Source organism: Salvia hispanica, chromosome 3 (assembly GCF_023119035.1).
Source record: "Salvia hispanica cultivar TCC Black 2014 chromosome 3, UniMelb_Shisp_WGS_1.0, whole genome shotgun sequence".
Lineage (NCBI taxonomy): Eukaryota > Viridiplantae > Streptophyta > Magnoliopsida > Lamiales > Lamiaceae > Salvia > Salvia hispanica.
Genome location: NC_062967.1, coordinates 24,131,598 through 24,192,545, shown reverse-complemented (window position 1 = coordinate 24,192,545; position 60,948 = coordinate 24,131,598). Strand labels below are relative to the sequence as shown.

The window sequence follows — 60,948 nt, the reverse complement described above, 5'->3', positions numbered from 1 at the left end:
CGTTGGCGTTTGCGCCCCGCTCGTCACTGGAGGAGAGTCGTTGTTCTCCATTTCGCGATATTGCTCTTGTACAGAAATTAACAAAGAGAGAAACTCGTTAAAACAAGTGGTGCGAATGAAAATGACATGCAGATTGCGTATATATAGAGTTTCGGAAATTAAAAAAAAAATATACGCTAGCCGATCAGGAGCCTGCAATGGCGGCCAGCGGACCGGCTAGTGCCCGAGAATCGGCGTGGGCTAGCTGATCGGCTCGTCGCTCGCAATGGTAGACTAGCAGACCGGTCAGCGCCCGTAAATCGGCTAGCCGGCCCGCTAGCCTCCATTGCGGATGCTCTAAATGCTCCATCCTTTGAGATATTAGAGAGGACGGAGAATATAAATTGATGGTTTTTATATGCATTCATTTCTTTGTTTGGCGTGACTTTTGCAATCACCCTTTATTTGCAATTACTCTCATTTTAAGTATATCAGACACAGACATTCATTTGTGAATCCCGTGAAATTAGTTTTTCTATTTTTATCTATATTTCTCGTTCCTCAAATTAAGTTAACTACAAAAAAATTGAAATGTGAAAATAGATTAAAGAATTGAAAAACAAAGCAAAACGCGCGTGGGCGATCAGTCACCAAATGGTATCCCGTCTTATCCTCCGATTCCTCTCTTGTCTTCTCTCTTCTCACTGTCACACACTACTGTGAATCCAGAGACCAGCCGTTTTCACCAGCACAGCTTTGTCAGCTCCCCAACCAAAATCCCTCCTCTCAATTTTCAATTTTTTTCTAATTTCCCTGCTGATTATGCCTTTTTATCTGCTCATCATTCTTAATCACGCCAGCAACCCTTCCATAAACATACCATATTATATCTAGTATGCTTATGCACGCCCCCTCTGTCCTTCCCTCTTTCTCGCTCTCTGCACATCTGCTGTCAGTTTCAGACCCCTCTTTCCACAGTTTCTGTTTCTTCATATGAATTTCCTGAGTCCCTCTTCATCATGTGAAGATTTTTTGGCATTTCTTTCTTTTTTAGTGGGGCTTTTCTTGTCAAAGCAAAGCACCTTATGCTTTCCACATGGCGTTGTTGCCACTTCGTTTCGTATTTACTGACATTTGGCTATTTGCCTTATGCCATTATCTTTTGTGATTTGGTAAAGATTGAATTTTTTTGGAAGGAAATTTGATTGGGGTTTGTTTTGAGTTCTGTGTAGGGCTTTATTTCCCCAATTTCTTGATTTTTGATGTTTTTTGGGAGGAATGAATGATACAGCGGCGTGTTTGGCTATTGTGGAGAAGAAGCCGCAGAGGCCTGGTGGATGCGTTGGTATCTTCTTTCAACTTTTTGATTGGAATCGTAGATTCGCTAAAAAGAAGCTTTTTTCCAAGAAATTATTGCCACCAGGTAATTATTAGTATATGTTAAAAGTTGCATACTGTTTAGAGTATGTAACTTGATAATGTTGGACTTGATTTTTGTATCTATTTTTACTGATTTTGGAACATATAGTTCGATTCAAACAAGCTTCGAAGAAATTTGGTGGGGATGAGAAGCAGCCGAAGCTTCGTTTGGTATGTGTAGTTGGTTAATGATGTTTTTTCTTGTGGTTCTTGTTTAATGGTGTGTGGATGGAGAGTTAATTGATGCACTTACTGTTGTAATTGTGTGAATGGAACATAGATTGCTGATGAGAACAATGGGGGATTCCCAACGGCGAAGATGTCGAATGGGGCTGCCATCGTCGATAATGAACAAAACCATGAAATGCATGTTCCTGGACTTGTTGCCAGGCTCATGGGGTTGGAATCTATGCCGGCATTGCAGAGAGATAAGTCGAAGACTAAGGCTCCTCCTGCATCTGGTGTTGTTTCACGAGAATTGGTCGATAAAAGGGAAGATTTGAAAGTGGAGAAAGTTGGGATTAAGCATGAAGTAAGGCCTCAGAAACTTCAAAAGACAAGTGTAAGTGAGAGACAACCAATAGCCAGATTTGGGGCAGAGAAACTGCCATTCAAGAATGTGTTATCCAAGTCGAAAAAGCATCATCCGAAGTTTCCTCCGCAAGTGAAAACTCCCAAAAATCTTCCAAGGAAAAGGCCATCTAAACTGATTGATGCAGCCACTAGAATTTTGGAACCTGGTTTGCAGTCAAGTAGATCTAAATGTGTTCTCACTTACTCTAATGCCTCGCGACACACTCCACAGGATACCGACGTGGATGGATCCTTGTCAACCCGTTTGGAAGGTTCTTATGGTTTTGGAAGTGTAGATGCAGAGGGGGAATCATCTTGCAAAAATTGTGGCCATTTGATGGATAATTTGAATGGTAAATCTACCATCACTGAGTTTGCTTCACCCTTCTCGAATAATGTAAGATCTTGTTGTCAAGTATCTGAACAAATTAAGCCTGTTAATGTTGCATTTTATCATCAGTTGGAAGAAGAATGGCGTGATGGTTACCCTGTGGCTGCAGCTCCGGTTATTGGAGATGTTCAAAGTAATTGCAAGCTCACATCGTATAGGAGTCCTTTCTGTGCCGGGCATATTCAACAGCATTTGGCTGGCCAGCATTGCAAGGCTCCAAGAGGTGTGCCTTTACCTCTTAGCCCTAACCAGAAGTCATATAGGCAAAGTCAGATGTTACGAGCGAGGGAAACAGTTCCTATAAGGCCAAATGTGGTTACGTTGAGGAGTAGCCAGGCATCAACAACTGTTATGAATGGGACAAAGAATCCTGTTTCAGAAAATCAAAGCTTAGGCTGTAGTCCCAGGTCTCGGGTGCCTTCCCGGATTGAGAATGGCAGATTTGAAATGGAGAAGAGAATCCCCAATAGGATGAATGACTCGGTACCTACTGGGAGAAAGAGGAGGCCAAACAATCTCTCTCGAGACAGTGATTATTCTGGTTGCTCAAGCTATACACTTAACAAACCGATTACAAGCTCTCACTTGGTTGAGCATGAATGTGGCCAAGTTGGATTGCTGCATCGACAAGACAGAAAATTTACCAGTACTACAGGGAACAACAATGTGGTTTCCTTCACATTTAATTCATCAGTGAAGCAGAAGGTTGGAATTCATGAAGTTGGCGAAGCGCTGGTTAGGAGTGCTGATGGTAGAGAGAAACCAGAAATAGGAGAATGTGTTAGAAAGACGGTGTTTGAGAAATCCCGGCCTATAAGCGGAGATGCACTTGGTGCGCTTCTGGAACAAAAGTTGAAGGAATTGAATTGCCAAGGAGAGGATACGGGAAATGCACCTAAAAAGACCACTGCTACGATTCTACAAGAACTTATAACGGCCTTGACTTCAGAGGTTCCATTACAGCAGGATAATTTACCTGCTATATCTGATAGGAGAAATGGTTGGAGTGATCAAAGCCATTTGTCTAACTCAAGATCTTCAAATGTTTCATCACATGTAAGCCAAAAATATTCTACTTAATTTGCTACTATATATATTAGGCTTGAATTGTCAACACATTATCTTGAATGCAACTTTGAATGCAACTCTGAATGCAACTTCATTAAAGCTATTAACCTGGCCTAAATTAAAATGCTTTGTTATCCATCTTGTCGTAATCAATCTCCATATCTATTTTAGGATCTGTTTTGTTTGCTAAATGTAGTAGTTACTTGTCTGAAAAATTTAGTGCTCGCCCCGTGCCATGTCTTACTACCTGTCCGTTTACTTGGCTAAACTGTGACTCTATGTTAGAGGGAGTGTTTGAGATTGTGAGTCGAATACTACGTATGCAGACTCACTTGGCTACATTTTTTTTGCTGAAATGGCTTGAAGAAACTGTTACTTTTAGAATTTTTAGCCTGAGTATAACCATAGAATGGTTCTTGATTTGTTGAGTTGCATGTTTCGGTTTCAGTTGATTTTGATGAAATATTGAAGAGTCATCTCATGATTATATTTGTTATACCTTCAGGGCAACACCGTGGATGTGAACCCATCGTCTGACCAACCTCTCTACACTGAGTACCTAAGCCCAGAATCTGTTCTTGAAACTTGCTTTTCTACTGAGAGTTTGCCTTCCAGCAGTGCAGATGATGGTCTAGGTAACTTTTTGGGCTTCAAGACCATGTTTTTTATGCTTGACTTTTGAAGTCATGAGTTTGTGTTCGCGACTGCCTATCTAACCTCAACTTGTGTCTGCAGGGTCGCCTAACCCTGATGCGTTGGACACAGTTGGGAATTCAAAAAAGATGGTCGTTGATATTTACAACAATGTTTCTGATATCTTATCTACTTTTGGGTTGAAAGGAAAAGGGGTCGACCAAGTAAGGGAGGTGCTTTTGAATGCTGAGCTGGTATTCCATCGGGCGCTACTTTCATGTTCAGCAGTAGGAAAAGGCTCCCCGATCAAGCATTTGCTCCTCGATGAACTGGACATGCTCGCCAGCCTTCTATGGATGAACTTCGGTTCCTCCCTCGGGGTCGAGGATGGCAAGGAGGTGAATCAACTCAAAACATTCGTTCTGCATTCTACCATCGAGTATCTGGGCTTAAGATTTCAAGAATTTCAATCCAAGGTGTCGAGGAAGCTGCCTCTTCGCATGAACAACCGCATGCTGATCCTGGAGATTGTGGAAGTTGTTAGGAGGTGGGAGGAGCTGTCGAGGCTGGGCGTTGATGAGCTGATCGAGAGAGAGATGAGCCGTTCCTTGGAGGAGTGGACGCAGTGCGAGAGTGAGGGTTTTGAGAGCGGCGTTGAGATCAGCAGACATTTGGTGCAGATTTTAGTAGATGAAATTGTGATGGATCTTTGCAAATGGTAGAAAGTAGATGAAATTATGTTGTGCAATTGTGAAGGACTCCAACAGTTAAACCTAACTTAACCATTGTACAAACAAACTGATGTGCCTTAATTTTACATTGTTGAATGTATGTTTTGACACATCATTCATCCTTCAAATGAGAATTTTCATAAAAAAAAGTGAACTTTATTGTAATTTGAAAACATCACACTTCAACAAAAGCTTGGTTTCTATACAAAATTGAAATTACAGAGACATTATCACACTCTCAATCAATGGGAATCCAAAACTAAAGAATAAAAAATGAAGATGTAAAAATACCGAATTCGAATAATATGGTGAATGCAAATTTCCCCCAAATCAAAACTGCCTATGCCCTAAAACAGATCTAGCAACGCCTCTATTGCTTCTCCCCTCCTTCAATTCGGCCATGCTCGCATAGCTCTTTCTAGCCATCAATCCGCCGCTCCTCTTCTCGGCGGAATTCGCCGACTTGCTCCCTCCCCCCAACTTCCCATAAACGCTCCCGCTCTTCATAAATCCAGCCGGCGGCGTCAGAGACCGCTCCGCCACAGGCGGCAGCGGAGCAGCCGGCTTCCTGTTCTCCTTCCGAAGCGTCGCCGAGAAATCAGGGACGGATTGTGCCAGAGCAGACGGCGGCTTCGGCCTCCTCGGCGGGGTGGAGAAATTCGAACTGAATTTCACCTGCTTTTTGGGCGGGGTGAGAACCGGTTGGCTTTGAACATTTTCCTCTGGCCGATTGATGGAGTTTTTCATCCTCAGCTTCCTCTCTCTGAGATCGGAGTACTCTTTGAACCTGGGGCCTCGCTCCATGACGAAGCTCTCGGTTGTGAGTTGCAGAAGCTGAGGGCTTCCGGAATCGGAGAATTGAGAGAGGAGCAGGGAGCGGGCGTCGAGCGCGGCGAGATGCGGTTGCCGAGAATCGATTATCTCAGCCATTGACGTGATTTGTTGAAGGTTTTCGAGAATCGAGATGGAGCTTGTTTTGATGATTTGATGAAAGCTTGTTGATTTTAAAAGATTTTGTGTTGTGTAAATTGCAACGGTCTAATTATAAAGAAGGGTAGAAAGGGAAGCGGTGATTACAGAGTTACTCTAACGTTCGTATTCAAGTGGGGCCATCCATAATTGTAAACGGAGTTGTTTAATTAAACTAAGTTTTATTTATTACGATTGCATTTGTGTTAATACAGATATTTATTTTCTTGTGTATCAAATGGACAAATGCAATCTATTCTCTCTCTCTCTCTTTTTTTTTTATTAAAAATAAGTCTATTACTTTTTGAATTTTTTTATGACTGACTAAATATTCATTTATCTTAAACAGATCTTCATAGCGGATATCAAAATAAAATATACAGTACTTAATTATATACACTTTTATCAATATGTTCTTTTATTATTTTACACTCTTAATAATTTAAAACCTAAGCATATGAAAATCAGAATTCATTTGACTACCATTCTCTGATTGAATTTAATATATTTCTTTTATTATTAAAGCTATTAGTCATTTCCAGTCATTTATATTAAATTAAAATTCATTTTTTGAGTATATATTATATAAATTTCAAAAGAATATTTTAAATTCACCTACTACTTTTTACCTTATACTAAATGTTTACAGTATCTATAGTACGCATCTATAGTTGAGTAATGCCTAAAATTACGGTCTTTTTTTTTTTTTACCATCACCTATTTTTATGGTTATGATCATTAGTTTAGCACTATTTAATTGCTTCGCTCTCTTAAAACATTGTTGATTTTGTTATTTTAGTTGATCCAAAATTGTTAACTGTGTGGCCACTACTCCTTATATTTTTCCATAGTGATGTTAATTTAGTTTTTTAAAATCAAACATTATTCACATATTTTGTCCACGTTTACAATGCATGATGATAACCTAATAATTATGCAAGTCTCATTTATAACTTACCTACACGTACACTTATTTGACATTTATTAATATTGTGACAAAAAGAAATAAATAATGTTTTAAGACAAAGATACTAGTATTATACAACTGACATTATTCAGCAAGAGTATGCAACATTAAAAATGACATTAGATTTTGTAAAATGTTAGATAAATAGGAGTACTCCTATTTAATTTGTGGGGAAAGTAGGTCATCAAAGGTGAATAATGACTTGAAAATTTATAATGGTGGATTGTGGACCATGAGTCGTTTCTTTGTAATTAAGGAGTATTGCGATTATAAGAATTATGTTCAAAAATAAAAATATGCGAGTCTTTATGAATATCAAATAGGAGTATAGGACCAAAAAGTTATTTTCAGTAAATGTATGAGACTAATTTTAGACTTGATATAGTATCATATTATTTACTTGTGTAAATGATTAGGTGCAAGTATATGAATAATACTCCGTAAACTGATATTTTATATCCAAGCTACTTTAAAAATAATTAGTCAAACATTGGTCGCTTAATTATATATCCCATAAGCACATATATGGTCTTTGTGTGTGTTAATTGACAATTGTAATTTGATATAGGGTCCAACAAAAGTTTATTGGATTCTAATTTGATGGTCAATCCTCGCATTGCGATAAAGAAAGTAACTTTACTTCACTCTGATTTTTAAAGTTGTGTATCGTGTGGGTTTGGATTTGAAAATTGCCAATCAAAATAGATACATGGGGTAGCCTCTAATGATTTTGCAAGGAATGATCAATAAATTAGTTGTTCAAGCTTTATTGCTACCTTCATACTCACTTGTTTGAATTTGATCCTCCAATTTTCCATGTACATTTTATAATCATGATATTATTATTCCCTAAAAACTAAAAATTTACAGTATGAATTGTTATGATTCAATGTCATAAAAGTTATACTACAAACTTAGATGAACTGAAAAAATCAACCCAACAACAAAAGTTAAAAATCAAGAAGATAGTAGTTAAATTGATTGGCTGCTAAAGTCAAAAAAGGTGAGTGGGGTGTGGGATTAACATTTATCATAAAGTGCTAAAGTAAAAGCAATTCTCCTATTAAATTCATAACTCACTTTGAATATTTTTTTATTAATACTTAAATAAGACTAATTAGGACCTTTGGTTGTGCTTGAACTTGATTTAAATAGTGGAGAAAATGATTCTTGAAGTAAGAATTTCCATGGCACTTCATTTTCAGATCATTGTATGCCCTTTCATTTAATTTTAAATTTGGGATGCTTGACAAAAGTAAGCAGCTGGTAAAATTAGCTTATACAAATAAGGGACTGCTTTTACGAGATTGATCATTGATGTGAGTTTAATTGCATGCATACAAATGGTGAGATCTCATCTCCTTCAAAGATTGCCGCCTTTGTCCAACTCTCTATCTCATATAAAAAATATCATTTCCCCTTGTGTTACAAGAACCAAATAAGACATTGCTATATTTGAGGAAATGGCCATCTCCCAAACTCCCACAAGTCCAAAGAAATATAAGGACTGAGATTTGAACATTGATACCATGATTTATATCTTGTCCTCTTATATTACACTCGACCAACTTCAACCATACACCGAAATTCATTTTTTATGTAAAAATAATCTCTAATCATACACCAAATTCAAACCTATTTTTGGTGTTTTCTACGGATTTACACCAAATATGGTATACAACACCAAAGTCCAAATATAGTGTTACTGCAAAAATTTATAAGATATTGCAAATCGATCCATTATTATTTAATTATGTAAATTTGAGTTTTGTATAAATGGTTGGAGATGGTTTTGGACAAAACATCTCACGAATCAAATCAAACTTGATGATACTTGTATCTCTTCCCAAGATTAAATCTTTTCTATTCGACCAGTGATGCTTTTAATACAAGCCTACTTAGCATCCATCTATTCTTCACCAACCATTTAAACTTAATATGCAAAACCGGGGAAATTCATGACGCCCATCTAATTGCTCCATAACGATCATCACTCTGTGAAACAACAACCTTAATCATTGTGTTAATACTATTTCTTCACCCACTTTTCTTGTTAGATAAGAATATAACTCCTATTTGCGGACAAAAGAATAAATATTTTAATAATAAATTAATACTTTTCATTTTTATTAAAAATGAAACATTTTTTAAAATGCAAACAACGTCTCTCTACATTTTCATCTCTCTTACTCTATTCTCTATTCATTAACTTAAAAAAAAAAAAAACTACCTAAAATTTCGAAATTCAAATATTTCGTATTTATTGGGTAGACGGAGTATATTAATACTCAAGTATTACTCCATGAAATTAATTTCTACGAGTATCCATATCTTAAAAATATTTTAATTTTTTTTTATTATAAATAATTGAAGAATAAAATTTTCTTGATGTCACAAAATTATACTATGAATATTAAATGACAAATTATATTTAAAAAATTAATAAAAATATATAGTAAAGATATTAATAAAAGATGAGTAAGTAATATGCTTAGTACGGTTGGATTGAATGTATAATTTGAGGTATTACTATTATTTTTAAATAAAATCTATAGTATAATTTTATAAAATATATTAGGGGAGTGTTTGGGTGCCACCACCTCTTAAAATAACATCATACCATCATTCCTAGCCAATCATTTGTACACGTAGACGAATAATAAGATGCAACGTGGCAAAAAAAAAAAAAAAAACTGAAAAAGACGGCTAGCAATATATATACTATACAATAATTTTTTTTGGCCAATAATATCTAACACACTATACATCAATTTATAGATTGTTGTGTAGTGTTTATAATATGGTTGTATAAGTTACTTATATTTTACATTTAATAAGTAAAATAATTGGGCCCTTTTATAGATTTGGATACAAAATGTAGTATTAGCCCAACAAAAAGAAATAAGCCCAATATGGTCACAAGCTTCCTTCCCCAATTCAAGTATCCGGGAACAGATAAGGAACAAGTACTTCCTCCATCCCATTGAAGATCTCTCCGTCTTATTGAAGATGACCCACTTTTCTTTTTAGTTTGTCCCAACTATGATGACTCATTACTTAAAATGGAAACACATTTATCTCTACTTTATTCCCTCTCTCTTACTTTACTCTCTCCTCTCAACACACAAAATAAATTTGCATAAAATTCCGTGCCGCCCAAGAAAGGGGTCATCTTCCTTGGGACGGAGGGAGTACAAGAAAGAAGAACGACAGTAGCCACTGAGGATTCGTGAAGCCTTTACTAACCGCAGCAAAGGTGAGCTTCCATTAACTCTACTTAATTCGTGAAGATCAGAACTATATGTTTGAATTAAAGATACTTGTTGGATATCTGTGTAATGTCTCAATGTCGGTATATCGCCATCTTGCAGATCTGTCCCATTTCGGAAAGGTGATTGAGAACTTAAATAAAATAAGGGAGCAAGAAGAGTTGGAAGATTGCATGAGTACCGAAGGGGTCCCAGATGAGGGGGTGTCAAATGCTGATGTATGTTTGCTGCTATACCAATTCACGTCATCTGTACCAGACCTTTTTTATTGTTGTTAATGTAAATCCTCTTATATACCTTTGTCATTCACCGTGAAGGATGATGGAGGAAAGCACGAGGATGGTAAGAAAGAGGAGAATGAGGACGCAGCCGAGGTCCAAAGCGCTGCAAAGCCGGACACGGAGGAGGACGAGGAAGATGAACTGTCGAGATATAGCCAAGTTATGAGTCACCTGAAATGGCTGTAAAGCAATTATTTTTTGTATTCAGGATATAATTTGGTCTCGAAACCACTCGGCCAAATACGAAAGAGGGTTTATTTATAAAACCGTTTAAAAAATTTAAATATTATAGAGTTCTAACAAATGAGTAAAAGATTACTTCTCTGTCAAATTCCTACTTTATTGAAACTCTCTCTATGTTTATAATTTAAAATCTTTATTGTTGAAGATTAATGTAACTGAAGTTTAATCTCATTTGAAAACCCCACTAGCTTTAACAAAGCAAACCATAATGAAGAAAACTATCTACTTTATCAAAGCAACTAATTTTCTACTGTATTAGATGTTCGTACTCCTTTCCGGGATGATGGAGAGATGGCCAAACTAGTAGTAGAAAGTTTATTCCTCTTTTATGTATATGTGTGTGGACTGTGGACAGTGGTGATAGAGTGTCAATTACTCGTGTGGCGCTCCAGTTAGCGTTGCATCTTCTTCTTCATCAAATTCTTGTTCCACACCTTTGACCTCGGGGACGTAATGCATTAGCATGTTCTCAATGCCAGATTTCAGAGTGACGGATGAGCTAGGGCATCCGCTGCAGGCTCCTTGCATTCGCAGCTTAACTATTCCGGTGTCCAGATCAAACCCTACATACTCAATGTCACCACCGTCGTCTTGTACTGCTGGCCGTATTCGAGTTTCTACGAGCTCTTTGATCATGGCAACAGTTTCTGAATCATCTTCCTTGATGGCTGTGTCCATGGAGGCAGCAACAGCTGAATCCAATATCAACGGCTGTCCAGAAGAATAGAAATCCATGATTGCTGCAAAGACTTGAGGTTTGAGCAAATCCCATGAGATTTCATCTGACTTTGTTACGGTCACGAAATCTGATCCAAAGAAGACCCTGGTCACTCCTGCACAGTCAAGGATAAATTATGAACTTATGATCCATTCCAATGAATCATTAACCTAAAAATTATACTAGTATCTGAAGATGAGATGCTACAAACTCTAATATAGAAAACGACATGATGGTAGCTCGGATACATGATATCACAGACAACACACAAGACATTCTCATGATATTTAGAAGAGCCAAGCTTAATATATATCACGTACATGCTCTTACAACCATGACCCTCAAACCACCTAATTTCTAGTGACTGCACTTTCAGTCTCATCTTAAACTTTTTCTTGACAATCACATTTTGTACTCTCTTCTCCTATGCAGAGTCAACTGCAAGGTTTATGTTTTGATCCCATAACTAAGAGGGTGCTTGCTGTCTCTCCTCCCACTGGAAACAATTTACATAATGCTCATGGAACTGACATAATTATGCCAAATAAGAGCAATCTCTTTGAGTAGTCCCCATATGGAAAATCCAACTCGGGAGTCATTCGCTTAATGCACTTATAATGTTCTTAATTCATTCATTCATTGTCCTTCTACGCCAAAACGGAAAAATCATACTACAAGGCACAAGCAAAATGCAGAAACTGTGCCTTATACCCGCGATTTGTATATTTCCAAGTTAGAAATAAATTCTAGCTTGTCCTATTCTCCAGATTCGACTACAAGCCTAGTCATTGGACGACACAGCACATATCAAAATCTTCAGCGTATCATGTGTTTGCAACTAATACATTCAAATAAACACATAACTAACAGAAACTTGTGCACGTAAACCCTTGTTTTGAGAGTAGGAAGATAATGCCTACCATCAATTCCATACAGACTCTTTGCCAGTGGCGAACTCATAGCAGAGCGTGCATTAGGAAAGTCGGCACTCCCTGTCTCCATAACTTGCTTCCCGGGATAGAACATGAGTGAGGCGGGATTAGGAGTTGACTGTGTCTGGATAAACATGCTCCTCCTCTGCTCTGCCATATCCCAAGTTTAGAACTGTTAGCAAAAACATTACCCGGCAGAAATCAGTTTCTACATTTCATATGAAAAACCAACCTCTCAAACAGTAGAAGGCCAACAGATAGTGCATACAAACCAGTCTCATTATTCACACACAATTAAATAAAAGGAACAACAATGAAAAGCAACTATTATCAGCGTTAACAAACACAAATATCTATTTAAAGCCTCAAACAATAGGGATTTTCATTGATTAATAAACATGAAATCAACCTAGCAATTTATCAAAAATCCTGTCTTTCAGGCACATGAGCTATATTTAAGAGGTGAACAGACCTTGAAACTGATTCCGCTGGGAGAAGCGTAAGGAAGACTTGAGCATGTTCAAATCCGACAAATAACTCGAAGGAGACGAGAAGATGTTCCGGCGGAATGCGGCGGCCCCACAAGCCCCATTTCGAGGATTTAAGGGTTTCGATAGTAATCCGCCATTGCTACTGCTCAGAAGAATTGCTCGATTTATCAGTCTTCCCCAAGTTTTCATTGTTAATCAAATGATTTAAGGACCGGCGACGCGGCTGTGCAGGCGGGGCAGCGAGAGAGAAGGAAATTATGAAAAAGAGAGAAGGAAATGATTTCTGCCCCCTCTTTAGGGAGTATTTTAAATTTTATAATAATATACACAGAAGTACTCCATTTAAGTTTGTTAGTTAAATATAGTAGTATTAATTTAAGTCAATATGTTGAAATTACTAATAAATATATACTCCCTACTTCCATGATTAAACGTCCTTTCAAAAAATTATTTGAATTTATAAAGTAAAATGGGTAAAAAAAATTTAGTGGGACGCGAGACTTATTAATAAATTATGAGTAGAATGAGTTAGTGGAATGCAAGACAAGACCGCTTACCAAATACTATAGTAAAATTGAAATGAGACATTTACTAGCGGACGAATGAAAAATGAAAAATTAAACATTTCATAACGGACGGAGGGAATATTTATATACAAAATATAGGAGTATAATTTATAAATATATTCATATTTAAATTACTAAAAGTTATTCTACTAGGTAAGGTAATAGTATTATTTATGACTTTGAGTTTATTTCTTTTTTTATGCTTACTAAATATTATGTTTATGAATATCATAGGATCATGTATTGAATTTAATTTTGGTAAAAATAAACTTATTACTTGTGAAAAAATTTATTTTGTATTCGTGTGCTCTCGTCCGCTTAATTCTAAAATACATGTTTTTAGTGGGAACGGATCCCCTACTGTAGAGCAGGGACTGCTGTAGTTAAAACGCTGCATTTCGGAGTCAGCAAAATGGCATCGTTTTTCAGAGTCACAATTCAATTGACAAAGTTGCTTTCACGTGTTCATATAAAAGGATTTCACGTTTTCATATAAAAGGAGGGAAAGAAAGTTTTAATTAAATCAAACCTGATGATCCTAAGATTGAATCTTTTCTATTCAACGTGTGAATCCTTCTAGTACAAGCCTCCTTGTCGCCTCGATACCTAGTTCCAACGCAGCGTCAACCTGTAATAAGTATGAACAAATGAAACTTAGAGAAAGATCTTATTTTCTTTCCACGGTGCTGAATTTTTGAAGAAGAAAATGTTAGAAATTTGGGCTTCCACATGACTAATTTAATGTGTATGGCTATTTTTCAGTTGTCCAATTAAAGTGATCCAATAAAGATTAAAGTTTGGGCTAAAGTGTATTTATTTTGTTATGGAAATAAGTGTAGATACCATAAAGTGATTTTTTCTATTTGACGAGGGACCGAATAGAAAATAAAGGGGTTTATATTTAATATAAATATAAGTTAGGGTTATGGTCCCCAGACGTCAGAAGAACATTCGATATCTCTGTATTCTCTCGGCAGACTATTGCAAAGAATGTCTCTGATCGTTTGGAAGATCCATAGCCGCTGCAAAGCAATTCCGCCTTTCAATTCGTTATGGATCAAGGTACGCTTCCGCTCTACAGTTTATACTCCTTCTCCATCGTTCTCGGTTAATCATCATAGAGAGCTTTGTGTAATTGTTCATTCAATTATTGCAACAAATAGTATCAGAGTCACTCTATTGATGATTCTCTGAGAGTTGGGAAAAGGAAATTAAGTTTATAATTTTGATCGTATTTTTGAAATTCAAGGAATTAGTTTCTTGATATTAGAATTTTATTCTGAAAATATATTACACGGCCGCCGCCGCCGTTCTTTATTTAGTTTGATGAATTGTTTATTCATTCAATACATGAATTAATTTTACGCATGAATGCATAGACTTTAGGTTGATGAATTCTGTTATGCATCAAGGTTTATGGCTACGGTAACTTTTTTTTTTTTATAGAGAATTGATCTGGTATATTAAATGAAATTATGCGTGCTTACCAAGTTTAACCTTTATTTGGTGAATTGTTTTGAATTCAACTTTGGCGAGGATTTGCTTTGGTATATCAATGCAAAATTGATGGGTATCGTCTTTTTGGTTTAATTAATCCTTTTGGTCTATGAATTGAATCATGGTTCTCTTTGAATTAATTCACTATTACAGCCGCCGCACATGTCTGTTTGTGTTGGGATTTAATTGAAGAATCTATAAACTGTGTTTTGTTTACCGTCCAGGAATTATGAGTGAATTGAATCTTCATTCTTTTTCGTTTCAGTAGGTATAATCTATACATGGAATGAAATTAATTGATATAATATACGCATGTAGTATTGAGTTTGTATACTTGTTTCCATATTTATGCTTCCGTTATATGGAACATGTGAATAAATTATTCAGTTGATTGTGTATAATTTTATGCACGATATCTTTTACGTTAAGGAATTAAAAATAATTAATTCGCATAAAGTTTCTCAATTAATTGGCTAATCAATTAGGAATTAAGAATTCTTTTGAGAATTTAATTAAAGTTTAAATTCAATAATTTTGGTGCATCTCTTGTTCCTTTTATAGATGTGTGTATTTTAATGCGGATATTAGTCGGCCCAAAGAAAGATTGATATTTGACACGAGATACACACATACCTTTGGAGATAAATACGTGACAATTATTCAGTTTTCGTGTAAGTAGTGTGATGCCCAAAGGTGGACACTATTTGACATGATTTTATTGTCAGTGTTTAATCACTATAAGGAGGTTGCCACTTGCAAGTTCACATTACTGTCAAAAGACTTGATGTGGATGTTGTGCTCGGAACCTCGTAATGTTTTACTAATGTTCAAAGTAGATTAGTCGAAGCAAGACGTTGCAAAAGTAACCTCTCTTGTCTAGACTTCTTTATTGCGAATATTAGGACGGTGATGTTTGTGTATTTTAATGCGGATAGTAGTCGGCCCAAAGGAAGATTATTATTTGGCATGAGATACATACATATCTATGGTGATAAATGGGTGACAATTATCCAGTTTTTGTGTAAGTAATTGTGATGCCCAAAGGTGGACATTACTTGACATGATCTTATTGTCAGTGTTTGATCACTACAAAGAGGTTGCCACTTGCAAGTTCATATTACTGTCCAAAGACTTGATATGAATGTTGTGCCGGTACCTCGAGATGTTACCATTTTATTTGAATTTTATGATGTGAGCATGACAATTTATTTGGTTTTGTTCTCTATTCAATTATGATGTCTACTTCTGTAGTTTCTTCCAACATGAACAATATGTCAGTGTTGAATGGGTCAAATTTTAAGGATCGGAAAGATTATATTTTAATTGCTCTGGGTTGCATGGATCTCGATTACGCACTAAGGATTGAGCAACCTACTTCTCCTACAGACGATAGTACTTCTTATCAAAGGAGAAACTACGAGAAGTAGGAATACTCGAATCGTGTAAGTCTAGTGCTCATTAGGTGTAGCAGCCTAGAAGCCTTTTGAGGCACTGCATCTAAGTATATCACTAAGGTCAGTGAATACCTTGCCAAAATTATGTACGTTTTTGCGAAAAATATTAAGGCTGAGACAAGCATGCTTGATCTCAATAAAGTATAAGAGCAAGGGCAACATAAGGGAGCACATTATGCAAATGTCTCACGTTGCTTCACTAAAGCTTGAATTTTAAAGACTTGCTTGTGCATTTGGTGTTGCACATCTGGTCAGTATCTCAATAAATAAAGTAAAAGGGCATTAAGAGAGTGTATTGAGAAGAATGCTATTATGGATAAGGGTTCATCACAAAAGAAACAACATAAAGATAATGATAGTTGTTTCTTTTGTGGTAAACATGAATATAAAAAGAAGAATTGTAAATATCATGCATGGCGTGCAAAGGAAGTTACAATTCTTGTTTTGGTCTGTTCTAAAGTTAATTTGGATTTAGTCCCTAATGATATTTAGTGGGTAGATTCTGGTGCTACTACTCACATAAGGTTATCAGTGCAAGGTTGTCTGAGCTACCGAATGTCAATTGATGGTGAAAGATACATCTATGTGGGACATGACAAATCGGTGGAAGTAGAGACTATTGGACATTGTAGATTGTTATTAAAGACTGGAATTATTCTGTCTTTGAAGGATACTTTATTGTACTGTCTTTTAGACAAAATTTGGTTTCTATTTCTGCTTTGGACAAATTTGGTTTCTCTTGTTCATTCAGAAATAGTAAAGTTCTTCCTTCAAATAATTCTAGTATTGTGGGCACTGTTTCCTTAAGTGCATATAACAATCTTTGTACGTTCAATTATGTTACTTCATATCCAGAAGTTTTACATGTTAAATCAAAAGGGATTAAGCAAATTAAATAATTAGAATTTGGTTAATTTATGACAAGTGTTTTGGTTATATCACAAAATAAAGGATTGTGAGACTTGTGTCATATGTTGTATTGAATACACTTATCTTTACAGAACTTGATTTGTGTGTTTAATGTATCGAAGGAAAGCAGACCAAACTTAAGAAATTAGGTGCCAATAGAGCTATACATTTTAGAATTGATATATACGGACATTTGTGGTTCATTCACTTCGGTTTCTTGGAATGATCAACAATATTTTATATCATTCATAGGCAAATATTCTTTGTTTTGGACACCTACATTTAATATATTATAAGTCCGGGGCTTTGGACAAGTTCAAAATATTTAGGGCTGATGTTGAGCTCCAACTCAACAAAGGCATTAAAAAAAGTCGAATCTAGCCGTGGTGGCGAATACTACGACAGAAATGACTGCTCATGTGAGCAATGTCAAAGACCTTTTGCCTTCTATTTGGAAGAGTGTGGGATCGTCGTTTTGTACACCATGCCGGGATCGCCTAGCATGAGTGGTGTAGCTAAAAGACGAAATAAAACTCTTAAAGATATGTGAAGGATTATGATTTATCATTCTTCCTTGTCGCATTCGCTTTAGGGAGAGGCATTAAAGACTGTAGCATATATTCTCACTTTGGTCTTCCAGAAAACTTTAGGGGTTTTTAAATTTTATGATCCCACAAAAGGAACTAATTTTTGGACGAGAAATATAGTATTCCTTGAGGATGTTGAGTTTGGGGGGAAGAATGTGTTAAGGAACATTACTTTTGAGGAGGAGTCTATATAGACACCTACTACTGTTTCTGACAATGATCAGGTATCAATTACTGTCATTGAAGAAGAAGCATATTAAGAACCTCAAGATGATATTGTTGTACACATTCAATCTCATGCGCATGATATTATTTAAAGTCAATCTCAACAACCTCAATTAAGACTCTCGTCAATGGTACCACAAATTTTATGAAGTAGTTCTTTCATTTGGATTTAGAAAGAATGTTATTGATGGTTGTGTGTATCACAAGTTCAGTGGGAGCAAATGCATCTTCTTGGTATTATATGTCAATGACATATTGATTGTGATTAATGATAAGGATATGTTGCACTAACACCATGAATTTTCTCTCGAATAAATTTGAGATGAAAGATCTTGGGGAAGCCTTTTTTGTATTTGGAATCGAAAGAGATAATTTTCGATTGTCACAGAAGGGATATAGTGAAAAGGTGCCTAAAGTATTTGAGATGCATAATTGCAAGTAAAGAAATACCCCTATGACTAAAGGAGATAAACCTAGTCTCATTCAGTGCCCTAAAATAAATCTTGAGATTTAGAAAATGCAGAAGGTTCCATATACTTCGGTGATTGGGAGCCTAATGTGTGCTCAAGTGTGTATAAGACCCAATTTATTTTTAATTGTTTATATGTTGGGCAGATATTTCAATAACCCGATATGGATCATTAGGAAGCAGCAAAACGGGTTATGAGATATTTATAGAGAACTAAGCATTACATGCTCGCATACAGAAAATCGGATCATTTGGAGAGATCTTTAGGCATTTTGATTCTGATTTTGTTAGATGTCAATACAGTAAAGGATCCATTTTAGATTACGTGTGTCTGTTGGCTGTAGAGCCATTTCGTGGAGAAGTGCTGAGCAAACACTTGTAGCTACTTCTGCCATGACAACAGAATTCGTAACTTGTTTTGGGGCATCTAGTTAATGAATATAACTGTGAAATTTTGTCACTAGGCTGCATATTGTAAGGTATTGAAAGACCACTTAAGTTATGTTGTGACAATAACTCTGCAGTATTATATTCTAAAACAACAGGAGCTTCCTGGTTGTTAAATAAAGAGTTCGGAATGGACAAATGCATATAGAGCATAAGGGAACGGATTTGATGATGACAAATCCGCTCATTAAGGGACTATCACCCAAGGTCTTTCATGGGCATGTAGCCCAAATGGGTGTTATGTTGTTTAAGGGTACTTCCGTTCAGTGGGAGTAGTTAGGGTTGTTGCTCTATATTGTGTTTTGAACATGAAGTTATAAACTCATGTTATTCTCTGCAGAAATAAAGTATTATGTTTTGTCTATTATTTTTGGTTTGATCTCACTTTGGGAGGACCAGTTGGAAATAGGCATGTATGATCACCTTGCATGAAATTTCCATGCTACACTCCATAATTGATCTGTTGTTGATTATATTTGCATATGTGATTACTGATGGGTTTAATCATGAAAAAATATGGTGACTGCCCCTTTAGTCCTATGTCGATATGGTTGATAATAAGATTGTTCGGAAATACACTATGTGATAGCACTTTTGAGCGCTCATTCGGTTTGTACACATTTATTTGGTGTCATGTGTTGCCCAAGTGGGAGATTGTTAGAAATTTGGGCTTTCACATGACTAATTTAATGTGTATGGCTATCTTTCAGTTGTCCAATTAAAGTGATACAATAAAGATTAAAGTTTGGGCTAAAGTGTATTTATTTTGTTATGGAAATAAGTGTAGATACCATAAAGTGATTTTCTATTTGATGAGGGACCGAATAGAAAATAAAGGGGTTTATATTTAATATAAATATAAGTTAGGGTTATGGTCCCCAGACGTCAGAAGAACATTCGATATCTCTGTATTCTCTCGGCAGACTATTGCAAAGAATGTCTCTGATCGTTTGGAAGATCCATAGCCGCTGCAAAGCAATTCCGCCTTTCAATTCGTTATGGATCAAGGTACGCTTCCGCTCTACAGTTTATACTCCTTCTCCATCGTTCTCGGTTAATCATCATAGAGAGCTTTGTGTAATTGTTCATTCAATTATTCCAACAGAAAAGTCTTCATATCCATTGTACGAGGCGCATTCCCAATGCCTGGAATATGTCCGGTATGCTTTAATCAGTCAGGCTGTGATTCAGTTAAGAAACTACTGACCTACGCAAAACCGGGGAAATTCACGACCCCCATCTAAGTGCTCCATAGCGATCATCACCCTGTGAAACAAGAACCGTAATCATTGTGTTAATGCCCTTCACAAAAGATCATAGTGATTTTCAGCATAAGTGTTTTGGTAGAGCGATCAAACCAATTTCAAGCCACGGCAATCCAAAATTTAGATTAAAGATGTAATGAAGAGATGATGTTATCAACACAATAATCACGAGGAAAAGCTCTGTTATTAGATAAGCAAACAATGAAGGAAAAGAAGAGAAAAGAAAGAAGTAGACAAAAGGTGAAATTGAAAAAATATATCCTCAAAGCAGGCGTAACAAATCAGACATAGGGAACTATGGTCATAGACTTCTAAGTAACAAAAGTTTGCGGGTGGTGTTGTCATAAAGAATTAAGATTGGTATCACTGCAGTCCAAACATTTTTTATTAATGCTAAAGAGATAAGTTTGAGGTCATTTGGAAGCACGGAACTTTTAACAACCCAAGCCTAGGTGCTTAATAATGGGTTATTGACCAAGATCATACTAAGCTTGTTTAGCATGATTAATGAGCTATACACAACTTGAGCTCGACCACCTTGCAAGCTCAATAATTTCAATTTTCAACTTGAACCAAGGTCAATCGTGAATGTGAGACTTATTCAACCCATTTTTCTTTACATTTCTTAAAATTCATGCCTAAATAAAATAAGACTCTTATTGTGGGACGGAGGGAGTAATCGCAAAAGTTGCTAGTGGTAGAGTTGGTTCCGGTAAGACATCAAACCGAATTAGCATGGCAAAGCATTATCAAACAAATTTAACAAGCATAAGCCAATAAAACTGGTACTTGTCCAATTTCGACTGTAATCAACCAACAAAGCCCACAAAATGGAAAAAATTTCACCGCAATCATAAAAACAAAAAGAAATGCAAGAATCGAATACATTGTTTCCAGGGTTCCCTAATCCCTCAATAAGCCAAGGAGTGCACTAGGTCTGAACCCCATTGGGCTGGGCTGTGGAGGCAGAGATTTTGATGAAAAATTTCAACTTTGAATACACCAATTCTATTTCAGATGAATATAATTGTGAACAAAAATCTTGCTTGATAGCTTACCGATGATGACTTGCCAACCTCGACTACGTAGATTGAGACACGTGGCGCTCTGTAGATTACAGAGAATGTGAAGAAGATTATGAAAATGGTTGAGATGGAAGTAAAATTTTCCAATAAAAAATTATATTGCCTCCATTTCCTCTATTTCTCATTTGATGATCGGTAGTCCATCGATTTAATGTCGCCTCTTAATTTCTCAATTAAGGCTTGCATTTAAACGGTTTAGCCTTTCTGGTGTAAAATTTCATGTTTGTTGACTTTTGGGGAAGGCTATACTAGTGCAAATGCAGGCTCTCTCTTTTTCAATCAGAGCTAAATCGGTTTGGATCCTACTTTTTCGTTCGGTTTCAAAAGAACCAGGTCACGATAGTGTTCAATGGCAGGAAGTGTGAGTGTTCAAAGTGTAAATGGATCATCAGCCAAGAACAGATCACTCAGAGCTCAAGCCTCTGGTTTGTATTTTCTTCAATCTGATTCTTTACTTTTTGGTTGATACCTCGGTTTTAATCGTGATTGTGTTCATTTTGCTGTGATCATGGGTACTTGGGGGCATTAGTATACATAATTTTGAATACACCTTTTTGTTTGATGAATGACTGTGTTGAGTTTGTGGTGAGCACTGCTTATGCTTCCTTATACTTTCCAACTGCTTGATTGAGTTATTAGCATTTTTGTGAGTGACAGAAGGTGATCTTGAAACTGCCAAAATCCAAGTGAAATCATCTGGGAACGTCTATCCATATGTTGGTATTGCTTGTTTAGGGGCCTTTCTGTTTGGATATCATCTGGGGTATGCATTTCATATCTATTTTCACTCTTTTTTTCAATAGTTTTTGGTGAATCGTGTACATTTCTAGTACTCATATAGGCCACAAGACGTTTTCTTTGCTTTTTCGCGTGATTTGGCGATCACCTATTCATGTCATACTGTAACACTTATCTTATTCAGGGTCGTAAATGGAGCTTTAGAGTACCTCTCCAAGGATCTTGGGATTACTGAGAACACAGTGTTACAAGGCAAGTTATTCAAAGTGGGTGCAAATGAACATACCATTTATTTTTTGTTTTTTGGTTAGTATAGAAATGGGAAAAATATAAGATGCATCTATCATGTCATCTAATATTTCCTGGGAAGCCAACCAGGGGGAATGTATCATCAAACATGGTCAATGAATATAATATTTTACATCAAAACATTACGATATTGATCGTATATCTACAAAGGAAAGTTTCTATTTGTGAATACTCTGAATTGTATCTTCTTTTCTAATTAGGAAGTTTCTTATGCTGCCTGTATTTGACACAGGCTGGGTTGTTAGCGCACTGCTTGCTGGTGCAACTATTGGTTCTTTTACTGGAGGTTTGCTGGCTGATAAAATTGGGCGAACTAAAACTTTTATGCTGGATGTAATTCCACTTGCAGCAGGGGTATTTCTTAGGTTTGTATTGTACTAGAATCCATCTTCTGATCTTTGCCGCAGATAACAAAATGATAGTACTATTATCTAAACTTTAATCATGTATCTCAGTGGCATAGCAAAAAGTGTAGAGACAATGATACTTGGTCGTGTGCTTACTGGAGTTGGAATAGGCATATCATCAGCTATTGTGCCGCTTTACATTTCCGAGGTATTCTTTAATGGAGCTGTTTGATATTATTTCCCTAATGATTGTGTCATACATCTGACATTCTTTCATAACCAGATCTCACCCACTGAAATTCGTGGCACTCTTGGATCTGTCAATCAGTTATCCATATGCATTGGGATCCTAGCAGCATTGGTGGCTGGACTGCCTCTGGCAGGGAATCCGTTGTGGTATTTCCTTCTTGCAAATATGGTCTTGTATTGAAATATATTTGTGATACTAAATGTTCTAAATAACTGAGATATGTTTTTGTAACTGAGATATGCTATTGACAGGTATTTTGTAGTTGATAATATCAGACTCCTGACAGAGAAAACAGTCTCATTTCTTAATATTCTGATTTTTAGTATGCCAGAGAACCACCAAGTTTCCAAGTTATAACCGAATGGAATTAATTTTACCACCTCCATTTCTTGTTTATTGTCATTAGCTACCCTCCTTTGATGAGTCGAAATGTATCTATTCTTCATTATATTAATCAGTTTTAAAATATTGAACACTGTAACACAAAACTCATCCGTTTTTCCATGTCTTCGACATCGCCTTCAGTGCAATATTGCTTGGTTGGGTGATGTAACTGAATTTCTTGCAACAATATTTAATTTCTATTAATCGTCTCTATCCCATTCTGCTTTTGGTCTCTGTTATGAAAAGGTGGAGGACAATGTTTACTATTGCACTTGTTCCATCTGTACTATTGGCAGTAGGAATGGCCTTTTCTCCTGAAAGTCCTCGATGGCTTTATCAGGTTACAAATGAACTTCATAACGATGAATTGCTTACTTTTGGTGGGGGGTTCTTGCATGAATTTATATGATATATATGCTAAAAATGAGGCACATTCTACTGAAGCAAGGGAGAATTGCTGAAGCGGAAGTGTCCATAAAGAGGCTATTTGGGAAGGAAAGAGTTGCTGAGGTTATGGGTGATCTGGATGCAGCAGGTCGAGATTCCTCTGAACCAGAAGCTGGATGGCTCGATCTTTTTAGCAACCGCTACCGAAAAGGTATATATGAACTAAAAGATTTTTCATGAGATTGAGATTACATTTATCATTTTAGAAGTACAATAATACACCTCACTCTTTAGCTCATGCATTACATTAGCCTTGGCTAAGCTACTGAATGTGTTGTTGTAGTCTTTATTTTTTAATAATCGCTCCTGCAGTGTTGTGTTGTTGTAGTCTTTATTTTTAATAATCGCTCCTGCAGCGTTTGGCGTGTCCAGGAAATTTATAATATTTCGTGTTGCAGTTGTGAGTGTTGGTGCAGCTCTCTTCTTGTTTCAGCAGTTTGCTGGGATCAATGCTGTTGTTTACTACTCTACTTCGGTATTCCGAACAGCTGGTATTAAATCTGATGTTGCTGCCAGTGCTCTAGTTGGCGTTGCAAATGTTATTGGTTAGTTTTTTTTTCGACTTTCTAGTCGATTGATGAATAAGGCCTTTATGTAGACGTTTTACAGATTGCGTGTGTACATTTTGCCAGGCTCAACTGTTGCAATCTCGTTGATGGATAAACAAGGAAGGAAGAGTCTTTTAATTACAAGTTTTGCAGGAATGGTATGATTCATTATCTAGCAATACCTTAACAGTTATAGTTGCTGTTTTTATTATTAGGTACCCATTATCCTATATTTCTTCTAAATACGTTATGCAGAGGAACTACTGTCGACATTACTCCTATAAGTTTGTTGCATTCTGGTCTCGTAATGTGCTTCATTTATGTGTTTCCGTTTCTCTTCTTTCAAAGGGTGCTTCTATGCTGCTGCTTTCCCTGACTTTCAGTTGGAAGGCTTTGACACCTTACTCGGGCACACTTGCTGTACTTGGCACTGTCCTGTAAGTTTTTGTACCCACATCAATTCGAACATGTAATGTTTTGTATATGAAGTCACTGAAATTTGTTTCCGTGTTTCTTTGTGCAGTTATGTGCTGTCGTTCTCTCTTGGCGCTGGTCCAGTCCCTGCTCTGCTACTTCCTGAGATATTTGCCTCAAGAATCCGAGCAAAAGCAATGGCTTTATCTCTGGGAACGCATTGGGTGAGAAATTATTCTATTTTGGCATTCTTTTCATGGCAATACTGGCCTCGGTGTGTTGGAGTGATTACATTCATCTGTGAACAAAAACTTTCTAAATTCTAGTTGACTATTGAATTGAACTAAGTGCATAACAGTATATGTGTAGATAGAAAATATGATGAAATTCGCTTGGTTGTTGAAGCTGTGTGTTTCTTGGTTGTAACAGATATCGAATTTCGTGATCGGGTTGTACTTCTTGAGCATTGTGAATAGATTCGGCCTGAGTACAGTATACCTGGGATTTGGTAGCGTCTGCATTCTAGCAATTATGTACGTAAGTGGTAACGTGGTGGAAACCAAGGGCCGATCTTTGGAGGAAATAGAACTTGCTCTCGCTTAACCAGCTTCTTGAACATACACTTAATTGAGTGTTCATTGGAATGTAATGAGCTCAGTTCTATGTAGACAATTCTCACAATAATTTGATATGAATATGAGATGGCCTATTTTTATCTGTCACCCCTTAATACAATTATAAAACCATATACACGTGTAGCAAGAGCTTTATGTTTTCAGTTATTTGGTAAATGATCAGTACACCAACTCCTAAAATCATTTCAAGAAAGGTAAAAGCTTGAGCACTAAATTTACAATTTGGCTCTCTATTCCATCTACTGCTGCTGTGGGAAACTGTATATCTTATCCTTAAAACAAAATCAAGCACCAAGGCTTAGTTAACTGCATGCATTGATAGTGTCGGAATATGAGATGAAACGTATGAGTCCGACTCGGATCACGTTCCTTTAGTTAAGGAAAGAATGGTGGAAACCATAAGCTTGCAGTCTATGGGTTTAGTTAGATACGCGTCCATGCCAACTTCAAGGCATTTGGCTTCATCAGAAGACATTGCATGAGCTGTGAGTGCAACTATTGGAATGTGCCAACCACTTCCACATTCCCATCTTCTTATTTCTTTTGTTGCTTCATACCCATCCATTTTTGGCATCTGCAAAATCACAAAAGAATACTATGAGAATCCCTATCTTGTTACTAGTGATGCAGAAATTGTTAACTTACTTGACAGTCCATCAATATCAAGTCATATGGCAATGCTTTGGCATCATTGTGTTCATTAGATTGGCTCTTGTTTTTTAGAGCATCCACTGCCTGAATCCCGTCCCCTACAACTACGATTCTTGCTCCCATTTTCTCCAGCATGATCGTTGCAACTCTCTGGAGGACGATCGTGTCTTCTGCAAGAAGGATGCAGAGGCCCTCAAGAGGCCTTTTCTGCTCATTCACGGCCTTACATGAGCTTGCAGCGCCACCTTCCTTGTCTTCATTATATGATTTAGTGGAAGACTGTTCTTTACTGAGGATAGAGACGTCGTCCTCTAGGTTTACATGGATGTAATCGGCACAGGAGCTGCTCAGCGTGCTTTGACACAGAGGTCCTCTGCTGAAATACTCACTTCCTCTAATCACATTGCAGCTATCATTGTCCAGCTTTTCAGACTCATCCGAGCTGGCTGAAGGGGACTGAAGAGAATCGATTTCATGAAACTCGTGATCTGCTGCTGGAGTTTGTAGGTGCAAGTTTCTGTCTCTTTTGATGACTGCCTCAAAAATCTGAACTAGTTTTGCTTTGTATAAAGGTTTGTTAACCATTAACAGATGCCCTCTTTTTCGGAGTTCAGCCTTGACCACTTTGGAGGTGTCGTGATTCAAGATCCATGCGAAGCTGGCTCTATCAGCGCAGTACTCCTCTAGAAAATTGAGCTGCTGCTTCCACAGCTCAGTGCTCAAGTCGAGCAGTCCAACGTCGATGATTATGATGAAAAAGCTGCTTCCAAAGTTTGATTCTTGAGTTTCTGACTGTGGCATTTGTGAGTTATCATTTGTGAAGAAATCTTGAAGATTTAACGTGAGTTCGTTCCATTCAGATGCTTCGTGTGTTTGAACTCCTTTTTCCCGCAACCATTTTGTCATGATCATTCTGGTCATTCTGCCATTAAGTGCAAGCAACACCTGTATTCAGCTTCAATAATTAATAGTTTCTAAAGCTTTCAAGACCAGCATACTGTCTAAAAAAGGGAACTGAACACTCACAGTTAGATTGTGGTCTTTGAAGTTTAAATGGTAATGCTGCTTCGTCGTCTCAGCAGGTGTGTTGAGAAGCAGATACAGCTGCATCAGAGTTCCCGGCCCACTCTTCTTCACCACTTTGATTTCTCCATTCATCTTGTTCACCTGTCAAAATTTTCACCACCATTAAAGTCCAAGCAAGAGCTACAACATCATCAACTTGAAGTTATTTTTTCAAGAATCCATGTAACTCTCACCAAGGTTCGGACGATGCACAAACCAAGACCAGTTCCGCCATGCCTGAGAGCAGAAGATTTTGTAAGATTCCCTAAATTAAAAACAATAACATTATAACAGGATTGCTGAAAATTATAAGTAGCTTACAGCCTAGTAGTTGACGGATCTGCTTGCTCAAAACTCTCGAAAACTGATTCCCATTTGTCAGGATCAATTCCTGATATAAGAGAATCAAGAAAGGTTAGAATGTGTCGTTGCGTTTCATATGTAAATATATGTATTCTTACCACAGCCAGTGTCATCAACTTCAAACCAAATCATCATTTTGTTGTCTTTCTTGGAGCATATCTTCCCTTGGGCTGCTTCCCGTTTCCGTTTCAACTTCTGTGCACACCACGACTCCTTTGGATGGAGGTAAGACTCTCTTTTCTTACTCTCCGTGTCTACAGTCTCACACCATCCGCGCAAAATGATGTATCCAGCTGTCACAAGCACAGATCACTCATTAATTGTTTGTTTCAATTGTTCTTGTACAAGTTTGATTGTATTTCCTCACTTACAGGTTGTGAACTTGATCGAATTGCTGATTAAATTTGCGAAAATTTGAAGAACTCTTCCAGAGTCTCCTAGGACTACTTTAGGCATATCATCTGCAACGGTATAAATCATTACAAGTTAAGCAAGGGCGAGGTAGTGCAGACAGATGATAGGGTTAAGACCATACCGGAGAGATCAAGAACAGTCTCTACGTTGTGGTTAATCCGCTGCACGGAGAACATATCTGTAAGCCCTTCAAGCTCTCTACCCAACTCAAACTCAGTTTCTTCTAGTATCAGTTTTCCTGACTCAACCTGCACAAAATTTCATATGCCAGTATGAGATCTTGGTTCAAAAATTGTTGCTAAACGACATAAATTGATACGTTGAAAGACGAGTATTTTGTTACAGTACCTTGCTGAGATCCAAAATGTTGTTAAGAAGCCTCAGCAAAGCATTGGAGCATTTGCGAATCTGTATGATCATCGCTTGCTGTTCATTGTTGAGGCAGTCATCGCTCATGAGGATATCCAGCAAGCCAATCACTGCAGCCATAGGCGTGCGGAGCTCGTGGCTATGTCAACAAAAAAATTTGATCAAGGTATATTCTATCAATGCAATCAACAAACATGATCTCAGCTGCTCACCTCATGTTTGCTAGAAACTGACTCTTGTAGTTGTTTGACGCCTCTGCCCTTCTCCTTGCATCGAGATGGCTTATCAACGCAGCGCGCAGCTTCATCTCCTTGGAGACGCCGTTAGTTAAAATGAAGATGCAGAACCACCCAACCAGCAAGATGCACACAGAAGCAGATATCAAAATCATCAAAGTCTTAAAAGCCTTCTCATCCACTTTCCCCATTATATATTGCCTCGGTATCATGATAACTCCAACCTGCAACCGTTTTTTCCCCCGCAAAAATCAGCAAACACTGCTAAATTTCAAGAAAACAGAGTTAAAAACAGGACACAAACCATAGGAAGCCTCTTCAAGTTCAAGAAAAAGGAGTCAATGTAATAAAGATGGTTCCCAAGCCTCGCGCTCTCGATATGAACTTCTTGACTCGGAGGCAGCTTGTTCCCATACGCCCGACTCAAATACTCAGCCCCTGACCTAATCACACTCTCCTGGGAATCCACAGCCATCATAAGCTTAGGCCCGGACGACGAATTCATCAGCAAAGGAGTGTTGGTGGAGGTTGCCAGCAGCCACCCCTCCTGAGAGGTGAGATATATGTGGCCACTATGAAACTCAACCAACTCCTTCATCAACTGGCCAACGCTATACAGAGCAGTGGTAACGCCCACGACAGCGACTATGCTTGTATGGGAAGCATCCCAAACAGGCAATGCTGCTGAGAGCAGAGGCGAGTCGGTGTATTTGCTCACAGCGATATGCCATGTGGCAGTCCCATCAGGAACCTGCGAAATCCCGGCTATGTTGATCAACTCGTCCGGTGGGATTGGGGCGGCCTTTGCAGTCTTATCGCCCGTGGTGGGGTCAAGAGGCTGGCGGTACCAAATTGCAGTCATGTTGGTGTGTATGGACTGGTCATTCCAGCCTTGATGAGAGGAAAGGAGGTTGACAGAAAATGAGGTGGCAATTGAGTAGTTGGTGAGATCAGAGTAGATGTAGTATGTGTTGTTGCTTCTGTGGTTCCGATGGAAGGCCTGCACGAATCCGTTGCGGTAGCTGAGAGTGATGGAGTTGAGAGCTTTCTGGCTGGCGAAGAGGGCCCACGTCAACTCCTTCATCACTTGGTAAAGCTGCTGAGAATGAATGAATCAATACATGATAATATAAATGAGGAAATGTTGGGATGATGATTGATTGATGGAGATTCACCTCGACTTGGTCTGCTTGGGAGGCGGCGGGCTTGTTGTAGCGGCGGATGACAGACTCGGAGAGCTTGACCTGGGCGGTGGCGACCTCGACGGTGGAGTTGAGGATGTTCCACATGCGGAGGAGGGGCCGCTGGAGGAGCTCGTGGCGGAGGCCGTATGCTAAGGTTTTGAGGGATTTGGTGGTGTAGACTCTGGTGATGTGCCATGTTAGTAGAGTTAAAAGGCCAATCAGTATCGCCAGCATTATCTGCACAAACCCGAAAAAAATTGATAAGATGTACTCCATGTATTAGTCGTACAAAGTAGTGATATGGATTGATACCATGATGGCCAGGCGAACGACGAAGACGCTGTAATAGGAGGAGGAGAGGCAGAGGGTGGAGCCGAACTGGGACTCCTCTTCTTCGACATCTCGCTGGAAAGTTGTGGTGCTGTCGGCCATGTTGCTTCGATTATTGGTTCATTGTTTCAATTGGGAGAAGGGAATTGAAGGTAGAGTTGGAAGATAATGTTTTGTGAGCAGTGTGGATTCCCTCTTTATGAATTATCAAGCCATTTCTGCTCATGGTGTGTGTTTCTTCTCTGCCTAGTTTTTCACTTTTTATTACCCTGGTTGACTGTTGCTATGGAAGGAATATGATTGGCTTCAGAATATTGGAGTTGGAGTGAGAGTGATGGAGAGAGGAGAGAGGAGAGAGTGAGAATTCAGTTGAACACTTCTCTGACCTCAAGGAATATATGGTTATAAGTCAAGATTATAGGATAAATTCAAATCTAGGAGCATATTACGCTAACAAACTAGGCAGCCTAATAATTATAAAAAGGTGTTACACCCTATTTTATTTACTAATATTATTACAAATATTATTGGAAACACAAAATTGGGTTTTTCGCTAAATACTTTTCCAGTAGGATAAATTGGATTATATAGGATAAGTGCTAACACAGAGTATTCCTAATATTCATATTTTGGACTTTTTGAAATAATATTGTACTACTAGTAGATATTATTACTATTAGATTAATGTGTTCATTCCCAATTATTCCATTAATACAGCGTTCTCTAAACTATAATATTAATAAAATGTAATACTACTATTTATTCTCGTTAAAATCTTACGATATACACCTCTCAGCAAATCTTAGTGACATAGTATACTAGATAGTAGTGCTTACTAAAGCATATGGATTTGAGATGAGTGTCTTTTTCTTTTTTCTAGTAGTGAGCATAATTGCATATCGTAGGGTTCATTGTTCATGTAACAAGTACATGCACTCATTTTTAGTAAGTCCAAATTGAACCACGTATCATATAACTGAATTGTGATATTATGATGTACATTAGTAAAAGTATAAGGCATGATAAAAATATCGTAACAAGTGATCTTATACTATAATAGCATGTGCAAATAGCAATCGCACTTGAAATTTTTTTTATAGAGTGTGTCGTTCATTTCACACTGTTCAGCACGTTGTATAGTGTAAAAACCCAGCCGCGCATATGACGACTCTACCGCCTCACTTGTCTCCATTCACTCCTCTCGACCAATCGGCATCTCACATATTGCAAAAAGTCAAATTAATTCTAAAAAATGCTTCTATTCATTTTTACCGTTACGATGCCAACAATTCTCACATTTATCGATTGTCATTTCATATTTCTTCCCTCGATAAATATACTTCACTCCCTCACTTCTTCTCACTCTATATTCTTTGTTCTTCTTCAATTTCATCATCACCTTCTTCATATTCTTCTTCTATTTTTATCACAAATGCCATTACGTTGGACTGGCCATTGATAAAGTCGTATTTTGCATAGTTTTAAGAATCATATAATTTGTTTAGTAGGATTCTAGTCTCTCAATTCATTGTTGTTATATTTTTAGTCTCACAATTCATGGGACTAATTATTTAGGATTATAGGATTTTTAAGTAGTTGAATCTAATATATTTTTATTGTTGGTTTAATATTTAGAACTCGCTTTCTTTTAATCATTCAAATGCTTTTAAATACCAATTGGTTAGTACAACTTTATTTTGGTTATGTACATGTCGTTGATGGACAGTCGAGTAGAAGTCGCCTGATTAGAGAAGACGACGAGAAAGCGTCGGGAGAAGACACCAATTGCAAGTGGTGCGACATCAAAAAAATGGACAGCAGAAGGAACGAGAACACTTTGTGAAGTTGAATCACAAAGCATTAAGGAATTCAAAATTACCGATTTCACAATTTTATATAGATTTTATAAGTCTCCCAGGTATTCAAATTATGTCAAAATAAATACATTTGACATTTAATCGTACGTGATCGTGATCGTGATCGTGATCGGGTGCACTATCATTAATCACTATGTAACAAGTTTTGAGCAGACGTTCATTTTATTTCTGAAATTAAATAAAAATATTTGAAAATGAAAGGGTAAAAAAGTGGGCTTCTTTAACTGGTACGCAAATGGAGAAAATGGACCATTAACATAACTCCACTACTTTAATTAGGTGATTCCAAAGCATGAGTGGAATCCAAAGATTGAGATTCTTTAATCTACACATGTCTATCTTAAACACAACCTTAACACAAATAAATGGAGTATTGAAAAGGCTATAGTTTTATTTATTAAAAATCTGCTTATATAAATAGTAGAAGTACCCATTTCCAAAAGCTTCTTTATAATGTCCTCAATCCATTGGTACATGTATCCCCAATTTTTAATCATATGTTTATACTTCATGGTGTTATTTGTTATATTCGAATTAATTGAGCACCACAAATTTGCTGTATAATAGTAGAACTTAATTTACATTTTCAAGTTGCTAGATGTATATAAATATAGTGGGACATCATTGTCTTTGGCCAGCTTGTATTCTGAATAAGACTCAAGTTCATAATAGAATCAAAATCTGATTTGATGTTTGGATTAATAATTCGCAATTAGCACAATGTATTTTGGTACGAGTCTCACATGGAGTATCTTTTATGCTTATAAGAATAGGAATAAATCATAAAAGATGGTCAAATCTGGTCAATCTCACATTTTTCAAAATATGAAAAGTAAATCATAAAACATGAAAATTTTGCAATTGTCTAACCTATCTCATCTCTGGAGACATATACGATGATGTGCTAGCTGAATTTATACACGTCACCCACCACATAGACATGTATCACCTTAACATAGATATGATACTTGCGTGTTTAAAACCGGCCGCCAATCATCCCATCTTTCGTTGATGATGAGACGGATTTGATAATTATGAAATATACATCTTTTGTAATTTAATTTCCAAATTTTGAAATGTATGGAACGGACCAAAATTTAACCTCTTTCATGTTTCATTTGGCAATTTACCATAAAGAATATGAACATCTTTCAAATAACTTGATCGTCTCCATATCGTTCATCTCATATTGATTTTTCACGCCTAATTAAAGCAATCTTTTATAGTAGTTTATAAAATAAAATTAAGTGCGATTTAATTTAAATTTAATCGGACGCCCCATAAAAACAAAAATAAACAAACTAGATATCAACCCTGGAACAAGTAGTGTTATTATATAATTAAAAGAGTACAAACGTTGCTGATATCACAATTCTAGTCTCTTCACTTAGTTTCCCACTAATTGCTAAGACGGCTATAGTTAATCAAACAGTTTAAAAGATGAGTTAATTAATTAAGGTGTGGTTTACTTTTTCTCGTCTTCCACAACTACATACAACATATTTGTCGTAAAATCATGCATGGTCTAACTAGAACCCACTCAATTTTTATTGATTTATTTATTAAATCCCATATTCTTATTATAGTAATACTACTACTATTCTTGCACGGAACATTATAAATTTTAAAGTCATTATTATCTTTCAATAAAATCTAATAAAGATACATTATAAATGTACAATGCTCACACAACATCCTTAATTCTTTAGTAATACTATAACAAAGATGTTAGGTGACTCAAATCCTCCATTCCTCCTTAGTCTATTGGTTAGAGATGAAGAGTTTTTTCGTTTGAGTTGCGATTCGTCATTATTGGTTGCAAATGAAGAGTTTTTTCGTTTGAGTTGCGATTCGTCATTATGGGTTGCAGATGAAGAGTATTTTCATTTGAGTTGTGATTCATCGTCAACAATTGACATTGTGATCCATATCCCATCGTATCATTCATAACGAAACTAAAAACTACTATACCTCCTCTGTCCCATTAGAAATGAAATGTTTTTTTTCGTTTATTCCATTAAAAATGAAACGTTTCTAAAAATAGAAACAATATTCTTTGTACTTTTTCTTCTCTCTTATGTACTTTCTTTTCATTAACTCACAAAATAACACTATATAAAATCTCGTGCTAAAAAACAAATGTTGCATATTTAATGGGACAGAGAGAGTAGCATATAAAAGACAATTGACCGTGTATTTGTCTAATGTCGTTAGTGGCCTCTTTAGGTGTCGAGAAGTCAAAAGATATGTAGGGCGATAAGCATTTCAAATTAAATATGTAAGTTAGATTGATTCAAATTACTATATAAAACTCTAAAGTTGGAAACAATGACAAAGCATTAGAGCTACGATATCTCTGTGATAACTATCAATCCCTTTGATAGTTGATTATGAGCAAATTGCCAATAAGCTGATTATGAAAAAATAACTACACTGATATAAAATGAGTGTGAAATCAAAACAACGTTTTCGATTTTGCCTCTCAAACACAACCATATTAATAGTAGGAGTACCAAAAAGAGTTTAGAGTAATTAACTGTTGTGATCTTGATGCATTTATTATACATGTAGAAATAGAATCGTGAAAATCTTTCGATTTACTCAGTTAGTTAGTAAAAAAGAAATTGATCCCTTTGTTGGAAACGATGCCATCATCACATTGATATATTTAAAGACAAAATACCGAATATATCACGAAATTAGATGATTAAATTTTAGTTCGTTTCACACTTTTTATAATATGAAAAATAAATCATATATAAAAGATGATTTTTTTTTCAAATCTCAATTATCTCATCCTTCCATTTTACGGCGAATCATGTGTTGATGTGAGCAGGTCGGTTTAAAACACATGGAAGTTAAACAACATTGGGATAAACATAATTAAGTTCGAACATGTTTTAAATCGTTGCCTCATTAGTATGTAATTTGTCGAAAAAGAGAAGGATCATGAGATTATTAAATGTTTTGTATATTTTTCATATTTATAAAAGTACTATAGGACAGACCATTAATCATGTTTTGTAATTTATTTAACAATTTATCCTATATTTAGTGTACGGTTATATCATACATTTTGTACCCATATACATAAATGGGTGAATTTACTAAAAATAATAGTACTACATTTTAGTCTTTACCCAACGCTAGCTTTTATTCTTTCAACCGATATTAAGAACCCAAAATTCACAAGTTATACTCTTTACTCTTTAACCCACATTAGCTATTTTAGCCATGAGATGTCGTTTTATGAAGAATGCGAATATTTAATTAATCTGCAACGGACATGGAATCTATTTCGGACATTTATACGCTACCTCCTACGCAAAAATATACTACTAGCATAACTTTTTAATATGCACATGTTTTAAAAAAATATGGTAATATGATTATGATACAAGGAATTGTTTACAAAAGCATTCGCGTCGCTCTTTCCCCCTTCTTTACTTTGCGTTTTCTGATCTTCGAAGTTGGAATCTTTTGGCTGAAATCTATTAAAAAACACTTGGGTCTCTAAGTATATGATTAATGAATATTAGGGGTCGAAATTCGGGTATCCAGACCATGGTACCCGACTCGAAAAAACTGGGTACCCAAACTAAAATATCATCTAAATGCATACTCAATACCTGATTCGATATGTTTTTTCGGATACCCAAATACCTGCTACGGGTATCTAAACCCGATGATTGGGTACCCAAATATCCGACTCTTTACTTATATTAATAATTAATAAAAAAATGAAAAATATGGAGTATTAAATATTTTAAAGCTAAAATTCTCTTTATTCATTGAGAATATTTTATTTTATTTTTATTTTATATGCTAATTATGTCTTTTTATGAACTTAAAAATACCAACAAAATTGCCGAGGGAAGCCAATGACTACTGACATACTTGGATTTTACATCGTTTTAGAGGGTGGTTATGTATGAATTTGATCATATTTTGTCTATTATTGGACGTGTTTATATCTACTTCTCTATTATGTTGGTATGTTGACCATTTTGTTAAGAATGTGTAGAAAAAGGTACAAAATATGTGGATGTGCAGCAGCCTTGGTTTGAGACAATATTTACTTGAGATTTTGAAGTCCAATCAGCCCCTAATGCATACCATTCTCTTCGTCTTCGAAAGAGCTTCGCGTGGGTATCTCACACGCCTCAATCGGAGTTCGGTAGAAGAAGTTATGGCCGTTATACGAACACTGCGCTGTCCAGAAAATCTCACCCGGCCGGGTGAATTATTACCCTATAATTCCACCCGGCCGGGTGGCGTAATTATGCCTGCGAGATTCCAGAGAGTACCAAAGAAGTCCCACCCGGCCGGGTGAATTTTCAGTGGATTAATTCCACCCGGCCGGGTCCGTCATTTTGGCGTTTTTTAGAGCTGAAACGCAATTTTTTGAAGAGAAAATAAGAAGGAAGAATTAGGTCAATTCTATTCATTCTCGACAAGCGACAAAACACACGCTCTCTTTTTGTGAAGAACTCTTGGAAGAAGATTGAAGATTCAAGCTTCAATTCCTCCACCAATTGCGATTCGCATCATGATTTCCACTGTTTTTCCTTGTTTCTATTTGTTTTCTACCATGAACATGAGTAGCTAAACATCTTTTATGTAGAATTCTTGGTGAAGATGCATTGATTTATAGTTTTAATCCAATTGACTTCGTTTTTATCTTGCTCTTGCAATTGTTTGAATTATTCTTGTGCTTTTTCCTAACAATTGCTTGATCACCAATTGGGAGTGTAGGGTTTCTTAGAATAATCGGGAGATGAAATATTTAACCTTGAAAGAAGAATTATTCACACCTTAATTCAATAAAACTCGGGAGAGTTGAGGTTTTGAGTGGGATCTTTAATCTAATCGAACTATTAGGAGTTAGGTCTAAGAATTAGAAGGGGACTTCAATTATTACACCTAATCTACGGATTTCTCACCTCGGGAGGGGGTTTAATCTATATTTGTGATTGATTCAACAATTCTAGAGACTTTAAATGGTAAATCGGTTTCAATTGGGTTAGGCTATGAGTTGTGCATCGGATCCTTGAATTCTGCATATTTCTCTATCATTTTTACAACTTGCTTCTTTATTCTCTAGTTTAAGTGTTTATTTTAATCTTTGAATTTATATGCTTTTCATAGTTGTTAGAAAAAAAACCCAAAACTCTTGATCGTCTGGATAGTAGTTGAAATTTGTTCGTGGTACTTAGGTTTACACTTAATTGTCTCTGTGGGATACGATATACTCTTGCTTGCTATTTGCTACGATAACCCCGTACACTTGCGGGTATTATTTGCGTAAAATAAAGTTGAGTCAACTACCCAAGAGGCAACGACAGAGAATATCTATAGGTGGCAACGTAATAGATACAAAGACTTGAAGAAAGAAAGAGAGGGAATGAGAGTAGGGTCACTTTAATGGAGTCGGGTAATTGACTTATTTATAAATGTTATAGAAAATTAACCTAATTATAATTTAAGTAAATAATGTATCCCATACCCTACAACCCTAAATGGCTAAACCTAATTAAAAATTACAATAAACAGTACATCGGGTATTCGGATAATACCTGATACCCGGCTTATCTTAAATTTCACTACCCGATCCCATACCCAATCCCATTTTATTGGATATCGGGTATTACCCGCCAGATATCGGGTCGGGAATGGATAAACCAAACTCAATACCCAACATCCAAATTCCCACCTCTAATATTCATGAAGCATATCTATTAGTTCATCATCAACTGATTTTTATCCAATACCCGGCGGATATCGGATCGGGAATTGATAAACCCAATACCCAATCCAAATTCCCACCTCTAATCATGAAGTATGATCTATTAGTTCTTCATCAACTGATTTTAGTATCAAATCAATCAAAAACCTTAATTAATGTAGTATAGTCATTGTCCTAATGTTTTGACGGCCCACCATTGAGCCGATGTTGGATAAGGTTCCTCACACCTAGCTCGTTATTGTTTTGTTGTAAATTATAATGCGTTGTGAAAAGCCCATTTATCCTCGTAGTGGATCTCCCCTTTGGATTCATCAAAAACATGAGTGGAACAATATTTTCCACAAACTGGATGAATTCATGTGTGGATATCAATGTATACGTGAGTTTAAACTGAAAATAGCATTCGCCGATTTAAACCAAATTTGATCCACCAATTTCTAATTATTACTACTAAAGAATTGCACATTTGCACGATGGGTCAATAGCAAGAGCGAAACTAGCATCAAAGTCTATTCATGGACCAAACACGATTATTTCAACCTTTTTGTCCCAAAAATATATATTTTCCAAACTTTTAAATAACTAAATAGTGAATTAAATACAAATATCCCTTTTTTATACTACTAATATTGGATCTTGGCTAATTAATTAAAGGAATTTTCTTATAATAGAACTAGAAGAGACTGCCTACATGCTTTAAACAGAATTTCATAAATTTAATTGATTGTTTACTTGTTAGACAATTATGAAAAATAGAATAAAATAGTAGTACTACTCTACATTTTGTCTTTATATTTTCCATTTTTAATGCGTATGCGGTGAAGAAAGAAAAGTAATAAACCATGAGCTTGGCGCCCACAATATCAAACGGCAATTGGATTTTAATTCTAAGAATCTACATATATAGCATGAGCATGAGCAGTTTTGAATGTATACTTGTTTAAAAATGGGTGTGGTTAAGGCTGTTTTGTGCATTGGGTTTTTTCTTCTCATGGCTATTTGCAGTGGTGATGGAGGAGGCAATGTTGATGTCCACGCAGCAAGACGTCTCCTTCATCAAGGCCACACTTATCTTGATGTCAGGTTAAAATCCCCTCGTCTATAATAATTACTACTATATTCTATGATTTGTTATAGTAATTAAGTTGAATGAGAACAGGACTGAAGAAGAATTCGAGAATGGACACGTGAGGAACGCCATCAACATTCCTTACAAGATAATTACTTCCGAAGGTAGCGAGCATTCTGTCTCATAAAAATAGAGAATTTGGGAAAGACACATGTTTTAATACTAATTTGGTAAAATATGAGAGAGATCTTTTTTTGGTTAGTTTATGTTATGACTTATGATAGGAATTTGGGCACATTATATAGGTATGGTGAATAACCCCAAATTTCTGGATCAAGTTCGGGCGCATTTTGATAAGGAAGATCATCTCGTAGTGGTAAGTTTCTTATCAAAACAAATTACTTAGTACTTACTACTTTTTTTATTGGCTAGAACAAATCTCTGATATATGATCTAATTTGATAAAAATGTGGGTGTAAAAGGGTTGCAAAAGTGGAGTCAGATCCTTGTATGCAACAATTGATCTTCTTAAGGCAGTAAGTCCCATTTTCTCAAAATCTAATTTTTGAGTATTGCCATAGCCATTTGCCTGTCTTATTTATTTATCCTATCCCAACTCCCAAGATTATAATTTATACACAAAGTTTTAATTTTCATTCCAGAATTCAACTATTTCAGGTAATTTATCCTTTTAATTTTCAAACTAGTACCAACTCTAACACAAAGTTGTTGTTTTGTGGCAGGAGTTTAAACATGTGTATAATATGGAAGGAGGATATGTAGCTTGGATTGAAAATGGATATGCGGTCTAGATTCATAATTTTCTTTAAGACTAAGCTTCAATGACCAAAGCTTAACGGTTGTACGTTGTAACTAACGATAAAGAAAAATTAGAATCAGATAGCAAAGTTTGGTTATAATATTCTTACAGTAATTATGAATTACAGTATATTAGAAACTGTGTTAACCACACCTATTACTAAATTTTAGTAAGGTTATAACAAATAATGTGTAAAACTGTAAATACAGTAGTATTCTCTTTTCGACGCGCCCAAGGTATTTTTATTTCTTATCTCGATAAGCCCAAGTTTTGTAAACTATGGGCGTTAAGCCCATAAAAGGAGTATTTTATTGGGTCACCCGACCATATTTAATTAATTTTTGCCTATTCCATATCAGTAAAATTATGTCGTCACGTTATAGGCTCTCATATAGTCATATATCAAGAAATTATATGGTCACTTTTTAGTGAATAAACATAAATTCATCATTTCAGTTAATGCTTAAATACTAGTATTTCAATATTTAACGATTTACTAATTATTTAAAATATAAAATTATTCTTTATTATACAAAAATTAAATATAAAACTAATCTAAAATTATTTATTGACAATGAAAATGAGTTTGAAGAACATTAAGGAAGCCAATATCATTGCCCAATTGGTCGACGGTGATATCGCCAAAATTGCATATCTTCCTCCCAACTGTTTCAGCATCATGTTATTGCCGGATAAGTTGAGAAACTATTAATTTACTATCTGCGTCTTTCAAAAATATTTTTTTAAAAAAATAACATGATTTTTAATTCACACTTACTAAAAAATAATTTTTTAAAAAATAACATGATTTTTAACTCACAGTTTGTAACATAAAAGATAGAAAAAGTGAATGAAATTATTATAAGAAAATGAGTGTCACTCCATTAGAGAGAAATTCTTCCTAAAATAGAAAGTTTTTAATTTTAAGAGAAATACCAAAAAAAAAATAATTTTTATTTTTTAAATATAGAAGTAGTATATTATAGTAGTAAAAAAAATGAAAGACTAAAGCGTTTACACTAACATTGATTATTTACAAGGTACTTTACGATATTTAATTCGCAACAGAAAGATAATTAAGTAGTCAACTAAAAATAGCTTTAGATATTTATTATGTTGAGCAGAATTGTGTAACAGTGGATGCACATTTGTTTGCAATAGATATTTTATTAAATTTTAGATAAAGTAGATTGATAGGGCCATATGAGGCTTCATTTATTAGATATAATCACATTATGTGTTCTGATTAGTGAAATAGTGAATACAGGTAGATTTTTTGATATGATTGGTCGGCTGAAATCCCGTCCAGGTGCATCTCGTGAATTGGTAGGATTCATCCCAAAACAAAAACCATCAATTCCACGTGACAAAAATCAAAAATGGATTCCGATTCTCGCTCCCACTTTGAGGATCTAATCGCAATTCGAGAGTGAGATATGATTGAAGAAATCTCTGCTCCACTCCGTAAGTCAGCTCACCTAATGTTGATTGCATATGGATTATTAACCGTAATTCCTAATTGAACTGATTATGTGCAGTTGGGGAGACATCATCCTCCGCCGATGGCGAGAATTCGCCGGTGGAGCAGGTGGCCCTGACGGTCCCACCCACCGACGACCCCTCGCTCCCCGTGGTCACATTCCGGATGTGGATTCTCGGCGCGGCCGCCTGCGTCCTCCTCTCCTTCCTCAACCAGTTCTTCTGGTACCGCCGCGAGCCCCTCTCCATCTCCGCCATCTCCGCCCAGATCGCCGTCGTGCCCCTCGGCCACCTCCTCGCCGCCGCCCTCACGCGCCGCGTCTTCTTCCGTGGCCGCCCCTGGGAGTTCACCCTCAACCCGGGCCGCTTCAACGTCAAGGAGCACGTCCTCATCACCATCTTCGCCAACTCCGGCGCCGCCAACCCTTACTCCATCCACATCGTCAGCGCCGTCAAGCTATTTTATGGCCGGAAGATGACTTTCTGGGTATCGCTCGGGGTCGTTCTCACCACGCAGATTCTCGGATTTGGCTGGGCCGGCCTCCTCCGCCGCTATCTCGTCGAGCCTGCTGCCATGTGGTGGCCGCAGAATCTCGTTCAGGTATCCCTCTTCAGGTGCGTTGACTTACTCATTCATATGGCTATGAGGATTGATTCATAGATTAGTATATACTTCTCCTACTTTTCAATAAAAAAGTGTTCTTGGAGACACGGTTTGATTGCTGTCTTACTCATGTCGAAAAGATGGGATAAAATGCTTGCTAATTTGTTTATAACTCTCAGAACTTGTTTTCTGTTACTGCAAGACCCCAACATGTTTTAAAATGCTTAGTGAAAGTTTGTTGTGCAATTTCAGCTGTTTTGACTCTGTTTCTGTGATTCCAGAAGAAAGAACGCCGTCAAAACATGCCCTCTTTTGCTCTTTGAATTCACAGCTGTTACAGTAATCCAACTTGATAAAATTGAAGTTAGGACAGAGCCATTTTTAAGTTTTTGACTGAAAGTAAGATCTGGATATTCTTTAGGCCAAAATGAGCGGATTTTCGTGTGTTTTTCCTCATGTGGACTAATGAGGATGCATAGTTCGAATATCTTGCCTTGCCTTCGAGAATGCAATTTCATCAATAAGACAATTTCTAGTCTCAGAGAACTCTTATGGATCTATTAAGATATGGCTATGAGGATCGATTCATAGTTGAGTATAAACTAATACATACGTCTACTACTTTTCAAGCAAAAAGCGCTCTTACTAATGTGGATAAAATGCTTGCCAATTTGTTTGCTTATGTTTCATACTCAGTCAACGTCAGCATTAGTAACTCTTAGCATTTATAACTCTTGGCACTAGTGAAAGTTGTGCAATTTTAGCTGAAGATTAGGTTTTGCCTCAGTTTCTATGATTACAGAAGAAAGAATGTCGTCAAAACATGCCCTTTTTTGCTTTTGAGTTCATAGTTGTAACAATAATCCAACTTGATAAAATTGCAGTTTGGACAGAGCCATGAACAGAAAAATTCCAAGTATAGTACTTTGACTGAAAGTAAGAGCTGCAAAATCTTTAGACCGCACGGAGCTGATTTTTATGTGTTTTTCCTGATATGGACTAATGAGGAAGCATAGTTCGAGTATCTTGCCTTGCCTACTAAAATGCAATTTTCATCAATCAGACTAATTTTAGTCTCAGAGAACTCTTATGGAGTTATGGACCTATTAAGATACCTTCTGTTTTAAATTTGTTAAATGAACATAGTATGTGCTATAACAAGTACGTAATCATCAGAGTTTTAAATTGCAGGGCACTTCATGAGAAAGAAGTCAGAGCAAAGGGAGGAGTGACACGGAATCAGTTCTTCCTGATCGCCTTCATTTGCGGCTTTGCTTATTATGTGTTTCCAGGATATCTTTTCCCAAAGCTGACTTCAATCTCCTGGCTTTGCTGGATATTTTCTTCATCCATCATCATTCAACAGCTTGGTTCTGGGCTCCATGGTCTAGGATTAGGGGCTATCGGCCTTGATTGGGCAAGCATATCCTCGTATCTCGGCAGCCCACTAGCTAGCCCGTGGTTTGCTACTGCTAACATTGCCGTTGGATATATTTTCTGCGTGTACATAGTTACGCCTATTATGTACGGGCTCAATGTCTTCAAAGCCAGGACCTTTCCAATTTTCTCTGATGACCTCTTCACATCAGAGGGGCAGGTTTATAACATATCTGCCATAATAGATTCAAACTTCCATGTTGACTTGGACGCATATGAGCGTGAGGGTCATCTCTATCTCACTACATTTTTCGCCACGACCTATGGTTTTAGCTTTGCCTGTCTCACTGCAACCATTGTTCATGTCCTCCTTTTCCATGGCAAGTAAGGTGTACTATAATTGACTCGAATTGCATTCATTCTTTGATTTACTTATATCATACTTGTGTTGCCAAGAAAGATGGACTATATTTGTATTGATGAGGATTCTGTACTAAAACTAAGCTAAGAACACCATTCTATGTTAGAAACTTCACTAATTTGGCAGAAAACATCTAAACTTGTTGAGTTTTTTCTAGAACTTATTTCTTTAAGTATCAAGTTCTGCTCTAAGTTTATATTTTCCTGTCACTGATGCGAACTAGAGAACTAGTTATCAATGGATCGAGGCTGAGATAAAACAAAATATGAAACCATTTGGTTTGCTTTTTACATCACGTTGCAAATAGACAAACTGAACATGTATCTGTTAGATTAGTTGGCCCATGAAAAGTTGTAGCTGTTGGTCTTTAGAACTGCTGCTTTGTTGATTTCTGAAACTGTCCGCTTTTGTGTGCTTAGAGATCTGTGGCTGCTGAGCAAGTCCGCATTCAAGGAGAAGACGATGGATGTACACACCAAGCTCATGCAAAGCTACAAGAAAGTTCCCGAATGGTGGTTCTTATGTATTCTTTTCATAAACATTGCCGTCACCTTACTTCTCTGTCAATTAAACATCGATCAACTTCAGTTGCCGTGGTGGGGCGTCTTATTAGCGTGTGCTCTTGCCTTCTTCTTCACCCTTCCTGTTGGAGTCATTGCTGCCACAACAAACCAAGTGAGACTCTGTAACTGATCCTAAATATGTTTGCACTTTATCCTCCATATTTTTTGCCAATACCAAATGCATCCTCTTGTTTGTTGGCTTTGGATGTCCTTTTGTCTATACATTGTTATCATTAGTTGAAGTTTTGGTGCGAGTAGTTGTTTAGTTATTCCAGATTAGAACAAAACTGTGCAGTTACTCTGCATTCTGCAAGTTTCAGACACATGCTAATCGATAATATATTTGTTATCAGATACCAGGATTGAATGTGATCACAGAATACATTATAGGATTTCTGTATCCCGGTTATCCAGTTGCCAACATGTGCTTCAAGGTGTATGGCTACATCAGCATGAAACAAGCGTTGGTGTTTCTTCAAGACCTCAAACTCGGACATTACATGAAAATACCACCTCGAACGATGTTCATGGCCCAGGTTACTTCATTTTCTTCCAAACATCAGCTGCATTTATCATAATAATCTTGCTCATTCTTGATGTTGATTGATCAGGTAGTTGGCACTCTGATTTCATCAGTGGTGCATCTAGGAACAGCATGGTGGCTCATGGACACCATCCCCAACATCTGTGACCGGTCAGTACTTCCTTCTAGCAGTCCATGGACATGCCCAAGCGACCATGTGTTCTACGATGCCTCGGTCGTGTGGGGATTGATCGGGCCGCAGAGGATATTTGGAAATCTCGGCTTTTACTCTGCCATCAACTGGGCTTTCCTAGCTGGGGCTGTGGCTCCCGTTGTAGTGTGGGTGGCCATCAAGGCCTTCCCCGGGCAGCAGTGGCTTAAGCATGTTTCAGTTCCTGTGATGCTGGTGTCGGTTATTAATATGCCTCCGGCAACTGCTGTGAACTACAACAGCTGGATCATCTTAGGGTTCCTGTCGGGCTATGTTGCATACCGATACTACCGAGAGTGGTGGAGTCGACTCAACTACTTGCTGTCCGGAGCGCTCGATGCAGGGTTGGCCTTCATGGGAGTGTTCCTGTATCTGTGTTTGGGGATGGGGAATGTTAGCCTCGAGTGGTGGGGAAGTGTTACTGATGGATGCCCTCTGGCTTCTTGCCCTACTGCGAAGGGTATTGTTGTTGAAGGATGCCCAATCTTTTGAACTGATTTTCCCCCTTCATTCCACTTTTCAATATATTATGTTGTATTTTAGTAGTGATTGATAGAATATCTTCACTTTTGTATGTTTGTTAGTATAAACTATTACTATAAAGTTATTTCTTCTTTCATGTTAGCAGGTGTTTGGAATATGACTGTCAAATAAGTTTCACTTTCATTTGTGCATAAAAAAACTTGGACTTTACCCAGAAAAAGCTAGAAAAAATTGTTGTGTAGTACACTCTTGTGTCTACAAAATACTAATGTCCAATTTTACTATTTAGATCCGTCCATCCTAGTTACAACGGGACTATAAATGATAGTTGAGCTCATATTCCACTAATTACTTCTATCAACTTTCCTTCACAAAGCTAATCAATGTCTTAAATTTGACGTCGAGTCTAAATGAGACTATAAATGGAGGACGAAGTAACAGTTTAGTAGGCCATGAATTCCTAAATAAATAATCAAAATAAAAGTGAAGCTTGTATAAATTGATATTTAATTATTTTGGGGGTGTAAAATAGCAACATCTAACAACTGGAGGGGCGAAATTAGTTATCTGATCTACAGTTCAATTTCAGTGAACAAAGGGAACGACGTCGCTTGACGTGGCCACGCCATTGATGGAGCCTCATCAGCCACAGTCAACGCCGAAGCCCTCGTCTTTGCGGTGGCAAATCCTACGCCGCGCTCTTCTTCGCCGTCCATCCGATTCCGGTAAGCTTATCTATGCATAAACGAATTTGAATCACTCCTACGCGCCAAAAATCATTTCGTGTAAAGTTGGAAATTCTCGATTTTCTGTCAACAAACAAAGAATTTGCAGGTGATTCCAATGACAATATCAGTTTAGAAAAAGTATCGCGACGAACGAGACGTGGATTCAATCTGATACCGTGCCATGTGGTGAATGACGGCGGCGAAGATCCAGATTCTTTGTCTAAGAGAGATGTTTGTTACCGCTACACATTGCCGCTGCCTAATGCTCCTGAGCTTTTTCTACGGTGAGTTAGGGATGCTAATTTACCGATAGCTGTCCAGTTGTTAGCTCAATTGGTTGTAGCCTTGTGGCTTTTGGCTGGAATTGCTGAAATGCTGCTTCAATTATGGTTTGTTGCGATTGTGTAACTAGTTAAAATATGTTTATGCAGTCAAAGATGGGAAGATCGTGTTGATCTCAATGACTTTGAAGTCTGTAATCGATACAACATAGATAATACGGGACTTGTCTGTAAGTAGCATGTTATTATCTGGTTTATGATGACCTCAGCGTAATTTGACCTCCAGGTCAACCAATGTCTTTTGAAAACTATATGAGTTTGATTTCATTAAATATAAGCTAAAATAACTAGTATTTAGTTGGCTGCTAATTAAAGTTTCTCAGAATTTTATCATGTCATGACAATCAGTGATATTGAACTTGATCAGCATTCTTTAAAATGCCCTTAGTGAAGTTGGCTATATCAGTGAAATTTATTGAAGTGATTGAGCTAGCGAGTGATTTGGAAATATCTCAACTGGTAATTTGTCCCTGTTGACATCAGATTTTTGAAGGATGTTAGATGAAGTTATTTAGGATGTGAAGAGTATTAATTAGCACAAATGGTAGTTTTCTGCTCAAACTCAAGATAGTTTTTCAACTTGGATTGAATCTTAACTTGTGACAGTTTTCATTTTACAATGATTGCTTCTTCAGTTTGAACTAATTTGTTAAGGGGCGTTAGGTTCCGGTGTTCTTCCTATTCTTCCTGCAGAGGTTTCAATATTGAGGAATGGCATTGCTAAAATTAATGTTGGCCTCATTGAAAGATGAAATAGTAGCCAATCCCTCTGGGTCCTTGGCAACCCAGTTCAGGAATTTGAGCATTTCAACTCGTAACCTTCTTGTGGACTGTCTGAACTAGAGCACGATTTTCCTAGAAGTTACTAAACGTGTGATTGATTCTACTTACTGATAGCTACCATCTGGCAGAGGCTCAATTTTTTCAAAGTATTACTGGTCTGAACAATTAAGACTTGATAGAGGAGTGGGAACTTAGATATGAACAGAGATGTGGGCCTTGATCTCTCTTTTACATTCTATAGTATGTTTATTGCTGAAGCAAAATATCCTTTAATAACTCTGATTTTTCAGCTGTTTATCAGGAATGTCAATTTCTCATTACTATCTACTTATTAGATGCCTCAGAGGATTTCTTCAGATATGGGGAGGCTATATGCTACTTAGCATAGTGCAAAATCTACAATAGATAATCTCGTGTTATTCTTGAAGTGTTATGGTGGAATAATTAGCACATTTAAATGATTGATAAAAGAAATTCTAACCAACACTTTGTTCTCTACACTTGGAAAACTCATAGTTCGTCTGTAATGTTAGTATTACAAAAATTCAGTTGTACTCTTGGTTCAAAGTGGTATATAAGGTCAACTAGCCTTCAGAAATTGGAAATACTTCTACATGTTTGTGTCTAGACATTTTTCGATAGTGCTAACAGGGTTATATAAAGCTAGAAGATTGGTAGACAATTATAGAAAAAAATCTTTGAATTTGCAGATGCATATTTTCTTCGCCTGACACGAAATTTATCAAATGCCTTCTGGGAAGCCCTTAATGCTTCTTTAAACATTCGAAATATGAAAAAAATCACATTAGATCATGTATCAAACTATGAATAATGATGAAAAAGTTGACCAATCACAAAAATTTGATCAGTTTTGTTGGCTTGGCTTCAAACCATAGATTTCTAAATATTTGAAACAGTTAAAATGACCTGAAATCTTCCTAAAATGGCTTCAATATAACTTATTTGTAGTCGAATATCAGCAGGTCAGTTAGGCATGTAATAGGACTGCTACTCTAGGACAGATATACTGATCTCTGGCCAGCAATATTGTCTTCAACTCATTATTCATACTGCTGGGATGGCTTGCTCCTAGATTTCATGCCTGATTCAATGGAAATTCTTGCATGACCTGCAGCTGTAGAACCCTTGCCACGTTTACCACTGAGTTTACATCTCTAAATAAGTTCCTTTCCTGGTCGACTTGGGAACATCATGCAGGCTGTATTATGACTGAAATAACATGAGTATCATTTGCATAGAAATGATCAATTTTAGAGCCTAGAGACAAAACTTGATGAAGAAAATGAGCCTTACACATACGAGATTGGAGATGTCAGGGCATGTGGTCCTGTTTCTAGATATGGAAACACCACTGCAACAACCAATAATCTTCTGTTTTTCTACCTGTCTCTTTTCCCTGGGAAAACTTTTTAATGTATGAGAGAACAAAATCAGATGTCATGCTGTAATAGGAATTGACAAATATACTTAAGCTATATTGATATTCTAGCTAAATTTTTGCAGTTCGTATATTTGGTTCAAGAAATGATATTTTCTGCTCAAACCTCTCTCTCTTCTTAATTGCTAACATGACTACATATTCCGATGAACACTTATATTTATAGAATCTTTTCTCTTTAACAGGTCAGTGGCCTTCAGAGGATGTACTTGCTTATTATTGCATGTCACATCTTGATAATTTCAGGTATATTAGTAACCTTGATTCATTGGTTGCTGATGCATTTTTGCTGGATTTATTTCTGAGCCATTCTCTACATTCTTAGGAATAAAAGAGTTATCGAACTTGGATCAGGGTACGGGCTAGCTGGTTTTGTTATTGCTGTGGCTGCAGAAGCATTAGAAGTGGTGATATCAGATGGAAACCCTCAAGTTGTTGATTGTATCCTCTTACTTGTTATAATCAATTGATAAGCTTATGTATAAGGATACACTTCATGTTGTCTACTTGTTGGCTGTTTTATTCTTTTGATTTAGCAGTGTGCAGCATGCTATAGTGACCAATTACGCTGCATTATCAACAATGATGTGCTATGAACTTGTCAAGCTCCTTGGCACATTAAATTGAGATAGGAAACCAGGAAAATAGAGCTCTGAATACTTTTTTTGAAGCCCCACTTTGATTGGTTTGGTGATAAATTATACTCCGATGTAAATATGACAAAGAAACATCATGGCTTCAAGTCTGCAAGAAGTCTAGGCATCTAAGTGATACTAATTGATGCTAGTATTAAACAGAATAATGATGCAGTGGTCTAGGTCAGCTTTTTTGGTAGAGTATGCATAACCAGTAGTATATAGCTTAATGTTGTGTGCTGCCACCAATGGATTAAACATGGTACTGCTTTGATTGATATGTGGAAGTTGATGTTATTGGTTCCCCAATATTTTAGATCTGTTTGTTTCATTAATTGTTCTATGTAAAATGAACATTCTTAACAAGCAGATATACAGCATAACATCAATATCAACTCTGCTGCACTTGGCAGTACAAAGGTGAAGCCATTGATCCTGCACTGGGATCAGCATGATGCATCAAATATTTCTGGATCCTTCGACATCATTGTTGCGAGTGACTGGTAATTGAATTGTATGAATTGATCATATAGAAATAGAACACCTAATTTCCCTGAAGTCAATGTCATCAAATTTGTTATTTTGCTGAGGAACCTGTGGGTGTAGAACTAGTGATCATACATCTAATAGTTTGTAATAGTGCATAACACGATGTTTTCAAATTAGGAAATAGTATGACTTAGTTTTCTCGTGAGCCTTATGCTGAAGATCATCCACTCATATATATTATGCTACATTAGTTGCACATGCAAGAGAATTTCTTATCACCATATCAAAATCATGGTGTTGACTTTAGCTTGTCATTTTGCAGCACTTTTTTCAAGAAATTCCACAAAGGGCTGGCTCGAACAATCAGATGCTTACTTAAAGAGCATGGTCCCTCGGAAGCCCTACTCTTTAGCCCCAAAAGAGATGATTCGTTAGACAAATTTCTGCTGGAAGTTGAGGCTAGTGGGATGCACTTCACTATCACCGAGGCCTACGATGCAGAAATATGGAGACGGCATAAAAGTATCATCAACGGCGATCACTGCTGGCCCAACTATGAGCCGGACCACTGTTACCCTTTATTGGTCAGCATTACACGGTGAACTTCTTTTTGTGTTCTGCTTTTGCCGCTTCTTGTCTACTACCTAGCCTTTGATCTAACCTTTCTCATTGAATATTTCAAGATGGAACCATCTATCATTGTGAAAGTTATGACATAGGAAAGCACTAAGCTTGACATTGATTCCTCGAAATTTGATGCAGATTATTTCTTTATACTAAAATAGTATTCAAAGATTTGTAGTACTAATATATAGTAGTATGATCTACTTGCTAATAAATTGCTTTAAAGTATTAGGGGAAATAATGGATTGTTTAAGGGAGGATTGTTTGGTTATCTTCTTTATAGGTGTGCATAGAAATAGGGTGAGTTGAGGAACTTAAAAAATGCAAAAGATTCCCCCACCCATAAAGATATCATTTTTCACATACTTATATTGCTGTGAAACAATAAGATAGATTCTGCTAAGACGATAGATGCTTTCAAAAGGTGGCAGTGCAATTCCCTTTGGATCAAGTTTATGCTTCTCTTTGCGATTTTATTTATTTAGATATACACATTTTTCTAGCAAGTTGGGATTTTTTCAACTCCTTGGAGACTGTTGTTAAGACCATTTTATGCGTTAGCTTGAAACTTCCATTTATACTATTACTAGTATATTCGCATTCAGTTGGTTAAATCTTCAAATATTGCAAGTTGTATGAATTGGAAAATCAAAATTCTTGGGCATTTAAAACTGTTTCCAAAATTGTTAATTTTATTACTCCCTCCGTCCCACAAGAATATACACTTTTTTCTTTTTAGTCCGTCTCATGAGAATATACACTTTCCAATTTTGAAAAATCTTTTTTTCTCTAATGAGGTGGCATTCCCCACTAACAGTACTTTAATTATTTTTTTTCTCACCATCTCTCTTACTTTACCAAATTTGCATTAAAATTCATGTTGAACTCAAAATGCGTATTCTTTGGGGACGCAGGAAGTATAAATTAAGCGAACTAGTATAATTTTAGGATATTTCTGTGACTGTCGTTAATAGTTATAAAGCCATCTTGTACATAAGGGTTAATTGCATATAAATGTATGAATTATGTATTAACTGTGGTTTTTATTGCATTCATTTTTAGGTCAAGCTGTAAAAAAGAAAAATTATTATTCCTTTTGAATATTTGAGTCCATTTTCTTTGGTCAATAACTCGATTCTTTGGAGCTTGATGGAAAATCTGAAGGCACAATTTGGGAGGCTCTGTGCAGTAGTTTTCTAACTGGAAGTGGTATTAAGAATCCAAAATTCAACATTAACAGAAAAATATAATAATAATATACTGATAATTACTTTTAAGTCCATTTTATGATTATTGACAATGATCAATATCTAACTCGATGGATACCGCCGTAAAAATCACTCTCTCCGTTCCACAGTAGCAGAGTCATTTCATTTTGAGCAATCGTTTTGAAAAAAAATTTATAAATAGTTAAAGTTGAGAAAAAGTAAAGTAAGAAAGAGAATAGTATAGATAAGACTCTACCCTACATTATTCTCTATTTTACTTTACTCACTCTTCACTTTAACTATTTATTATCAATTTTTGAAAACAAGTGCAGAAAATGAAAGGACTCTACTACTGTGGAACAAAGGGAGTACTACACTCACAGCTTTTTAAACATTGCTTCAAAATTCGGATTGCTCACCAAACTTAAAAATTGAGTCAGCTAGCAAATGAGTAAAATTTGGACCCATGCAAAAGTTTACAAAATTAATATTTATGTACTTCTTTAACCAAGAAATAGAGTTAAAATCGTTATTTGGGTACGATGTGTATTTTGTATCTGAAAATCCTCTTAGTTTCCAATTATCCCTCAAAATGATGTTGATAGCAACACAGAAAGACCAAAAAAAAGGTTGCAAAAGCATCTCCATATTATTTTGATACATATTACTATATTATTCTGATACATATGTCCATGCTTGGTAGTCAATGCTACCAAGCATGTAGGAAGCTTCGTCGTGTCTCGTGCATATGGATCAGTTGTTGACAATTTTGGATTGTCGGCAATGTTGAATATTTAGCACTAAATGCATATGGAAAGACGCAACAAAATTGCAATAATCATTCTCAACCTGTCAATTCACCAATGCGTAGGTACTCGCTGAATATAAATAATTCTATGAATCGTGAGTTTTTAGATTGGGTAGGGACTAAGGGTTAACAAAACACTGATATCGAACTGGATTTATTGGTGCGTATGTATCCAATCCATATAAGTATATTTTGCATTTAATACCTAATAGGCCAATACCCGCGGGATCGGCTAATAGAATTTTGGGTATGTGGAGTATAGACAACTTGGACGGATATCTTAAACTGGGACGGAGGGAGTAATACCTAATTACTGTGGTGTTTTTTTATTAGATTTAGGATTGTGGGATTGTGTATTTAGAAATTAATTACTACTAGAGATTTAGCCGTGTAGATATTTTTATTGCGATCGACAGTGTCTCGACTGGTAAGCAAGTGAACAGTGAACAACTGGTAAGCAATCGATAGAGATTTAGAAATAATGAAAGGAACCAAAATGCTTATAATTGTGGTCAAACCATTTTCAACTTTATCATTATGAAGTCTTGATTAAATCACGTAAAGACAAACTTTACATTATAAAATCGTTATGCTTATCTTCAAAGCAATGATTATTACGCCATAGAAACTAGGAACGCACTTCACTATAAACACTTTCAGCTGAAAGCAAAATGACTACTCCATTCCTTTTTTTATCATTTTATCATTAAAATATTTACATAGTGGTATCATATTTCATGAAGTACTAGTATTAAATAAACATAAACTTAATACTATCATAAATTAATTTCCAATTTTTAAAAGTAAATATTCATTCTATACACGAAAAAATTAAATAAGATAAATGAATGGACTAATTTTTACTCCATGATTTGACAAAATAGAGAATAACGTCTCTTTTTTTTTTTTATCTCTGTTTATCACTTTTTTCAAAAGGCAATGTGATTGGCACTTTGGCAGAGACAAACACCTATTTCAGTGTCCCCTCGAAATGCTTTCACACAAATTTTACCTTAAAGCTTACACTTTGGGTCCCAACAAGTAATTTCATTAGAATCAAACAACTCTACTCCTAAAAGGACATCACAAAGTTAAAAATAAAATACCCCCTCCTTTCCCCCTCGATATTTTGCTTCTAATTTTCTTTTGCAATATTCTTACCATTACCCTGAAAAGGATTAAAAAAAAGAAGAGAATAAATAAAGATATTTGTGTAAAGAGATAAGTTGGACGCTCAATTTACAATTATTGGTAGCATTGAATTTTTAACTATAGAATTGTCATCAAAACTAAATAAATTATACTATAAAAAATGTTTGATTTAGTAATTAGACAGATTTACTATCGTGATTGTTTTTTCAATTGAATAATTTTGATCTGCTATTTAATCTCATAATTATACCATGTAGCATGATTTTTGTCATATAAATATTAACCTTTAACGAAATTAATCTCGAAAAAATTAGGTCAAATTTAAATTGAGTGATCTCGGGCAGCTCAAATTGAATTCATACACATAACTTAGGGTGTCTCCAACGGCGCCCTTCCCGTTCGCCCGTCGGGGACGGGCGACCTGACGGGCGCCATAGTGGGCGGGAAGGGCGCCCACGCCCGTCCCGAGTGCCCCTGCGATGGCCTCGCCCCTCCCGTCGACGGGCGAGTGGAACGGGCGCCACTGTGGCGAAGGTCGCCCGTCCCACTCGAACGTCCGACATTTTTTTTATTTTTTTTTTAAACTCTATAAAATGCCCATATTCGACTTCAGAAGGATATCATCGAAGAGGTTTGGACGCGGAGGGTGGACACTGATGTGGTTGTTTTTTTTTATCTACTATGTAATTTTTTTTTTCGAATGATGTATGTTTTTTTTATTGAAATATTCGTATTTCCCGTTCGTATTTGTGTCGAATTTTAATTCCGTAAATTTTAATTTAATTGTGAATTAATTTAATTATGGGAAGGACTAAGGGGAGGAGCGCCGCCGGAGACGCTCTTATAACTATGAAAATAGAAATTTTTGTTTGTGAAATCTACGAGCATTTAATGCTACTCTCAATGTTTTTATGTTTATAAATAATTTTTCATCAGTTTTAATTTTTATGGTTTGGTATAATTTAAGTGTAACAAAATATTGACGCACTAACATTTTGCTTCATTTTGAGAAAATCAAACATGTACACTTAATGCACCGCTTATGTTTCAAAGTGTATATAAATGATAAAATCAAATATAAAGGCGAGTCGTTTTCACATTAAGAATTATTTATAATGACATGAATTTTCAATTGACATAAATCGTAGCTTTCCTTTTCCGATTATGATCACTAACACTAAAAAACAAATGTTACAATTGAAAAAGTACAAGTGAAACAGCTAGATGTACAACAATAAGTGCCAGCAATGCTTGCAGTGTGGCACTAGGACTCGAGTCCCCCGTTGCCAAATCCGCCAACCAAGATCCGTCCGCCAAAATCGCCTCCTGCACCGACCCGGATCCGGTTTCCGACCCGGAATCATCCGTCGTGGTACTGCTACTGGCAGCATCATCCGATTTTGATGATTTTTGGCTGCAGAAACAAAATTCAGAGCCGGATTTCCACACAAACTGCGTTTAATTTATTCAATTTGAGTTTTTACCTGGAGTGGGAGGGGCAGAAGGTGATGACGTAATCCGCGGCGGTGCAGGTGAAGGTGCTGGTGGCGTCGTCGTAGGCGTAGCTGTACGACTTAGGGCACGCGCTCTTGAACGCCTGCGAGTACGCCGACGGCTTGCACGTCGCCGGCGATCCGTACTCGCCCTTGCAGCAGTACTCCGGCGTGTTGAAAACGTCGCACGCGCTCCGGCACGCGCCGCCGCTCCCCGCCCTCAGCTCCGCCGGGCACCTCTGGTTGAGATCCTCGAGGCAGCCGGTGGACGCGCACTGCCCCGATCCGCCGGCGCCGGGCTCGACGAGCATCGGGAGGTTGTAGCCGTCGACGAGGCTGACATCGTAGAAGTCCATGGAGCCGGAGCCGAGGGTGAATTCGGCGAGCGTGGCGGCGGTGGCGCCGGCGCCGTTGCACTCCAATTGGCCGGAGCCGCAGTCGCCGGTTTGGCAGGAGCCGTGGGCGGTTTCATCGAAATTGCAGCCGGTCCGGCCCCAGAAGCGGCCGGACCAGCCGGTTGGTGCCTGGAAGGCGCGCGAACCGGATTTCTGGAGCTCGAAGCCTGTGGTTTCGAGCTGCGGAGCTCCTAGAATTGCTGGCCAAATTGTTTGTGAGCATTTGTTTACAAATGTGAATGTTGCACCTGCAGCATCACACCATCATCCAATTCTGATCTAATTATGCAACTAAAAATAAAATTAAATGATTATACACTATGTTGCTTACCCTTGGCTTGGGAGAGGTGGAGGAGGAGAGTGATGAAGAGGATATTTAAGGAAGAAGCCATTTAATTTTGTAGGATGAGAGCAATAAAATGAATGGCTAATAATAGCTAGGTGAAGGGTGGTGGTGGAGCTGCTCCTCCCCTAAAATTGGGTGGATGAATTGAAGGAGGGAGGGTGGCGATGGCGAAGCTAGTGATGAGTGGAGAGGAGTGAGTGGGACAGGAATCTTAAGCAATCTATCTTGTGTTCGTATATATATATAATCCCACACGCGCACATTCACTCTGCTTTTTCTTTACCAAAAATATACTCTACTGCTGCAAAATTCAATAGTAGCTGTATGCTATGCTTATGCATGTTAATAAAAGTATATTAGTAGGGTGGGACAAATTTTGGTGTTTTTTCTTCCAAAAGGTTAAAAATGGTTTTAAAACTTCACAATTTAATCCTAAATACAATAGATTTTTGCAAATTATTCGCTCCAAACCATATCATATAATTATGCATTGTTAATTTTCATTATTTATCTGTATGGAGTTGTGCATGTTTTGATGTACTGTGATGAGTTTCATTGTTTATCGTTTTTCTTTATAATTACAAACACACGGAGTTTGACCGTGGTATATTTAGTGTTTTTCTTCATTTTGTACTTTGTATATAATCCTTGTATGTTTGGGAATTAGGATCATGTGCATGTGTGTGGGTCATTTGAGTGTGAGGAGGTGGTTGGGTGGCTAAGTCACGACCTCATTCCCTGCCCAAAAATCACATGGAAAAAATGCCGAAAGGGACGCCATTTTGACACGATGATTCCCAGAGAGTCATGTCTCGTGAATCTACAATGTTGAGCCTTCCTTGCAAAATACTGAACATGTAATTGAGTTTCAATTAGTTGTGAGCCGAGATTTTTCAAATTTGATACAAATATCATAGCTAAATAAAAATTACACCACTCTCAAGTTCCTTGAGTCATATTGTGTTTCATTTCGGGTTGTCCCACGTTACTATGAGTCATTTAACTTTGTGGGAAAAAATGACACATTTTCTCTTACTTTATTCTATTTCATGTTGTAGTTGTACTATCTTTTCTCGCGCCTACTTTATTCTCCCTCCTAGTATTTGATTATCTCTAGTGAACTATTCCCGTCCCATAAAAATCGATAAATTTGGAATGTCATGGATTTTAATGCATAATTGGTAAAGTAGAAAAAAAGATAAAAAGAAAAAATTATTGAAGTATGTTAGTGAAGAATGAAGTCTATCTCATTAGAGAGAAACACGTTACTAAAAATAAAAATGTTTAGGAGAACGGAAAAAAAAGAATCTATATTTTTATAGGACAGAGATATTAAATACTACAGTAATATTTTCTTAAATTTCGTATTCAAGGAAAATAACTCAAATAACACGTGAAAGGTAAAATCATAAAATAATAAATTAACAACATTCTGACGGTACATTAGGATCTCAAGCAAGGAATTAACATAGTCTTATCTCAATTCTGTGTTTTTTTACAATAACATGTATTCTTACTTGAGAGGATAAGTTCCTAGCAATCTTGGACTTTTTTGTCATCCTACTTTTCTTTTGCGTCGTCCACAAGACCACAACATGAGTACTACAAATTCTAGATGGTTTACAATATACACATTTAACATTCTCAATTATATGAATGTTTTGATTGCTGTCCCTTCTTTTACCAAAGTTTTTCATGCATCACCCACTACAGAAAAAACATTCCTTTCTGAAAAGCTCTCAACTATCTTAATTTAGAAAATGTCTTTAAAAAAGATGCAGACTTGTTTTATATGGGCAAAATTCTGATGATAAGGGTATTATTCTGCAACTAATAATGCTCCTAAAAGGACAAAAGGGGAAAGGGAAGACTTGCATTCTTGCAATGTAATTCAAATATATATTTTCTTTTTATTTTTCTCTTTTAGGCTAGTGTATGCTTTACATGTTCAGTAGAAAATATTATCTTCAAAGTGCTGCAACAAAATAAGAAAAAAATTAGTGAGTAAAATTAATATTACACCCAATGGAATATAGTCATTCCTCGACAGGATATAATTTTCACCTAACACCTTTCTAATGTTTGGTCTTGCTTTAATTCCTTCTATTCTACTTACTAGTACTTATTTTACATTTCTTCTTTTCTCATCTATTCATAAAGAAAAAGCAACATAAGATTGTAAATGAGTAAAGATACTTTGTGAGTGATTTGAACCTTGATTTATTAAAAGTATGTTCAAGCCTCAAGCTCATTTAGAGTGTTATAACATAAATCCTTTAATTTAAACTTGATATTATATGTATCTTTAATTAATAAGTAATTAATAGTAATACTTAATCCACAGTCATACATACCTGTGTTTGTACATGCATAAGCAAATAAAGAATTATGTAAGATAATATTTTCGTAATGTAAAATAGTTCATTATAAGGTATGTTGAGCATATAAGTTTCATATTTTGTCAAATAATACGCAAATATAATAAACATGAATACATTTCTAGATTCATAAGAAATACTATTATGAATTTTCCACCGACATGAAAACTGTATATAGTTTATTTTTCAACTCAATTTCTGTAGGACAAGCCAATTTCAATGAGAGAAGCCCAATGAATTTTAGGACTGAAACAGGTATAGATTCTGAACGAATTTTATGGCTGATAATCAAGTAAACTCAAATTTAGAGTATGCAAGTAAATCGCCCATAGAAGAATATATTCAAGTGCAATTTATGTATTAAATTAAAAATGTACTACATCTTATGTATTTTTGGTCGAAATTAAATTGGAGCCAACCTCCTTCTATAAATTCCAACAGTCGGCATCTAGCAACCATATTCATTATACAGTAGTATCAAGAAATTGTATTTTCAGTAATATTAATTACTCATAAAGTTGGGAGTTGAATTAATTGCTTCTTAATTAAGAGCACCTAAATCATTTAATGTTTGGGACTTTAGCTTACGAAAAATTTAATATCAGCAATAGTTCAATTCTGTTAACCTTCAATTTTCATTGTAAGTTGAGTATACAAATTTCAATTAGATTAATTTTATTGAGATGACCAATTTTGTCATCAGCATTATATTACGGAAACACACACGGAGGATTATTTAATATACATGCATACTTTTCTAAATTATCTTCTCAAGTTGCAAAAGTTCCTAATTCTCTCCGCCAAATTTCTTCACCAATCAACTGATCCCTTAGAGCATCCGCAATGGTCGGCTAGCGACCGGCTAGCCGATTCATCGCGCTAGCCGAACCATTGCAATCGGCGAGGGCGATTTCGGCGAGTGGATCGGCGTGGGCTGGCCGACGCTCGTCGCTGGCCGAAGCGCTGGCCGATCGGCTAGCCGCCATTGTGGAGGCCCGATCGGCCAGCGCCGATTTTTGATTTTTTTTTTTTTTTAAATCATATATAAACGCGATTTTTGTTTCATTTTCATTTGCACCACTTGTTTTAACGAGTTTTCTCTCTCTAACTTTCTGTACAAGAGCATCATCGAGCGATGGATCACAACAACGAAGGGGTGGTTGGAGGTGTGCGAATCCGCCAAGGCGGTCAGTCCGGCCAGTCGTCAACATGTGGGCGATGATCAGGAGATGCCTGGAGGAGGCACTTCCCGCACGGAAGGACTTCAAAGAACGAGGAGGTCCTAAGGGGCGGGAAGCGCATCAGGGGACATGCGCGGGCCAAGCCATGCGACTTAGTACGCCACCGCCTCCAGTCAATTTCGCGTAAGTGGGCAGATCGAGGACGACGTCTCGAGGATAGTCACAGCCGGCCTTCCTCTTGGAGGGGAAGTATAAGCGAGTTCACCTTCTGGGGAGTGCTTCTTGTTGTTGAAGGACTCGGAGAAGTTCCGGGCGGGATGACGTCGAGGCCGAAGAAGCAATGCGACCGAACTATAGCGGCGACTGGGCAGCCGGCAGTGCAAATGCGGATCCCACGACCTCCCCCCGGATGCCGAGGAGTTTCCATCCCCTCCTTCATTTATTGGTCGCCCCCGCCCCGGCTGGACAGAAGCCCTCGAGTATACTCTCCATTCGCGTAACCAAACGCGGGCTCAGATGTTACAGTCTTCCGGGGAGAGTGGAAGAACGCCACTGACCCCACTGAGAAGAGGTTTCTTTACGAGATGCTCGAGAGCATGCGTGCTCGATTTAGAGATCGCGAGGTCACGGCTGGGGGTTCCGACGTGGGCTCGATACCACGGGTTGCGGCAGCGGCGGCGGCGGCGACGGCGACGACGAGGACGACGACGATGAGGAGTAGAGAGTGGCGGGGCTCGTGTGTTGAAGCCCTTTTTTTTTAAAAAAAAAATCATGTACTTTTTTATTTAAATCTTTGTAATTTTTTTTAATGGAATGGATTATTTTTCCCATATATGTGTCGTAAATTTAATTCCGTATTTTAATCGTAATTTTAATTCCGTAAATGTAGTATATTTTGAATTATTTTTATTGCGGCTGGGCCTATGGCTGGCCTAAATCTGATGTGGCAGGTGGTTTTTTTAGTGTTGCTGACGTGGCAGGAGAGAGAATGGCTGGCCTATGGCTGGCCTAAGCACCATTGCGGATGCTCTTACTATATCAAACATTAATTAGTTTTGCATTTGCGGCACTGACAACTCTCACCGTATCCGTACAACTTTCTGACGTGTATAATAGTAAAATTAGAGCATGACTTTTATTAGTGATTTTGATATCTAATCAGTGACGGATCCAGAAATTTTGGTACGGGGTACGATAAATAATTATATGGACTTAGAGATTGAGAATTGATCTTCTATCTTCTTCTTAATAATATGTCATAATTTTGCAATAAGAAACTTTATTATATACAATAAACGGATTACTTTTTAGTGTTACTACTTGAATAACTTCCACTATCTAAAATAAAATTTCTTACTTTATATAGTACTATTATTGTTAATTTATTTAAGCTTTTGCAGGGAATGTTATTTTTAATGCCTAATCATCATTTGACTTATTTGAGAAAATTTTGAATTATTTTCATAAAAGAATATGCATAAAAAACACAAAAGACATAAATATTAAATGATTTAGAAAAGAATTAAAATCCTTTACAGAAATTATATAAATTAAAGGTATTAAAAAAGTAGGTCTTTTACAAATTAAATGCATTAGAAATTAAAAAATATAGACAGTTAAATATTTAAGAGGATTAAGCTTTATGAGAAAAGAATTATATATAATGCATTATATATTTTAAATTCATCAGTAGTAGTAAAAGCTAAAATACATTTGAATTAAAGAGAGCATGAAAAAAGAAAAGAAGTATGAAAAAGGAGAAACGCCATCAGAGAGGCTCGAACCCGCGCCTGGAAATGGAGAAGGGAACATTCTAGCGCTCGGCCACTAAGCCTCGTCTAAGTCCCTGAATCGGTCGAGTGCTTAGAGAATAGCTTAGCAAGTCAACATACTGATGCCTGAC

The 60,948-nt window shown here is 36.8% G+C and overlaps 9 protein-coding genes and 1 long non-coding RNA gene across 14 annotated transcripts; 6 read left to right on the top strand and 4 right to left on the bottom strand.

Moving 5' to 3' along the window:
* Positions 1–631: 631 nt before the first annotated feature.
* Positions 632–4,922, top strand: LOC125213910. The gene is made up of 5 exons (XM_048114704.1): positions 632–1,402; positions 1,508–1,569; positions 1,679–3,418; positions 3,936–4,065; positions 4,166–4,922. Exons 1-5 carry the CDS (start codon positions 1,258–1,260, stop codon positions 4,783–4,785), a joined length of 2,697 nt encoding a protein of 898 aa, XP_047970661.1. The 5' UTR covers positions 632–1,257; the 3' UTR covers positions 4,786–4,922.
* Positions 4,923–4,975: 53 nt separating this feature from the next.
* LOC125213911 lies at positions 4,976–5,816 on the bottom strand. The gene has a single exon (XM_048114705.1). It carries the CDS (start codon positions 5,722–5,724, stop codon positions 5,125–5,127), a length of 600 nt encoding a protein of 199 aa, XP_047970662.1. The 5' UTR covers positions 5,725–5,816; the 3' UTR covers positions 4,976–5,124.
* A 4,103-nt stretch (positions 5,817–9,919) lies between these two features.
* LOC125211187 lies at positions 9,920–10,501 on the top strand. The gene is made up of 3 exons (XR_007174475.1): positions 9,920–9,986; positions 10,102–10,217; positions 10,317–10,501. It is a non-coding gene; the product is annotated as an uncharacterized LOC125211187 (long non-coding RNA).
* A 117-nt stretch (positions 10,502–10,618) lies between these two features.
* On the bottom strand, positions 10,619–12,945 carry LOC125215358 (nifU-like protein 4, mitochondrial). Its single transcript, XM_048116753.1, has 3 exons — positions 12,646–12,945; positions 12,162–12,323; positions 10,619–11,356 (listed from the first exon to the last, which is right to left on the bottom strand). Exons 1-3 carry the CDS (start codon positions 12,851–12,853, stop codon positions 10,896–10,898), a joined length of 831 nt encoding a protein of 276 aa, XP_047972710.1. The 5' UTR covers positions 12,854–12,945; the 3' UTR covers positions 10,619–10,895.
* An 8,341-nt stretch (positions 12,946–21,286) lies between these two features.
* Positions 21,287–25,327, top strand: LOC125213358 (plastidic glucose transporter 4-like). 3 transcript variants are annotated; one of them, XM_048113857.1, is made up of 13 exons: positions 21,287–21,593; positions 21,829–21,931; positions 22,091–22,158; positions 22,448–22,580; positions 22,671–22,770; positions 22,846–22,958; positions 23,443–23,536; positions 23,641–23,794; positions 24,042–24,188; positions 24,276–24,349; positions 24,447–24,628; positions 24,715–24,829; positions 25,035–25,327. In XM_048113857.1, exons 1-13 carry the CDS (start codon positions 21,518–21,520, stop codon positions 25,206–25,208), a joined length of 1,533 nt encoding a protein of 510 aa, XP_047969814.1. In that variant the 5' UTR covers positions 21,287–21,517; the 3' UTR covers positions 25,209–25,327. The 3 variants fall into 3 exon arrangements, with proteins under 3 accessions (XP_047969814.1, XP_047969813.1, XP_047969815.1); XM_048113856.1 differs by having other exon boundaries at positions 21,288–21,593; positions 21,826–21,931; XM_048113858.1 differs by having other exon boundaries at positions 21,293–21,593; positions 21,826–21,931; positions 24,540–24,628.
* A 32-nt stretch (positions 25,328–25,359) lies between these two features.
* On the bottom strand, positions 25,360–30,232 carry LOC125213357 (histidine kinase 1). Of its 2 annotated transcripts, none has more exons than XM_048113853.1 (13): positions 29,835–30,232; positions 29,514–29,759; positions 28,643–29,437; positions 28,315–28,562; positions 28,082–28,241; positions 27,855–27,981; positions 27,691–27,780; positions 27,418–27,612; positions 27,278–27,347; positions 27,151–27,193; positions 26,918–27,058; positions 25,886–26,836; positions 25,360–25,814 (listed from the first exon to the last, which is right to left on the bottom strand). In XM_048113853.1, exons 1-13 carry the CDS (start codon positions 29,952–29,954, stop codon positions 25,602–25,604), a joined length of 3,399 nt encoding a protein of 1,132 aa, XP_047969810.1. In that variant the 5' UTR covers positions 29,955–30,232; the 3' UTR covers positions 25,360–25,601. The 2 variants fall into 2 exon arrangements, with proteins under 2 accessions (XP_047969810.1, XP_047969812.1); XM_048113855.1 differs by having other exon boundaries at positions 28,643–29,434.
* An 8,194-nt stretch (positions 30,233–38,426) lies between these two features.
* LOC125209643 (thiosulfate sulfurtransferase 16, chloroplastic-like) lies at positions 38,427–39,495 on the top strand. Its single transcript, XM_048109231.1, has 5 exons — positions 38,427–38,558; positions 38,635–38,708; positions 38,850–38,920; positions 39,027–39,080; positions 39,288–39,495. Exons 1-5 carry the CDS (start codon positions 38,467–38,469, stop codon positions 39,354–39,356), a joined length of 360 nt encoding a protein of 119 aa, XP_047965188.1. The 5' UTR covers positions 38,427–38,466; the 3' UTR covers positions 39,357–39,495.
* Positions 39,496–40,640: 1,145 nt separating this feature from the next.
* On the top strand, positions 40,641–45,166 carry LOC125215652 (oligopeptide transporter 7-like). The gene is made up of 6 exons (XM_048117134.1): positions 40,641–40,828; positions 40,903–41,458; positions 42,639–43,208; positions 43,665–43,920; positions 44,162–44,344; positions 44,420–45,166. The coding sequence occupies exons 1-6, from the start codon at positions 40,801–40,803 to the stop codon at positions 45,032–45,034; spliced, it is 2,208 nt and encodes a 735-aa protein (XP_047973091.1). The 5' UTR covers positions 40,641–40,800; the 3' UTR covers positions 45,035–45,166.
* A 444-nt stretch (positions 45,167–45,610) lies between these two features.
* Positions 45,611–50,253, top strand: LOC125211581 (calmodulin-lysine N-methyltransferase). Of its 2 annotated transcripts, none has more exons than XM_048111445.1 (7): positions 45,611–45,750; positions 45,860–46,037; positions 46,185–46,264; positions 48,522–48,582; positions 48,662–48,777; positions 49,342–49,474; positions 49,783–50,253. In XM_048111445.1, exons 1-7 carry the CDS (start codon positions 45,657–45,659, stop codon positions 50,060–50,062), a joined length of 942 nt encoding a protein of 313 aa, XP_047967402.1. In that variant the 5' UTR covers positions 45,611–45,656; the 3' UTR covers positions 50,063–50,253. The 2 variants fall into 2 exon arrangements, with proteins under 2 accessions (XP_047967402.1, XP_047967401.1); XM_048111444.1 differs by having other exon boundaries at positions 45,619–45,750; positions 45,851–46,037.
* A 4,131-nt stretch (positions 50,254–54,384) lies between these two features.
* Positions 54,385–55,714, bottom strand: LOC125216561 (thaumatin-like protein 1). The gene is made up of 3 exons (XM_048118306.1): positions 55,472–55,714; positions 54,737–55,388; positions 54,385–54,666 (listed from the first exon to the last, which is right to left on the bottom strand). The coding sequence occupies exons 1-3, from the start codon at positions 55,530–55,532 to the stop codon at positions 54,444–54,446; spliced, it is 936 nt and encodes a 311-aa protein (XP_047974263.1). The 5' UTR covers positions 55,533–55,714; the 3' UTR covers positions 54,385–54,443.
* Positions 55,715–60,948: the final 5,234 nt, after the last annotated feature.

What these genes read in the sequence shown, in the direction of transcription:
- LOC125213910 (XM_048114704.1), top strand. Translation starts at nt 1,258, where the DNA reads ATGAATGATACAGCGGCGTGTTTGGCTATTGTGGAGAAGAAGCCGCAG. An exon ending in CAAGAAATTATTGCCACCAG is followed by an intron (nt 1,403 to 1,507) that starts GTAATTATTAGT and finishes TGGAACATATAG; the next exon opens with TTCGATTCAAACAAGCTTCG. An exon ending in AGCAGCCGAAGCTTCGTTTG is followed by an intron (nt 1,570 to 1,678) that starts GTATGTGTAGTT and finishes AATGGAACATAG; the next exon opens with ATTGCTGATGAGAACAATGG.
- LOC125216561 (XM_048118306.1), bottom strand. Translation starts at nt 55,532, where the DNA reads ATGGCTTCTTCCTTAAATATCCTCTTCATCACTCTCCTCCTCCACCTC. An exon ending in CCACCTCTCCCAAGCCAAGG is followed by an intron (nt 55,389 to 55,471) that starts GTAAGCAACATA and finishes GTGATGCTGCAG; the next exon opens with GTGCAACATTCACATTTGTA. An exon ending in TTCTGCCCCTCCCACTCCAG is followed by an intron (nt 54,667 to 54,736) that starts GTAAAAACTCAA and finishes TTGTTTCTGCAG; the next exon opens with CCAAAAATCATCAAAATCGG.
- LOC125209643 (XM_048109231.1), top strand. Translation starts at nt 38,467, where the DNA reads ATGGCTATTTGCAGTGGTGATGGAGGAGGCAATGTTGATGTCCACGCA. An exon ending in CACACTTATCTTGATGTCAG is followed by an intron (nt 38,559 to 38,634) that starts GTTAAAATCCCC and finishes GAATGAGAACAG; the next exon opens with GACTGAAGAAGAATTCGAGA. An exon ending in CAATTGATCTTCTTAAGGCA is followed by an intron (nt 39,081 to 39,287) that starts GTAAGTCCCATT and finishes GTTTTGTGGCAG; the next exon opens with GAGTTTAAACATGTGTATAA.
- LOC125211581 (XM_048111444.1), top strand. Translation starts at nt 45,657, where the DNA reads ATGGAGCCTCATCAGCCACAGTCAACGCCGAAGCCCTCGTCTTTGCGG. An exon ending in AGATAATACGGGACTTGTCT is followed by an intron (nt 46,265 to 48,521) that starts GTAAGTAGCATG and finishes TCTCTTTAACAG; the next exon opens with GTCAGTGGCCTTCAGAGGAT. An exon ending in AAACCCTCAAGTTGTTGATT is followed by an intron (nt 48,778 to 49,341) that starts GTATCCTCTTAC and finishes CTTAACAAGCAG; the next exon opens with ATATACAGCATAACATCAAT.
- LOC125213911 (XM_048114705.1), bottom strand. Translation starts at nt 5,724, where the DNA reads ATGGCTGAGATAATCGATTCTCGGCAACCGCATCTCGCCGCGCTCGAC.
- LOC125215652 (XM_048117134.1), top strand. Translation starts at nt 40,801, where the DNA reads ATGATTGAAGAAATCTCTGCTCCACTCC. An exon ending in GTTCAGGTATCCCTCTTCAG is followed by an intron (nt 41,459 to 42,638) that starts GTGCGTTGACTT and finishes TTTAAATTGCAG; the next exon opens with GGCACTTCATGAGAAAGAAG. An exon ending in GTCCTCCTTTTCCATGGCAA is followed by an intron (nt 43,209 to 43,664) that starts GTAAGGTGTACT and finishes TTGTGTGCTTAG; the next exon opens with AGATCTGTGGCTGCTGAGCA.
- LOC125213358 (XM_048113856.1), top strand. Translation starts at nt 21,518, where the DNA reads ATGGCAGGAAGTGTGAGTGTTCAAAGTGTAAATGGATCATCAGCCAAG. An exon ending in ACTCAGAGCTCAAGCCTCTG is followed by an intron (nt 21,594 to 21,825) that starts GTTTGTATTTTC and finishes TGTGAGTGACAG; the next exon opens with AAGGTGATCTTGAAACTGCC. An exon ending in GCAGCAGGGGTATTTCTTAG is followed by an intron (nt 22,581 to 22,670) that starts GTTTGTATTGTA and finishes CATGTATCTCAG; the next exon opens with TGGCATAGCAAAAAGTGTAG.
- LOC125213357 (XM_048113853.1), bottom strand. Translation starts at nt 29,954, where the DNA reads ATGGCCGACAGCACCACAACTTTCCAGCGAGATGTCGAAGAAGAGGAG. An exon ending in ACTTGAAGAGGCTTCCTATG is followed by an intron (nt 28,563 to 28,642) that starts GTTTGTGTCCTG and finishes AAACGGTTGCAG; the next exon opens with GTTGGAGTTATCATGATACC. An exon ending in ACATTTTGGATCTCAGCAAG is followed by an intron (nt 27,982 to 28,081) that starts GTACTGTAACAA and finishes AATTTTGTGCAG; the next exon opens with GTTGAGTCAGGAAAACTGAT.
- LOC125215358 (XM_048116753.1), bottom strand. Translation starts at nt 12,853, where the DNA reads ATGAAAACTTGGGGAAGACTGATAAATCGAGCAATTCTTCTGAGCAGT. An exon ending in CCAGCGGAATCAGTTTCAAG is followed by an intron (nt 12,324 to 12,645) that starts GTCTGTTCACCT and finishes GGGATATGGCAG; the next exon opens with AGCAGAGGAGGAGCATGTTT. An exon ending in GAGTCTGTATGGAATTGATG is followed by an intron (nt 11,357 to 12,161) that starts GTAGGCATTATC and finishes TTGACTGTGCAG; the next exon opens with GAGTGACCAGGGTCTTCTTT.